Source organism: Carya illinoinensis, chromosome 13 (assembly GCF_018687715.1).
Source record: "Carya illinoinensis cultivar Pawnee chromosome 13, C.illinoinensisPawnee_v1, whole genome shotgun sequence".
Classification (NCBI taxonomy): domain Eukaryota; kingdom Viridiplantae; phylum Streptophyta; class Magnoliopsida; order Fagales; family Juglandaceae; genus Carya; species Carya illinoinensis.
The window spans coordinates 31,565,754-31,637,842 of NC_056764.1; the positions used below are offsets into that span (position 1 = coordinate 31,565,754).

The 72,089-nt window shown below is 36.1% G+C and overlaps 3 protein-coding genes, 2 long non-coding RNA genes and 1 pseudogene across 6 annotated transcripts; 5 read left to right on the top strand and 1 right to left on the bottom strand.

The window, feature by feature from the left end:
• Positions 1-5,669: 5,669 nt before the first annotated feature.
• Positions 5,670-6,209, top strand: LOC122291158. The gene has a single exon (XM_043098801.1). It carries the CDS (start codon positions 5,670-5,672, stop codon positions 6,207-6,209), a length of 540 nt encoding a protein of 179 aa, XP_042954735.1.
• Positions 6,210-17,844: 11,635 nt separating this feature from the next.
• On the top strand, positions 17,845-24,337 carry LOC122292507 (1-acyl-sn-glycerol-3-phosphate acyltransferase PLS1-like). The gene is made up of 11 exons (XM_043100899.1): positions 17,845-18,031; positions 18,929-19,051; positions 20,471-20,510; positions 20,635-20,708; positions 22,361-22,420; positions 22,630-22,707; positions 22,840-22,998; positions 23,223-23,348; positions 23,449-23,541; positions 23,710-23,796; positions 23,933-24,337. The coding sequence occupies exons 1-11, from the start codon at positions 17,936-17,938 to the stop codon at positions 24,137-24,139; spliced, it is 1,143 nt and encodes a 380-aa protein (XP_042956833.1). The 5' UTR covers positions 17,845-17,935; the 3' UTR covers positions 24,140-24,337.
• Positions 24,338-31,032: 6,695 nt separating this feature from the next.
• Positions 31,033-36,278, top strand: LOC122291483. 2 transcript variants are annotated; one of them, XR_006236644.1, is made up of 4 exons: positions 31,033-31,388; positions 31,481-31,587; positions 34,775-34,832; positions 35,944-36,278. It is a non-coding gene; the product is annotated as an uncharacterized LOC122291483 (long non-coding RNA). The 2 variants fall into 2 exon arrangements; XR_006236643.1 differs by having other exon boundaries at positions 31,481-34,832.
• A 1,692-nt stretch (positions 36,279-37,970) lies between these two features.
• LOC122293028 lies at positions 37,971-38,910 on the bottom strand. The gene is made up of 2 exons (XR_006237095.1): positions 38,597-38,910; positions 37,971-38,473 (listed from the first exon to the last, which is right to left on the bottom strand). It is a non-coding gene; the product is annotated as an uncharacterized LOC122293028 (long non-coding RNA).
• Positions 38,911-49,974: 11,064 nt separating this feature from the next.
• On the top strand, positions 49,975-54,670 carry LOC122291159 (annotated as a pseudogene).
• Positions 54,671-61,176: 6,506 nt separating this feature from the next.
• LOC122291161 lies at positions 61,177-62,502 on the top strand. The gene has a single exon (XM_043098802.1). The coding sequence runs from the start codon at positions 61,177-61,179 to the stop codon at positions 62,500-62,502; it is 1,326 nt and encodes a 441-aa protein (XP_042954736.1).
• The last annotated feature ends 9,587 nt before the right edge of the window (positions 62,503-72,089 follow it).

The following is a 72,089-nucleotide window of genomic DNA, read 5'->3' on the forward strand; positions in this document are numbered from 1 at the left end:
TATTCCAGATTAGAATAGACAAAAAAATCAAAGAATTTTTTTGGAGTGCGTACGACACTCCAAAACCATAATAGATTTTTCTTTTCTCACTCCTTTTACCTTTTTCAACAAAACATTCATCTTTGGATCAGATTCAAATATTTTTCCAGCCAATTCATTTAACTCACCTTCATGTTCCCCCTCAGAGACCATCCGGCTAGGAACAACCTCCTCAATAGAATCATTATCAGCAAAGACATCATCTCTAGCCAAACCTCCTAATTCAAATTCCAAAGCCTCATCCACCATCCGCAACAAACTCCTAGGACAAGATTTATCCAGATGCGGCAATAAATCTCCCTCAGAACCTGAAGAATCATCATCAACCATATCATTCCATTTCTTGGGACTCGCATCCTATGAATGAATCGGCAACACAATTTCCAGCACACCAGCCATGGTATTAGACGGACATGAACTAGATGAACCTGGCTCTGGAAGAACCTCCACTGATCCTGCCTGATCTACATCACGAAGGGCATCCTCACACTAATCATGAACCAAACCCAAAGTCGGTAGAAGATTGACTCTAGCATAGATTTTCTCCAACAATTCTTGACGCCGCGATCTTGACGCCTCCCCAATCTCAACCTGCACTGATTCTCCCTCATCCTTCCTTTCTATATTGTCAACCTCCTTCCAAACCATTTTATCAGACTTCTTTTTTCCCCTACCTCCGATTCAACCTTTTTCATCTTGGTGTCATGGCCACGTTTACATTGATAAAACCCTGAATATGATCGAACGATGGTCTTCGACGTAGGAATTTCAAAACCACTGAAACCCAGAATGGTTCAGATGACAACTGCACTTCTGATTTTGAGAAAACAAAAAACATCTCACCATCTTGAAATTTCAGTTCACGATGTGGAATATGAACGTAAGGTAGCAATTGTGGATTGGATCCAACCACATCAACAAAACGATGGCCTACCTGATCCGCAACAGCCCCGGACAACAATTACTGCTCTGTATTCCGAGGCAAAACCTCCCCCTCCACCCCAAAATTAGTCGGCGGCGGCATAGGGCCGGTGCCTAACACCATACATGAAAACCCCTAGAGAGATCTAAAGTTGGGAGAAAAAACACCCTAGCGCCACTGGCAAATGGAATTATCTTAGGGCTCAGCGTGTAAAATACCAAACCCTTTTGCCATAGACAAAATCTCGTCGCAATAGTAATTTTTCACCATTGTTTTTCACTTGACGTACGAAATCATATGCTAATTGGCCAAATTATTGCGGCAGTTTTGTTTTGTGCTATAAGTCCGCTATTTCCCACTAGCAATAGTCATGAAGGAAAAATTCATGGCAAAAGCACATATTTCTTGTAGTGTGCAAAGATCATCAATTCAATGGGTGAAAGATTATTAACAGATAGTCATTATAAACAGATGTGGGCTAAGGATCCTCGATCTCCATTTCGAGTTAAATTGAAAACTTGAAAAGTAGTAATTTTTGAGCTACTATGAACAATATATATTTATCAGGCTTTTAGTCAAGTTTGCATAACTAGCTATTAAAAAGGGTACTGATTAATTGGTGTACTTTCTGATAGAGACACACCCACCTCTCCATATAGAGTTTCTTTCTACTCTTGTATTGCCATTAATTTTCATGTCATGGGAATTAAATAGCTCTTAATTGCTGCTTTCCGGACGCATGATCTATTTCCTTTCCTTAGCACGAGTTGTTTCTATTGCAATTTGCCAATTTCCATTTTCATGCCTAGCTTTCAAAATACAAATACTGTTGTAGATAGTATTCATTTTATAGAAGCATTCCATAAAATGAAACCATTTGATAGAGATATTTATTCATTTTTATCAAGGCGAAGAAGAATATACAATTACTTCATAAAATAATAAAAATATCTCAACGTGTGGATGAGAAATTAGCTAAAGAGCGTAAAATGCTGGATACAGTTTTTATAAGGTATACAAGTATTGCATACTCATATTGAAAAAAAGTGGATCCATTATTAAAAAAATAATTTTTTATGTGAATTGTAAATTTTCTCATCATTTTCAAATGGAATGTAAGGAACTTACCTACTCAAAAACTACAAATATCATTATATATAATAGAGATATATATATATATATTAACTTCTATTCAACAGTTCTACACCACACATCTGTTGAGGGAAAAAAAAAGTAATGCTACATACAGTACTGGAGTGTGCAAACACTGTGCAGTCACTTTGAAAAATAGTGGGTTCTAGTATTAAAAAATTATTATTATTATTTTTTCATATGGATCTCGTATTTATTCATTTTTTTCAAACTGATTGCGTAGTTCTTTCACACTTACGACTACAACTATCATTTCTTATATAATATATATGTTAGATTTGCATGGTTGGAAGATGCGGGCAGTAGCTACGATCGACTTTCTTAGGGCGCCGCCGTTATATATGAATGAAATGTCTGCATATTTAAGAGCATTGGAAAAATGTTAGGCAAACACAGAGAGCTAATTTCCATTCGAATTAATTTTGTTCGATGATCAAACATAGAGTACTTATGCTCTAAAATGGAGTATGTACGAATTACCCACTTATAAATTTGAAACACAGATAGAAATTCCAAGCTCATGACGTCGTTGTTAGATATACTCCATTAACAATGACTGTCACATCATGCATCCCTTTTCCATTTAAAGATGAAACTTCTTTTGCGAAAAAAAAAAAAAAACTTTTTATAGTAATTCAACAGATTTTGGTCGGATATTCGTTAACTATTTTTTTAAGTAAATTTATTCAAATTCCATCATTGTTTACAAAATTCAATTGTAAGTTGGGATTTCATCCACATTTCTCATTTTTTAAAGTATGATGTTTTACTGTATGTCAAATGCTGTAGAAAATAAAATATAATAGAAAATGTTAAAATCTATACAGCAGTTGCCACCACAGCGGCACAGGTCAACCACTCAATCCATGAGCTCTCACAGCTCACCAAAGACTCATCAGCAGAATCTAAAATCAGAGGCAGCTTCTAGAATGGACCCAAATAGCTGAGTTGTACAGATGAGTTTTACTTCTGTTAGATTTTTGTATAGCTTGTTAGAATCATATTCTTTCCTGACGCATACATGTAATTCAGTATATACATGTAAGGTTTTTTTACACTATAAGACACATGAAATGTAAGGTTTTTTTTTTTTTTTTACACTATAAGACACATGAAATCAACATACAAAACGCAATTCTTTGATTCTTCCATCTTCTTTGTTTTCTCAAATTTTATTAGAAAAAGCGATAGAGATAAAAGGAGGAAGAGACTTAGGGCTACATCTTTACCATTGTCAATTGTAATTGAATATATAACACATCATGTCTCTATTTACATGTGAATGAGGTAACAGAAAAAATAAAAATACAATAAATCAACAATACTAATCGATTTACATAATAAACTAAATACGGTAGAGAATAAGTATTCATATTATGGTACATATGAAAACATTAGAATATTATGAATATATTATATCATAAATATGATAACATTATAACATTCATCATCATTTTAACCAGGATAAAAAAATTGCGGAAGTCCCCTCTCTCTCGGAAAGGTGGGGTGCCCTCTCTGTCTCTTGTAGAGCATAGAGGTCCGTCTCTCAACCTCAGCTACAGAGTTCTCTTAGTGGTTCATTTCCTAGTTACAATGGACGACAAGATTTCCAACTTATATGAGGGCTTATGGTTAACTAAAGAGGAGCAACAATCTGTAAACATCTCAAAAGAAGATGTTGTGGTCTCAAAGGAGAAGAGTAGGAAGTGTTTGGCAGCATTAGTAATATCAAAGAAGGACATCAACAAGGGTGCTTTCAAGGAAACAATGGCCAAGGTGTGGAAAGTAGAGGGGTCATTAATATTCAAAGATGTTAGGAAGAACAGGTTCTTGATTGAGTTCAAAGATCCAGACGAGAAGCATAAGGTGTTGCAGGGTCGCCCCTGATCCTTTGACAGGAACCTTATCTTTCTATAAGATTGTTTTGGTTGTCTAAACCTTCAAGACATAAAATTCACATTGGAACCATTTTGGATCCAACTCCATAACCTACCTTTCACGGGTATGAATAAGAAAACAGGTGAGAAGCTGGTATCATCCCTTGGTCAAGTTATGCTGGTTGATGTTGATGATTAGGGAATAGGTTCGGGCCAATATATGAGAGTCAAAGTTTTAGTGGACACTACCAAGCCTCTTCCAAGAGGTCGGTTCCTCAACAAGGGGGAAAGTAAGACCTAGATATCATTCAAATATTGAGACTGCCTAGTTTCTGTTTCCATTGCGGGGTCATTCAACACACCTCAAAGAAATGCACTAAGCCTACATGGGATGGAAGGCTTCGAGTAGAACAACAACTCCAGTATGGCTTCTAGGTTAGAGCAAGTCCTCAGTCGAGCTCCAACCAGGCCCAGGCAAGGTACAGGGAAGATCTAGGGGATAATGGAGAGCTCAGGCAGAGCACCCCAGATGGAAAGGGAGCTGGTTTGGGCAAGAAAAACTCTGACCCCTCAGTAGCAGGAAAGCTAGGAAGGGATGCCAATGTAGGTAATGAAGGTCAGTTTTCTTTGCCAAATGGGGAAATTTTCTCTAGGCCTGAGGTGCCAAATAAGGCAACTGTTTTTTGTGCTGTGGACACTAGGTTGTCCAAGAATCAAGCATTTAGCAACCTACAAACATCTTTCCAGATAATAGACCAACCTATGCCCCCGGTACAAAATGACACTCAAGCCCCCCTCCTTGTGAGTGACTTGGCTACTGAGATTGAAGGACACAAGGCAGAGGAGGTGTCACAGGTGGTCCCCCATGTGGAAGGTCTTGAAAACCTGGAACAGGAGGGGCAGTATGGGAATTCACAGCCAAGTGATGGGAGTGATGAACTCATTTCCAAAAGCAAGTTAGAAGGCCCTCAAGATAGCTCGAAGTGGAAGAGAAGGGCTAGACAAAAGCACCTTGGGGTCGAGGGTGGCAGGATTACCAGAAAGGCGGGTAAGAAAAGAACTACCACCTCTATGTCTAATGGCTCTCAAATGGACTCTATCCATGACAATAGTAGATGCAGAAAGAAAGGCAAGAAAACTGGCGTATGTGAAAATGAAGTGCAAATGGGACTGGTGGGAGTTGCTAGGCAGCCTTGCCAACAGTCATGATCCTCATAAGTTGGAACTGCCGAGAGCTTGGGAACCTTTGGATAGTTAACTTCCTTAATCTCCTAGTTAAGGACAAGTGCCCCGAAATGGTATTTCTAATAGAGACAAAGTGTTCAAAAAAGAGAGTGATGGAAGTATGTAGTAAGTTAAAATTTGATTCTTGTTTGGTGGTTGAAAGTAGAGGGAGTAGTGGAGGACTTGCACTTATGTGGAAGAGCGATGTGAATGTAGTCATCTATAACTACTCGAGATGGCATATAAATGTCCATGTGACTAATGACCTTGAAGCAACAACCTAGCTCTTCACAGGCTTTTGTGGCCACCCAGTGACTTCTAAAAGAAAAAGGAGCTAGGAGTTCTTAACGGCCATCAAACCAAAAGTTTCCACACCATGGTTTTGTTGTGGTGATTTGAATAAAATCATCTGCCAAGAGGAGAAGATGGGAGGCTGTCCCAGGCCATATAGACAAATGGAAACATTTAGAAAGGCCCTTGAATGTTGCTTCTTAAAAGCAATCCAGACTAGAGGCTCAAGATACACTTGGGCAAACAATAGAAGAGGGAGAAGCTTTACCAAAGAAAAGTTAGATCGAGCTCTAGCAAACCCAACTTGGAAGCATTTGTTCAAGGATGGTTGCTGCTCTGTGGAACCGACAGTAAAATCAGACCACTCTCCACTTGTTGTCTTTATTGGGAATAGAAATTCTTATGGAATACTACATTCAAAATGCTCCAGGATGGAAGCAGCATGGTTACTAAAAGAAGACTGCGCTCAAACTATAAAGGCGGCTTGGGGAAAAGCAGCTAGTGGTGAAGACCTTTCAACCATTATGAAGAGAAGACTTCTCAATTGCAGGTATGCTCTAAACACATGGAATGCCAAAACAAACAAAAAGATCCCTGCAGATATAAAGGAAAAACTGGTAAAACTGAAGCACCTGCAAGAAAATGGAAGAGGGGAGCATATAGATTCTGCTTCAAATCTGCAAAAGAAATTGACCAATCTCTAGCCAAGGAAGAGCTTAAATTGAAACAAAGGGCAAAACAACACTGGCTTCAGAAGGGGGATAGAAACACAAAATTTTACAATATGCAGGCAACTCAGAAGGAAAATCAACAAAATTACTCAAATCTTGGATAATTGCAACATGTTGGTGACTAAGAAGCAACATATTGGGGCTACTTTCTCCCAATTTTTCTTTGAACTCTTCTCAACATCCCATCCCTCTGGCTTTGAAGAATGCCTTACAAATATGATCCACAGAGTAACACTAGAGATGAATGATTTTCTGTTGAAGGAATTCACTAAGGAAGAGGTCAAGAAGGCTGTGTTCCAAACGAAAGGATTAGGCTCCCTTGGACCTGATGGGTTCCCAGCCTTATTCTACCAAACTAATTGGGAATTTCTTGGCAAAGGGGTATGCATTTTTGTACTCAAGATTTTATAAGGAGGGGGCTTTGGAGGGGGTCAATGATGCCTTCATTAGTTGAATCCCAAAGGTTAAGGAACCCAAGAAAGTTTTTGATTTCAGGCCTATAAGCCTTTGTAATGTTATTTATAAAATTGTTGCAAAAGTCATGTCCAATAGGCTTAAGGTTGTATTACCTAACATTATCTCCTTGAATCAAAGTGCTTTTGTTCTAGGTAGGGCCATCACTAACAATATTCTGGTGGCTTATGAGACCCTTCACACAATGACAACTAGGATGATAGGAAAATCTAGCTTCATGGCCATCAAACTTAACATGAGTAAGGCATATGAACGCATGGAGTGGCACTTCCTTTCCTCAGTGATGGAAAAAATGGGATTTGATAAGAGATGGACCTCTCTGGTGATGAACTGCTTAACCTCAGTCACATACTCTATACTTCTCAATGGTGAACCACAAGCCCCTTTCAAACTTTCCAGAGGCTAATGGCAAGGGGATCCCCTATCCCCTTACCTCTTTATCCTTTGTGAAGAGACCTTAACAAGCCTTCTCAACAAGGCTGAGATGGAGAGTAACCTAACTAGTGTCTCAATGGGAAGAGGCCCCTTAAGAGTCAATCACCTCTTCTTTATAGATGATAGCATGATCTTCTGTAAATCAAACTCTCTTGAATGGAGTAGACTAATGAGGATACTGAACCTATACGAGATGGCTTCAGGCCAGATGCTAAACAAAGACAAATCCTCCATATTCTTTAGCAAGAACATTCCATCAAATAATAGGAGGACTATTTTGTAGATTGTTGGTGTTTCAGCCATAGGCTCCTTTGAGAAGTACCTTGGCCTTCCTGCCTTGGTAGGAAGATCAAAAACTGCAATCTTTCATGGCCTGGTTGATAGAGTGTGGTCATGAATCACAAACTGGAAGACCAACAGCCTATCTGTAGTTGGAAAAGAGATCCTGCTCAAGTCTGTCCTGCAGGCCATCGCAACCTACTCCATGGGAATATTTATCCTTCCTCAGTCCATCACCAGTAGATTGGACCAGCTTCTCAGGAGGTTTTGGTGGGGCTTCAATGAGGATCAATCAAGAATTCATTGGGTCAAATGGTGCACTCTAAACAAGTCTAAAGATCTAGGGGGATTGGGGTTCAGGAATTTTAATAGCTTCAATCTGGTCCTCCTAGCAAAACAAGAGTGGAAAATCCTTACAAACCCTAAGTCTCTAGCTGCTTTCACCTTAAAACAGAAGAACTTTCCACATGGTTCTATTCTGGAAGCAAAAATAGGATGCAGGCCTTCACTAGCTTGGAGAAGTATGCTTTCTGGTCTAAAACTACTAAAGGAAGGTCTATCATGGAGCATTGGCAATGGACTTCAGCTACCAAGACCCCACTTCCTAATCCCTCAACCAAACAGCAATGACACCACTGCTATAACTTGGGTTGCCGAGCTAATTGACCCTATCCTCAAAAGATGGGATGACATTCATCTAACAAAGTTATTCCCTCAGACTATAGTGGACACCGTAAAATCAATCCCTATTGGCTTGGGCCAGAGAGGGGATCGACTAATATGGGAAGGTAATAGCAATGACATCTTCTCAATGAAGAGTGCCTACCACCTACATAGGGAACTACTAGCCAACGAAGAAGAATAAACCTCAAAAGGAAGAGTACAAGACGACTCTTGGAAGGTCTTGTGGAAACTGCAAGTGCCTAATGGAGTCAGGATGTTTCTTTGGAGGGATTGTAATGAGTCATTACCCACGTTTAAAAATCTGCAGAAGAGGAAACTAAGAGAAGAAAACATGTGTCCTATCTGTCACCAAGATGAGGAAACTACAAAACATGTGTTATGGAGTTGTGAGGCAGCACAAGATGTGTGGTACCAAGCTAGCAGACCATTACAAAAATTATCTCTAGATGGTGCCTGCTTTAAATCCATTTGGGACCAAATGATTGAAAGACTGTCAAAGCTAGCTTTGGAAGAACCTGGTATGTTGCTAAGACTAATCTGGTCTAGAATGAATGAATATGTACACGGGAAAGAATTTAGTCATCCAAACTCTATTATTAACAAAGCCTAAGGAGACTTGAAGTGTTTCAAGGCCACCAAATCAACTGCCCCTATAGCTATAGCCCATGTAAACTCCCAGATCTCTCAATGTTGGAAAAAACCTCCAAAGGGTCAATACAAAGTGAACTGGGATGCCTCCATCAATGACTCTAAGGGCATAATTGGGATAGGAGCAGTTCTCAAGGACTGCAATGGAATGGTCCTTGGAACACTAAGAGCTAGAAGGAACCTCAAACTGTCTCCTTACGCATCTGAGGCATGAGCCATGATGATGGCAGTCCTGTTCTGCAAAGAGGCAGGTTTTAATGAAATTATCATCAAAAGTGACTCAAAGCAGGTGGTTGAGAGGCTGCAGAATTCTTTGGTCGACTAGAGCCTAAGAGAATTACTTATAGAAGACACTAAAATTGTTTTAAAATCCTTTATTTCTTGGAATGTTTGTCATACTAAAATGGATGCTAATATGGCTGCTCACTTGCTAGCCACTAGCCAATGATGCCCTTTTGAGTGAATATGATCTTTATGATCTTGAAGAGATACTTGTTTGTATTAAGCAAGTACGTAGTAGAAGTTGAATCCTTGTAATCTGTTTGCTTATGCAATAAAACTATCTTGATTTAAAAAAATATATATCATCAATTTAACCATTATTTATTTATTTATCATGATCCCAATATATTATATCTTGGCGAAGGAGGAATCGAAATTACTTGCCAATATATGAGGGCAAAGGGTCGGTACTAATATAGGTTGGCGCCCTAGCTAGCTATCTAAGAATTAAGATATTTTGTTTTTCTTACGACGCTAAGGGAATATTAATTATATATGGAGGTAGCTAGCCGGCCTTATTCATGATGAACTGCTTGGGACTTTAATTATGAACCCTAGTACATACCCATGTTTAATCAATATAGTTATTGCAAAAGATTAAAAGAAAAGGGTATTAATAGTCCTAATTAATTTCATTCTAATTTATTTATTTTAATGTTGTGCATGCTCGAGAATCTGCTACCTATATATGTGTGTGTGTATATATATATATTGTTGGGGAACATACTATCCTTAAACCTTTTTTCTTTATCGCTTAAACTTTTTTTAAATATCCTTAACTGTTAAAACAAAAATACAAATTTATTGATAGTCACTTTTTTAATCTGTATAAAGAAAAAAACTAATAAACAAATCGTTAAAATACAGGAATGGGCACATTTTGTGGGCACGTACATGATGCATTTGTGAGTCATACTAGCATTTTCTTTAACAAAATTTAAAACAAAAAATAAGACACAAATATACCAAGATAGAATATTGAATATAAGATTTTAGTTTTATTATTTTAATTTTTTGTGTTTTCGAGAATTTTTTTTTTTTGAATATATATTTTTTAAATTTATTTATGAGAGAGAGAATATTTGCGTTTTACAAAGAACTATCATCTGGTAATATATATATATATACATACATATATATAAAATACATACATTTCCTTATCTGAACTAAATATTGTTACCATCATAAAACCTTGTTAATTTATTGATTCTTCTGAAAGGCGATGCAATATTTGAAGACATTTTGAAATGAAATAATGGACGAAATATATAATTAATTGGATAAAGTGTAGAGTTAAATTAGTTCCAATTCGTAAACTTACCGGCCTTAATAATATGTGAAATTATCATTTATTTAAAAAATTAAATTAATGAAAAAATATAGATTTTATTATTTATATATTTAACATTAAGAACTAATATATTTTAGGGTAATTTTTCCTGCAAATGGATGTAATTGGGACTATACATATATATATATATATATATATATATATATATATATATATATATTTATGTTATATGTATGATCACTTGCATGCCTAGATTGCAGCTTGGTCTAGCTAGAAAGCTTAATTTAATTTGGTACATTACTGATTGGCAGCGCTCTAATAAATATTATACTGATCTACTGCCAACTTTTACAATTTTGACTTTGATCTTTTATTATCGAATTAAGCAACCAATGTAAATTAATAATATTCCTTATATGTCGTTAATTATAATTGTCAACTTTTTAGAATAATGCAAGCATGCATCATGATTTAACACAAGATTAGGGAGGTGTGTTCCATTCCAATTTAAGTTTGATGTATTTTAGGTAGCTTTTGTATCGATTTTTTGGGGCATTAGATAGTTTTTGTAGCGAAATTAATATCATTCGGAAAGTCACCTTAAATCAGACTTAGATAGTACTGGGCCAAAAATAGAAAGAAACGGCAATAAATAAAGATTAGGGTAGAGGGTGCAGCTGAAGGTCATTTAGCTTTTTATTTTTATTTTTTAATATTAAATATATATATATATATATATATATATATATATTATTTTTTTATTCTTTTAAATATTTTAAAAAATTATAATTTCATTAAAAATTATTTTCTTAACCAATAAGAAATAATAAAAAAAAAACATCCGGACCACCTCTTAATGGCTCAAGCATTTTCCGTATAATATACCTAAACAAGCACGTACGTGTAACTGCGCGCACGGGGCCATGCACGTAATTATCACTACAAGAAAATCAGACTTTTTCAGCTCCAAAAATGGCTACAAAAGACCTCTAAAATCACTGTTTTAACTCTTTCTCAGTGATTTTTACAGCGCCGAATGTTAGTCGCAATTGTCTACTTACTTATAAATAAAACCAGTGAAAGTTAAAAATTGCTACAAATATTGAGTTATTTGCAGCGAATTTTCATGCTGTAAATAGCAAAAACAATCGCCACATTTACACTTCCATGTTAGTTGTAAATCGCTGAGAAAAATTTTTACAGCGTTATAAAACCGTTGAAAATAGCATAAATATCGCTGCAAATAGATTATAATTATTTTTAGCGTTTAAAAATTTGCTGGGAATAATATTTTTCTTAGCGTTTTGAAACGCTGTTAAAAAAGTAAGGAAACATGCATGTTTTTTCACAGCGTTGAGAAAACGCTGCAAATAAGATTTGCTACGACTAAAAGTCCCTTTTGCGGCGACTTTTATTCTCCGCAAATAGTCTTTTAGAAAATAAAAAAAAATTAATAATAATAATACAGGTGAACCTAGGTTTTCATGCACTTATGCAAACAAGAGAGGCAGGGAATTGTAGTTTCCAAGTACCGTGTGCAAGCAATAATAAAGTTTACAGACTCCTAAAGCTGAATGCTCCAAATGTCATGAAAACCAAAAGGAACCCCCTGATCTCCAGCAAATGCAGAATATTTAACATTTAACAGAAAGAAGTAATGCCTAAATAAAGTGAGAAACTGTCCAAAACACAACAGGGAAAAAGTTGTCATCAAATATATTTTGATGATTCACACATTAACAGCTAACCATTATGTTAACAGCATAAAATTTGGAGCCACTACTACATTCTTCCCTTTGGATTTGTTTTGGGTTTTGAACGGCAGGGTGCACATTAGGCTCACAAGCAAGCTATGAAGCCACTAAATTCTTAAGCAAACTATGAAGCCACTAAAGTCTTCAATTGCTTAAAATCAAGGAAATAAATTTTCTGCAATTTCTATGACAGATTTATCCAATAAATTCACATTAGATGCATGAGTTTGATAGTATAGCAATACTTATCAAAAGATAGCATGGCAATACTACCATGGAGCTAGGTAAGAGTTTCCCAGCTTCATTTCTTTGATCTAACATTCTAACATTATTCTCAACCTTAGTAAAAGACCACCAATGAAACAACATGATGTAAAGGTAAAAGTTTTAATGATATGAAAATTTGCAGGAAACTTACCCATAGGTCCTGTCCCTTTTTCCCAGCTATAATCAATCAAGTTTTTCATACTATTAACCACTTCTGATATCTGCAAGCACAAGAATGATGGTAAAGAACAGAGTGATACACAAGCTACACATAATTATCAATAAATAGTTCAAGAACTACTCAGAAGCTATTATTTTTTATCCTCCAAAAAATCCACAGTTAAGCATTTTAACCAATGTTTACCATTGTGGTCTAATGACATAAAAGAAACTATAGCAATAAGGGATAAGTCCTAGGTACTAGGGCTTTGTGAGAAGCAAAAGCTGTGCAAGGATCCAAATGTCTCTCCAAGGCAGAGAAGATCTGAGCATACCATTGTGTTTGAACTGCTAGATTTTTACATAGAAAGAGAAAACTGATAAGCATTGACCTCAAACAAATGAAAGAACCTAATCCAACTCATGATGAAGTAGTTGATCCTAAAGGAAAAGCATATCCTTGACCACGTAGTAACATGGAAAAAGTTCATCATGTCATGATGAACCCTGTCAACAAAAGCAGAAGCTTTTATTAGTAAGGTTAGACAGTGGCGATCATCCCACGATTTCCAAGGAACTCCAAGCTTTCTTGGCTCTTAAATTAAATGCTTTTAAGAAATGGCACCTATAACGTTATCTTCAATGGTTCTTAAGGTTTGTGACAAGGTGATCCGTTGACTCCATTAGTTTTCATTATTTTCATGGAGTCACTGAGCAAATTGTTATCAGCCACTATCAATGGAGACTCTCTGGTTAGATGGATAACACAATTGAGGTAAAGAATATGCAGGTACTTAGTTTAACTATTGAAGGTAATGAAATATTGTATGATGTTACTGCATATCACTATGAGTAAAATTGGAACATAGAGATCTGAAGAAATTTCTGAAAGGCAAACTATATAATTTGTTCATGGAATTCATTTATGAAGATAATATAGGTGTACTTTTTTTTTATAAGTGGGCAAAGTATGTATACTTGGGCTATGCCTTTTGTTTTTAGTAAACAAATTCGATTGTCTACAAAAAGATGAAGACAAGTATTACAATAAGTGACCAAGGTGCAAGGGAAGACTGGGTTCTCCTTCGTATTTGTATTTAGGCAAATTCTTCTTTCTTCTTTAATGAATTTAGGGTCTGTTCTTCAAAAAAAATACGTTTAATTGGAAAGCTTTTAGTTTTATAGGAGGTTTAGGGTGGATGAGAGTTTGCTTACTCTTGGGTGTTACAAGCAGGTTAGGGTTTGATTTTCCTCTGGGATCTATTTGGAAGGCAAAAGTTCAGACAATTAAAGGTGCTTTTTTGAAAAATGTTTGACTTTATTTAAAACCAATTAGGAGCTTATCATGGATCAAAGGAGCATTAGTTTGTTGTCAATGACAGTAGCCAGTTATGCTAAAAACTACTTGTTTCTCTCTACCTTTTCTTTCACATCATGCAAAAGCTTCAACAACATGACAAAGAAATTATATTAAGCCTACTGCAAAAAGCATTTACTTCTTTTAGAGACTTTAAATTCCCTAAAAATGTAAATAAGGGCAAAAAATGTCTCCTTAAACATGCCTCCCCTTTTATTCCTAGAAAAGAAAAACATTCAAACTAGAGGGAGCTGACACAGTAAGGTATAACATCCCACCCTGTTCTTCATGCAAACAGAAAGAAACTGATACATTGAGGTAAATTGAAGCAGTATAAATAAAACCAAAAATGGGAACACACAGATGCACAGGCATGCATGCCCACACAGAAGTACTTGTTACATACCTTCTGAAGAATCTGTCCTGTATCTGGCTCTCTGATATTTCTGCAATTCATGGGGGCAAAATCTCCAATTAAAAGGAAGTTTACATCAAATGCAAAGTTGCACATTATTTATGCAGGAAACTAATCTCATGGTAAAAGAAATGGAAAATCTCATGGTTGTCATATTCTAAAACACACAACATCCTTATCATACAATGCACAAAAGTCAATTATAAAGGGCCAAACAAGTTTATAATCAAATGTACACAACTTTTGTGGTTAAGAGAAAATAAAGGGCTAAACAAAACATATAAATTATAAATACAAGCTTCTCAAACTATAAAGAGCTCAAACAAACAGTAAATTATATATAAACAATCTTCTAAGTAAAACCTCATTGTTAGAATCAGTTAACCTCACAATGCACACTATCCATAAATCTGATCCATCCATAGGCAATTAGAAACATCATAGCCTAACAAATGATCCACAGATTCACCATTCCTTTTACACATAGCACCAATCCATTACAATAAGTCCACACTTTCTCAAATTGTCCATAGTCAAGATTTTCTCCAGCTATAATTCAACTTGGTACTGTTTGATAGATTATGTATTTAATTAAAGATGTATTTAAGAATGCATGTAAACACGCACACACAGAAAGAGGAATGTTGTTAATAAAATAAAACTGCTGCAAATGACAACAACATTTGCGACCAAATAACCGGAGACACTAGAAGCATACTTTACTTATATGCAATAAAACATATTAGATACTTAAAAAACAGCATTTAATAATTTAATGCATAATGTGTTTTTGTACAAGTACTTTAATGGATAACATCTAATGAAACAATCACCACATATAAAGGTGCAATAGTTCATACCAACTACACGAATTGGTTCTGGAAAGTCAAGATCATGATTGACTCCTACAAGTCCAAATACATATGGACTACCTAGATGCGCATGCCTGAATACTATAAAATAACAAGTTAGAGCAAGACCTGCATGTAAGAACTTGTGAAAATAAAGATATCCAGCAAATAAACTGGTAAGGTAATACACAAGCTTCAATTTCGAAGCCCCCAATATCACGAGATTTATTTGCATGATGTGAATAAATGCACAACAGCCATGCAATTTATATATATATAAATATAATTTGCATTTGCAATACATTATGTCTCAGAAGGAAAGGTGACTAATGAAAAATTGTGGTCTTTCATTTATGCCCACTGTAACCTTTTCTTTTAATCTAAGATAAAGTGGGAGTAGTGCAATTTTTCAAGGAACAAATGGACCCTATTACATAGGTAAGTATTGGAAAAAGAAAGGAAAAGGAACTAAGTGAAATGAATCATTTTTCTTTTTCTTTTTCTTTTTTCCATTCAAATCCATTGTACTATATGCACAATATAAAATAATCCCACAACATGTAGATGGTACTTAACCAATCAGCTAAAATTATTACTGTGTAAGGAATTTTACAGTTTGATCATTCCCATCTAAGTTGTTCTTTGTTGATAGGTATTGTGTTCTCATGGCAGTGATCAGATGTCTATTTTTCAGTTTTTTTAAACATCTAGACACTGCAGTAAGGCATAAAATAACCCCCCAAGAAAAACTAAAAAAGCAAAAAGGTATATGAATCTCATAATATCCTCCGATTGCACATATGTCCAATGACATGGCACACCTGGCCCATTAGAAAAACATAGAAAATGAACTGCACATATCATGTTGTTTTATGAAGTATTTTTTTATAGGTAAAAGTAAAATTTTATTGATATAAAAGTCGTTTAATGAAGTATTAAGGACATGGAATTTAGAAAGTTCTATATGAGTTCAATATTTGTCTTACCAATTGAAAACAAATTTCATCGAGAGCAACAGCGACAGCAACAATCCCCAAGGCTTCCTGCACATCTCCAACCTCTACAACAAGGAAACCAAATCACGCAAGTTCTTACTTGAAGTTCTCAAACATTAGCATATTCCACACATATCAAAGGAGCAGGGCTTATCCAGCAACTTAATAAAAAAGTATGAATTAGCAAACCCCCTTCCACCAAAGTAAGCGAGAAAGATACTTAACATTGAGTGCATCATTTGTTTTTGGTGGTTTTTGAGCTTGCCCGCAAAACTTTGTGATTTTTGAAACAACAAGTCTGCTCCAATCGTCTGCTTCTGTAACTTTAAAAATAAATCTCATGATTTAGACATTAAACTAAAGCAAAACAAAAATTGATCATAAATTCAAAAGTCCCCAACCCAGAACAGAGGGTTACTCTGTTCTGGGTTGGCTTACGGCGTTGAAAGGGGAGACAGTGGAGAATGGGGGTGGCGTTGCGGCCGTGTGGAGGGCTGATTTGCGGTGGTGCTGCACCGTGGAGGAAGGCAGTGCAGGGCTTACACGAGGTGCTTGAGCGAGATCCGTGCGGGGGAGAGTAGATCGACGGTGAGAGAGAGGGAGAGCTTGTGGAGGGGCTGGGGACCTTTTGGAGGTAGCTACGCCTGTAGCTGGAGGTGGTACGGCGGCTGAGGACACGACGGCACTGGGAACCCAAGAGAGAAAGGACTTCGAGAGTGAATTGAGAGGAAGATCTGCAGGAGAGAGAGAAGCGGCTAGAGAGGGGCTTGGTTGGATGGCCGGCGACGGTGAAGGTGGACGGTGACGGTGGGTCGACGGCGACGTGCAGTGGCAGCTGCATGGAGGCGTGAAGAGTAGAGATCGAGGAGAGAAGCAGAACAACAGTGGGGGGAAAAGAGAGAGAGGGGAGGGAAAAAAGTGGGAATAAGGAGTTTTGGCGTCGTGCAATTAAAATTGAGTTTTTGCGACTATATTTACATCGCTATAAAATTCTCTTTTTTTGTTTTCTATTATTGCGGCGACTTTTTTGTCCCAATAAGTAAAAAATCGCTGTAAAAGACCAATTTGAAACTTTAATATAAAAACTTGCCGACCACATCAAAATCGTTGGAAATAAAAGTTTTTTATAGCGATTTTATTTCCGTCAAACAATATAAAAACGCTGAAAAAATGCCTTTTTCTTATAGTGTATAAGGTTGGGTACTGGTGCCCATGCGAGTCACAAAACTACATTTTTATTACGTATAAAAGAGAAATGATATTTTTAATATAATGTGTAAATATAGCTTAATTATTTTAAAAAATTAAATATGAGACTTATATAAAAAATTTAATTTTTTAATAATAAAATTAATTTAATTTTTTAAATTGACTATACAATATTGATACATTATACGTCGCAATAGTCTATATATAATACGTATAAAGCTAGCTACTTTTGCCTGCCAATGCTACTCATCATGTCTAGCGCGCTATATATAGCTGCTAGACAATATTGACAATATTGTATAGTCAATATAGCTGCTAGTATCAATATGGACTATTAGCAGCTATATAGCTGCTAGTATTAGGCGGCGTAATTTAATTAAGATGATCAACTGAAACAGTACACTAATTATCAGGCCCAGCTACCTGTGCATGCATGGTACGTAGTCTATAAATATATATATATACATATATATATATATATATATATATATATATAAAAGAGGGTGAAGATCATAAGTATAAAAAGGGTATGTGATCGAAGCAGATTCTGATATTCAATCGACATTCTGTAAGTATAACGTGCATGCGACACAGAGTGTATGATCAAGCTAGCCATGGAAATCAGAACATTAGCAATTTTCATTCCATTTGGCATTGTATTCTTCTACACAGGCATCATCATTAATCTCATCCAGGTATTTTGCCTGCCAACACTAATTATTTATTTGATTAATTTCCTCTTTAATTTCGACGTTTATTACTGATTAATCTCATCCAGGTATTTTGCCTGCCAACTCTAATTATTTATTTGATTAATTTCCTCTTTAATTTCGACGTTTATTACTGTTCATTGATTATTTTCTTATGTATGTAACTTTTAGCTTTGTTATCCATCCATTCTGTCTGTTCTTTTTTTTTTTTTTTTTTTTTTTTTATTTTATTTTCATGGGATATATATGAGTATGATGATCTGGCCGGTTAGGTTCTTAATTATTATTTAGTGATTGTTCCTTTGTACAAATAAAATCGCATACTAATCTACGTACTAATACTGATTCTTTTATATTAAAAATTTAAATTAGTACTATTTTTAATAAAATAAAATTTTTAACCAATCATATTAAATTAGTGTAAATTTATACTTGCAACTAGATTTTTCCTTACTTAGCACGTACCGGCTTGTAATTTATGATCCTCCATCGATCAATAGCATATATCACTACAAAAAAATTGAACAATTATTACCATCTATTTCTTTATGAAAATGACTATTTCCTACTAAAATAGTATAGTTATTTTCGTAGAAAATAAGTAATAATAACTATTCAATTTTCTTGTAATGTATATATATAGATGCTATCATGAATTACGTACATTATATATACTCTTTCATTATTTTATTATGTGGTATTAGATGATTGGAGACTATTTATTATATTTTACTTATAAATTTATTATTTGTTGCCATATTATGAGATGATGAATAAATTTTTTTCTAATTTAAATGTTCATAAAAGTTTTTTTTAAATGTTGGTAATAAATTATTCGGTTTTATAATTGTGTACTAATTTGGGGTTAAATTAAAACTTCAGGCCACTTGCTTTCTTATTATTCGGCCTGTATCGAAGAATTTATTCAGAACAATCAATGAAGCTGTTGCAGATAATTTGTGGTTACTGATCGTTTGGGTTTTGGATTGGTGGTCAGGATTCAAGGTACTTAATTATAAGCTACCGAATGTACGAGTCATGTCGACCATTATTATAAATTGAACGTATCATATGAATTATTTTCAATTTATAAATTTATTTTCATAAAAAGTTTTTTTTTTTTTTGGGTCATAGCAGTTCTCTCGATCTCTCATAAACACACACACACACACATATATTATATGCATAATAAGATAGCTTAAATTGGTGTTTAATACTCTGGCTATACATTTAAGTTGGATTGTCTCATATTCATTAGTTGTGGAAAGAGATAATGGTCAATTTATAAGTGAGATCAGGAAAAACCTCACCCTTGAACTAGCTTTTGGGGTTGAGACTTGAGATAACCTCAAGATCATTGAACATCGGTATCAAATCTCATGTTTATCAATAGTCTCTGCCCAACAGTACTCCACATGAAAAATATGTTGTTATTGCTTCAACTCATGGCATGATATTGTGTAAGGGGGAGATTGTTAGAGTTGTCCCATATCGATTATGAAAGAGTTGTTTGGTGGTTAGTTTATAAATTTGAGAGAAAGTCGTACCTCTTTAGCGAGCTTTTGGAGTTGAGAGAAACCTAAGACTACCAAACAGTTTATCATGTTCATGTTTGCTAGACTTTGAGACCCTATATAAATGCTATATAGATTGTATATATGTTCAATTTGAATAACTCAATCTACCTTTACATATTATGAAAGCTAGGACCAAGCTAAAAATCTAATTTAAGGAGGCCAATTAGGCACATGTAAAAATTTGTATAAAAAAAATAACATAACTCCATGTTGTCTAAGTACATAATTCAATTAGCATATATATAATAAAAAAAAATGCATGTTGAAAAAATTGCATGTTGTCTAAGTACAAATTTGAATGCATAAAAAAAAAGAGTAAAATTTAGTCATTATGCTAATTGAACTCATCACTCTTTCATTAAATAAAATTCATCAATTATGACATCCGTTCTAAACTTTTTAGAAACTTCCTTCTCAATATAGAATACTAAATAATCTCTAAGAAAGTCATCCCTCATTTTGTTTCGAAGTCATGTCTTAATGATGTTCACAACCGGAAAAACTCACTTCGTAATTGTCATTGAAACTGGAAATGTCAAGACAAGGCGAATCAATCTGTCAACTAGATGATAAACATTAGCCTTTCCAGTACTTTTTCAATACTCGACATAAATTAGAAATTGTGGACAAGTCAAGATGTGGATGTAATTTGGCCCATGGTGCTTGTAATGTAGCAGCTGAAATTTTGGTTGATTTTTTTCTTGTTCAGTCAAATCTTTTGGATAGTAAAACCTTTTGGATAGTCAAATAATTACTTGTTGATCAGTACTTATTGGGATATTTAACTCTATTTTAATTGCAGTTTAATTTCTAAATAGCTAATTACATCTAATTACATAATTGGCAGGTTCAATTGTATACAGATATGGAAACTTATCGATTAATAGGTAATGAAGGCAGCATTGACATGATAAGCTGCATGCATGCATGTAGCGAATAATTAATTATTATCCATTTTTTAAATGCTATTTTATTTAGGAACTTAACTAGTTTTGTTTGAGGTGTTTTCAGGCAAAGAACATGCATTTCTCATGCCAAATCACATGTGTGATACCGATATACTAATGATGTGGCTTCTAGCTCAGGTGCTTATATATATATATATATATATTGCTAATCATTCTGAACTGTAATATTCAATGCTAGCAATTAATATTGTGCATGTTTTCGAATGCATTATCATATTTTTAATTTTATTTAGAGAAAATAGTGGCTTAATTTAATTATGCTAATTATCTTGTCTTTAAAGGCATTATGATCATCATGCATTATATATATAAGAATGGAATTAACAAATACCATCGGATGTACAATATATATATTTATATATTATGTAATGAGCGTCGACAGCTAGCTCTATTTTATCAGTGTTTTATTTTTTTAATTTGAATTTCAAATTTTGAGTTTTAAAATCTTCGCCATTTTTAATAGCTTATAACATATATATATATATATATATATATATATATATCCGTAAGTATGGTTATGTAAGTAAAATTGCAAGTATATATAAATAGCATTTTCCAAATTCTTAAAATATATATATATATATATATATATATATATATATGTTGAGGGAAAAATGAGTGTGTTGGCATATTCTTGTGAAAACCTGTGTAAAATAGTGTTGTAACAAGTGTTGTTGCGGAAGGCTTGAAGTGGGCTGGAAGTGTGCTCATTATTGGTCAAAAGAAGCGACTTCGCTCGACCCTCGCTCGACAGAGCGCTCGAGCGAACTCAGGCAGATTCAACCGCTCGACCCTCGCTCGACATACGGCTCGAGCGAACTCAGGCAGATTCAACCGCTCGACCCTCGCTCGACACTGAGCTCAAGCGAACCCAGGCAGAGTGTGTCGCTCGACCCTCGCTCGACACTGAGCTCGAGCGAACTCAGGCAGAGTCGACCGCTCGATACTCGCTCGACATGGCGCTCGAGCGAACTCAGGTAGATTTCGGCGCTCGACCTTCGCTCGACCCCTCGCTCGAGCCAATGTTCCAGATCACTTACAATGTAGGGTTTTGAACGCCTCATTTGATGGGAACTATAAATAGAACATGTTAGCTTCTGTTCTAGGGGTGGAGAATCAGAGCAAAAACCCTAAGGGCCTCCAAGAACTTCTTAGAGCAACCTCTCCCCCATTTGGTTGATTCTCTCTTGGAAAAATATTACTCCATCATAACACATTCAAAATCAACTCTTATTTGAGTCCATTGAAGTGGACATTGCTGTTGGCCGGAAGAGTCCGGAGCTGCCGTTGATGCAGAGATCGAGAGGTTCTCGTGGGAAGCTATAGGAAGGTCGGAGTTCCGACACTACATGCGTGTAGAGATCGAGTGGGTCACTCGTGGTGTTGCAAGCCAAGTTTAGCTACTACAAAGGTTTTGTGAGTGTTCTAAATTGGTTGTAACAAACTAAAGTTTCTATAGTGGATTTGAGGTGGTGTCTTACACCCGGAGTGGTTTTAGATTTTGAAGAGGTTCTTCAAATGAGTTTCCACTCCGTGAACAAAATCATGTGTTGATTATTTGTGTTATTTGTTTCATTTATTATCTGCTTGTTTGATTAATTTTCAAAAGGCCATAAAAATTAGATTACACCTATTCACCCCCCCTCTAGGTGTAGTGTTGTGTAGAACCACTGCTTTTTCAATATATATATGCATGTATAATCACGCTTGAATCCTCTTGCATTTGCCCTTGCATGGCTGACTCATGTAAATGATGTTGCTGGTTACAGCGCTTCGGTTGCCTTCGTAGTGCACTAATGGTTGTGAAGAAATCTTCAAAATATCTTCCAGTAAGTTTTCAATCTTTCCAAAGTTCTTGATATTATGATCATGGGAATAAAGTCGATCTTCTAATATATAATGTTTGTCACATCTAAAGTGAAGCTGCATTAATGCTTCAATATATAAATATATATATATATATAATATGGGTCAAATTAATTGCGAAATCCAACCTTAGAGCTTATGATCAAATTCATGTAACGTGTAACCTGTGCAGATTTATGGCTGGGCAATTTGGTTCTTTGGGTTTGTTTTTCTGGATCGAAGCTGGGAAAAAGATGAGCAAAAACTAAAGGTGCAGCATGCATGCATGCATGTTCATCAAACATGAATTGCATTTGGTTTTATAATTTTGGGGTAATTTTGCTATTCGTACTCATATGTTTTAACTTTTTTTTTTTTTTTGGGATGGATGCTGCGCATGCAGTCAAGTTTCCAGGAGCTACAGGATTTTCCTAGGCCTTTTTGGCTAACTATGTTTGTCGAGGGAACTCGAATGACCCCAGTTAAGCTGTTGGAAGCTCAAGAGTTTGCTGCTTCAAGAGGGTTGCCTGTGCCTAGACATGTCCTTATCCCTCGCACCAAGGTAAATAAATCTCCAGAACCAAATTACCAACCACCCAAAACATCAAAATCAAGTCAGTTGAAGTTATTGATCATGATTTGAGTCCCCTGGCCTTTTTGAATTTGAGATCGGGGAATATTATATCATTGCATATCATGAATTCACTAATTTCTAAAAACCTTTTAGCCTGTAGTTAAATATTATTTGTATACTTACTTTTAGCCACATTAATTTGTTCCTTTCAGGGTTTTGTTGCAGCAGTAAAATATATGCGCTCCTTTGTTCCAGCAGTTTATGATATTACAGTGGCTGTTCCGAAAGGTCATGCTGTTCCTTCTTTACTGAGTATTTGTAATCGGCAACCTTCCGAGGTAAGTTGCTGAGTTTTGATCAGTTTTTTTAGAGTCATTAATGTATTTGGATTTATATATATTTATATTCTCCAACTTATTACATGTTATTAATTTGTAGGTTAAAATTCACATAAAGAGATATTCAATGAAGGAATTGCCAGAATCAGATGCTTCCATTGCCCAATGGTGCAGGGATAGATTTGTGGAAAAGGTATGAAATTTTAGCTCTTTCCACAAAGGTTGTGGGTATGTATTGGACTTAATTTCCTGAAATGAAGTTTCTGTGACATTTACTGTGATGTTTCATGCCACATGTATATCAGCAGCTAGGACTTCTTGGCATTTATCCCCCTGTTGTTTTCTCATTTTTCCATGCTAGGATGCAATGTTGGAAAAGTTTCAAGCTGAGGGAAGATTTGGGGACCAAAAAATTCCTGATGCTGGCCGCTCCTTGAAGTCACTTCTTGTAAGATAAAAACTACGGGCTGGCTAATTATTCAATAAACTACTGGCTTCTTGGCATTTCTTTGTTGCAATGCATGACTGTATCTAACATTACTTTTTTTTTATTTTATGTTGAATTGACATGTTTTTATATTCAGGTCTGCATCACTTGTACCTGTACGACTTATTTTGGCATCTACAAATTCTGTAAAATGTTTTCCCTGCTATCCACATGGAAAGGAAATGGGATCTTAGCAGCAGGATTGGCCATGGCGGTGCTCTTTTTGCACATCCTTTTTGAATACACAAAGTTGCCTCAGAGATCACTCGTTGCTGCTGAAACAAATGAAAAAAAAAAAAACTGAACTAGAATAATATATATGGTGCCTCACCATATATATGCAATTCATGAGAATCCTAATTTTCATGAGATATTATTTTGTATTGTGTGCATGTGAGCATACAATGATATAGATGGAACTTGCAAGCCCTCTGGCTGTTTCATTTTGTACCTCGTTGGAATAATATGCATGGTTTTCTTCTATATATGCTTTGTTGAATAATTTTGAGAGTTTTATTTTCAGTGTTTAAGAAGTTCCTCGAAAGCAAAAAAACAATACAATATTAGTTAAAATGAAATGTGTGTATAGTTTTAAAATGTGCAAGTTTTGCATATTCCATTTGAAAAAAAAAATTGACAAATCTTATATTCACAAGAAAAATTACACTTTTTAATGATGGACCCTAGTGCTTTTTTTTTTTTTTTTTTTAAAGGAAATATGTGGCTTATACACCTTAAAATTGTATCTAGTTTTACTTAGAACACTACAAGAAAAACGAGCTTTTGCGACCAATTTATAGCAACGAAAAGACTATTAGCAATTTGGTTGCTAATAGTCTTTTCGTTGCTATAAATTGGTCGTAAAAGCCCATTTTTCTTATAGTGGAAATACCTCTTATTTGAGATATATGTATGTCATAATTGTGAAGTAAAAAAATATACAAGATGATTTCCAAACACTATTTTGAAAATAGTTATGTAATTTACAACCACAGACCGTAGTAATTCAGCTGATGTGACAATCTTTCATACCAGTAGTAATGTGTTTAGTGTATTTATAAAGAGAGGTACTGCATTCTCTGTAGTACTTTGGTTTTACTGTTAAAAACTGATTGTGTATTTGTGATAATGAATAACAAACTTGGGTTAGAGAGACTACTTTTATCATTCAAAAGGATCACCAAATGGAAATAAGGATTTAACGTAAAGACGAATTCAGAACTTTTCCATAAATTAAAAAAGATATATAATTTAGAAGAAGAGATCAACAAAATTTCACTTTCATGGAAACTAGGTCATGATATCTGATTATTCAACAATATTCTTCAAAGAATTGATTAAAACTTTTAAGAACGTATAGTCTTCTCTCGTTTTCTCTTTGAGGATACGAGGTGAATTTCAAGGCAGTAGTGGGTATCTATTGTTTGGGCTGAAATTCAAGTGATAGAAGATGGAGGATATACAAGAGAGATGGAGTAAATTGAGATTGACAGAGTATGCTGGAATTGGATGAAGAAAGGGTGATTGAGGCAAAGGATAAGGTTGATTGAAGTTTGGTAGGGAAGGTGTTTATAGATTGTATTGTCAGCAAGGAAGTGATTGCTTCAACAATGACCAAGGTTTGGAGAATAAGTAACAGGCTGTATTTCATGATTGTGGAGCAAATATCTTTAGTGTGATGTTTGCTACACATGCTGATAAGCAAAATGTGTTATCTGGAAAACAATGGTTGTTTGATAATGGTTTGTTTGCACTTAAGGTATTTGATGGGTTTAACCAACCAAGTAAGATTAAGTTTGATTGCAAAGAATTCTGAGTGTAGCTCCATAATTTGCCATTTGCATGCATAATTCCTTTTTGCAAAATAAGGAAAGAAATAATGCTACAAAGCCTGGCTTAGGCCTAGGCTTGGGTCTGGGTTCAGATCAACTTATTCAGGCTCAGACTAAAAGTAAGGCAAGTGAGGAAAGACAAGGCCAATCAAGTTTAGATCCTGCAGGAAACCAGTCTGTAAGGGTATAAAAAAAAATTGGTGAACCGGTAAACTGAACCGAACCGAACCGGACCGGTGGGTTTGGTCCAGTACCTGGTTTGGTCCAGTACCAAGTTTGGTTCGGTTCGGTACTAGTTTTATTTTTCTTAAGACCAGTCAAAATTGGTCCGGTTCCCATTTTTCTTTTTCTAAAACTAGACTGGACCGGTTCATATATATATATATTAATTTTTTATATTGCATATAATTTTTATATATAATATATAATTATATATAAAATAGTTTTGTATTATATGATAAATTACTAATTAATATAATATTAAAATTAAAAATATTATATCACTATAGTTTATTGTATTAATAGTTACACTAATATTATACAGTGCATACTAATAGTTATATTAATATTATATAACTATATATTATAATATACTATAATATATCACTATATTATATATTATAACACACCACTATAGTCTATAATACAATTATAATATATATTATAATATACTATAATATACTATAATATATCATCACTATAGTATTATATACTATAAAATACTATATTATATATATTATATAATATAATATATTAAAACTGAAAAATTGGACTGACTAAAAACTAGTAAAACCGGAGTATCGATTTAGGAGTGTAACTAGTACGTAATCGGTTTTGAAAAATGCAAAACCAGTGCATACCGGTTTAGTCCTAAATTCTATCCAAAATCGGACCAAACCGAACCAATTACACCCTACCAATCTGAGTTGTGTGTTGAGAATAGCCCACATGATAATGATAGAAGGCCTTAGAGTACTACAGAAGGGTGGAAAAAACATGCTAGGGGGGAAAGGTATGGCTACAAATAAAAAGATCTTGAACATGTCAAAAAAGAGGGGATTAGTTGATGAAGAGGAATTTTGTGAGGGGGAGGTAGGTAGCAAAAGATTAAAAGTCAATGGGGGAATGGGTCTCTTTCATTGCAAATTCGAAATTGGCAGTAGCTGCTGAACAGTGCCGCCAAGAGCAATGAAAACCTTGGGTTGGAATTGCCGGAAGCTTGGTAACCCCCGTGTAGATCATTTCCTTCACAGCCTAGTGGAGTAGAAGAGACCAGACTTGATTTTCGTGATGAAATCTAAGTTACATTCACATAGATGAGACAATCTTAAGAGGAAACTGAAGTTTGAGGGTTGTTTTGTAGTTAATCCCTTGGGAAGAAGTGGAGGGTTGGTCTTACTATGGAAGCAAGAGACTCGGGGGTGTCAATTCAATCCTACTCTAGATTCCATATAAATGCAAAAATTAAGATTGACTAGGAGGCAACTAAATGGCAGTTTATTGGTTTTTATGGACATCCCGAGGTGAATAAGAGGCAAGAATCAAGGGATATTTTGATGTCTTTAAAACCCTCAAATAATATGCCTTGGTTTGTTCGTGGGGACTTTAATGAAATTTTAACACAAGATGAAAAGAGAGGACGAAATGTGAGAAGTGTAGCTCAACTGAACAAGTTTAGACAGGTTTAAGAGGAAGGGGACCTGTTTGATTTGGGATGGTTTGACTCAAAGTTTATATGGTGCAACAGACATAAAGATGCAACATTTATAGTAGAAAGACTGGATAGAGGATTAGCAAATAGAGGATGGCTTGATTGTTTTAACTCAATAAGGGTTGAAACTGTGGTTGCTAGACGCTCAGATCACAGACCTTTGTGTTTCTCATGTTGGTAGCAATATGCTTATTCAAGAGGGCTCCAACAATTACTTAAGTATGAAATGGCTTGGGGCAAGGATGAAGGCTGCAAAAAATCTTATAAGTGAGGTATGGATGAAGGATGAGATCCTGTAAGAGAAGTGCAACAAAGCCTCAAGATTAGTAGAGTGACTTTATCAAGATGAAGAAGAGGTTCTAGATCATATTTAGAAAAAGAAATAAAAGATAAGTTTGCATTCCTTAAACAGTTGCAAGATAATAAAAACGAGCAAAATGAAGAGGAAATAGTGCAGTTACAGAAGGAAGTTGGGGACTTACTTCAGAAAGAGGATCTCAAATGGAGGCAAAGGGCAAAAAAGCATTAGTATCAATCGGGGAATAGAAATACCAGGTTCTTCCATACATGTGCTACACAAAAGAGGAAACAAAATTTAATTAAGCAAGTTAAAGATTATGAAGGAAATATGAGAATTGAAGAGTCTGAAATAGCTCTTGCATTCCAGGATCACTTTTAGAATATCTATTCATCCACGAGTCCAAGGGCAGTAGAAATTGAGGCTTGTTTATATTGCATTGATAGAAGAGTGACAATGGAGATGAATGTTGATCTTGTGGCTCCTTTTAATCAGACTGAGGTTTTGAAAGCTCTACAACAAATGGGGCCATTTAAATCCCCTGGCCCAGATGGGTTTGGAGCAAATTTTTATCAGCATCTTTGGGAAGCTATGGGTCCCAAAGTATATATGGCTATATTAGAGGTGCTAAATGGGGGAGATATGCCAAATGACTTGAACAAAACTAATATTGTTTTGATTCCAAAAATTGATGTTCCACTATATGTTAATGATTTTAGACGTATTTCTTTATGAAATGTATTGTACAAGCTTATAGCTAAGGTGTTAGCAAATTGGCTTAAGCATGTGTTACCACATATAATCTCTAGTCTGCAAAGTGCATTATTCCTAGGTAGATCAATAATTGACAATGTAATGGTTGCCTATGAGATCCTACACACTATGAAGGCAAGACAAAAAAGAAGAGATGGAAGCATGGCACTAAAACTTGACATGTCAAAAGCATATGATAGAATCAAGTAGACATTTCTTACATCAATTATGGAGAGGTTGGGATTTAGTGACAAATAGATCCAATTGATAATGGCATGTGTGGAATTAGTTTCATACTCGGTTGTGGTCAATGGAAAGGTGGGTGAGAGATTCATCCCAACTAGAGGACTAAGGCAAGGAGAACCCCTGTCTCCTTACCTTTTTATTTTATGTGCAGAGGGTCTCAGTTCACTGTTGAGTTGTGCTTAAACCAATTCAAGAATAAAGGGTGTAGTTGTTGTAAGAGGAGGGACTAGAATTATTGATCTACTTTTGCATATGATTGTGTGATCTTTAGTAAAGCAAGTAGAGATGAGTGGATGACTATACATGAACTACTGAAGCTCTATGAAGCGTCCTTAGGCCAAATGTTGAATAGAGATAAGACAACCATCATGTTTAGTCCTAATACAAGTGCACCCATTCAAAGGGAAATTTTGCAAGAGGCTAGTGAATTTATATATGGGGATTATGGGAAATACCTTGGCCTTCTAACTATGATTGGAAGATCAAAGCATGAAACTTTCAAAGGTATCAAAGAGAGGGTATGGAGGAAGATTAGTAGCTGGAAAAACTCATTTCTATAAAGTGCTGGTAGAGAGGTCTTAATCAAGGCTGTTCTACAGTCCATTCCTACTTATACCATGAATGTCTTTAGATTTCCAAGGAAGCTAAGCAGTGAAATCAATTCCATGATTGCGAGATTTTGGTGGAGTAGTAATAAAGAAGGCAAAGGCATCCATTGGAAGAGTTGGAATAAAATGGGAGAAAACAAAAAGGAAGGTGGGTTGGGGTTCAGGGATATTGATATCTTTAACAAAGCTATGCACTCTTGCCAAGCAACCATGGATGTTGCAACTGAATGTTGACTCATTGGTAGCTAAGATTTTTAAGGAAAAGTATTACTGGAAAAGCCACTTCATTGATGCTAAGCTTGGTTATAAACCATCATTTATGTGGAGGAGTTTATTGGCTGCACAAGCTTTGATGGAAGTTGGTATGGTGTAGAGAGCAGGTAATGTAAAAGTATTTCTATTTGGAATGATAAGTGGCTTCCCAATGCAGTAGAGTTTCAAGTAAGATCACCAGGTAGTATGCTAGCTGTTGATTCGAAGGTTAATTGTCTTATCTTTGAGGATATTCATTGCACGAATGAGAGGTTGACAGGTGAAATTTTTAGTAAAGATGAAGCTGCTCAGATTTGTAGTATACCAATAAGCTGGTATGGTGGGGATGATAAAATCTTGTGGGGTTTTACTTAGGATGGTAGGTTTTTTGTGAGGAATGCATACGACTTGGGCACTGACATTGAAGGAGCTGGTCTTGGTGAATGTTCAAATAAACAGTCTCAGAAACAAGTTTTGGGAAGGAATATGGAGACTAAATGTTTCTAATCTTACTAAACAGTTTGTATGGAAGGCTTTAAATAACATCTTGCAACAAATTATAATTTAGTCCAGAGGAAAGTCTGTGAAGATGCTATATGTCAAATTTGTTGTATTAATGAAGAAATAGTATGTCATGTGCCATGGTCTTGTCCAACTGTAAGTGATGTGTGGGCAGAAAGTAAGAGTGGTCTTTAGAAGTGGATCTGCAAAGAGAATGATTTCTTTCATGTCTGGTCTGATATGCAGACAAGATTGCAGAAGAGTAGAGTAGAAGAGGTTGCCATGATCTTGAGAGGATTATGGACCAGAAGAAATAGAAGGGTTTTTAAAGGCAAATTTGACAGTCCAAGCAGTGTTATCACTGGTGCAGTATCCAGTCTAAGGAGTTTTCAAGCATCTAGAACTAAGATATATCAGACAAAGGGGTCCAATACCAAAAGGAGGAAAGATAACAAGTGGAAGCCTCTTGATTAGGGAGTATCTAAGGTAAATTTTGATGCTGCTATAGATAAAGCAAACAACAAACTGGGATTGGATATTGTAGCAAGAAATCATATGGGAGAGGTTTTATTTTCATTAAGTGCTTCAAAGATGTTTCGTGGCACTTCTGAAATGGCTGAAGCTGCTATTCTATGGAGAGCTATAGAATTAGTAGTGGAACTTGATGTCAAAAATGTAGACACTACAAGAAAAATGGCTATTTGCTATTTTTATTTCCAGCGACAGATTTATAATTGCAAAAAGCCAATTTTTAAACTCCGGTGAAATGTTTCTGTCAATTGTAAAAGAGAGCCACAAAAAGCATATATTTCCATCTATTTTTTACCGCCAGAAAAAATATAGCCGCAAATAATCTGGTTGGTTGTTCTAAATTGTCATAACAGTTTTTTCGCTGTTATAAGTTTTTTGTGTTATTAAGGCGACTTTTAGGTCGCCTCAATAGTTTTATTCACTTATACTCCCGCGTCTCATTTTTGCACGCGGTTTAGATTTTCCCTCTCTTTCTTTCTTTCTCGCTCTCTCTCTGTCTCCAGCGATAACACGGTGGTTTCTGGGCATTGATAGCGCCGCCTTCTCACCGCCTTCTTCTCACCGCCGTCTTCTCGCCAGTGAGTTTTCCAGTCTACTGGAGGGTCTGAATCCGGATGGGTCGGGTATGAAAATGTTGCAAATGGGTGAGTTTGCAGAGAATTTGAATTCGAGTCATGTGTTGGAAACAGGTTCAGTTCAAAACCTAGGAATGGATGTGCAGAGTGATAACAATTCGGAGAGTTATTTAGGTCTGTAAAGTGGTGATTCAAACTGCTGGACTGACAGCAATGGGTGGCCTGATCTTTCTATTTACACACCAGGTTCAAGATCTCAATAGAGAAAATAGCAAGATTTTATTTTTATCTTATTTATTTTTCTACTTGTGCTGATTATGATAATTTTCTATACTTAGAAACTAGGGTGGCGAAGAGAGGAGCATGAATAAGTCAGACTTATTGTGGCATTTTCTAGTGCTACTGGAGGTGACATAGCACAGGCCGCAACACTAGCATCGTATTGGTAAATGGTTTATCTTCTGTTGTTTGTCTAATTTTTGTCTGTATGAGTTTTATGAATGATAAGCAGAGAGAGAGAGAGAGAGAGAGAGAGAGAGAGAGAGAGAGAAAACTATTCACTATTGTTTCTTGGTTGGTCTGGACTGAGAGAGAAATGGCATTGTTGGTATATGAGAATCATTATACATGCCCATACTATGCTAATATTATCAGTAACTGTTACTAAATAGCTTGTTCCCATGCTGATGTATCTGTGCATATGTACAGTTTTTTTATATGAATGTATGTCATTCTTGAGGGCTTTGCATGTGTGGAGTTCTGTATGCGTCTCTGCATTCTTGAAGTCGAAGAATTTTGAGACGACATTTTCCTGTTTATGAATAAGATAATTGAAGGGTGGGGTAAGTTATGGTTGGGGAAATCCAGAAGTTCGTAGTCCCGTACTTTCTACCGTCTATGAAGGGCTAGACAAAAGTTCAACTTCCCTTCCTCTGGATATAATATCTTATTGTGAAGTTTTTGCAGTGGTATTCTCTGCAATTTGCAAAGATTGCTGTTATTATAAATGTTACTATCAAAACAATTCGATAAATGTTAAAAACAGTAGTTCCCTTAGTATAATAGTATTGGTATTGAACTTGTGTTAATATCGACTTTGGAAGTAAAAAGAGTACTTTATGTTTGGAAGTATAATAGTATTGGTATTGAACTTGTGTTAACATATAACAAAAAATTCTATCTAACTTTGAATGGTTCTTTAAATCAAAGCAACAATATATTTTCTTGAGTAGCTCAAAAAAAGAAAAAAATTGAAAATAGAAAAGGCAAACCATTGATTTAACTGTTTGAACTTTGATTTGGTCTAGTTGGGGGTGGTTGGCTATAATTTCCAGAACCTTTGCCCTCTCAAAAGTTGTTTGTATATGCATGTATCATATCATGTTATTTGTACAAGCCTATGAGAGCTTTATGTTTGAAATGATCATCCCTGTCTGCATCCTTTAATTTATAGATGGTTCAGTAGCCCTCATGCCTCTTGCTTAATGATAGATGGTTAAAGCAATTCATATTGCTTTTTTGCATTGTTTTCTATATTGTTGTGTCTCTCTGTTGTTTGCTGAATCTCTGCTTTGCTGAATCTCTGTCTTTTGCTGAATCTGTTTTTTTTTTTTTTTTTTTTTTTTTTTTTTTTACTGCAATGTTGAGTAACTCTATGCAACAATCTATATTGGGTGGTGTTGAGGTGCTGTCCCACTTTATGAAACTGCAATATTCTGTTCAGATACTACATTTTGATGCTGAGATACTGGATAACAACTAAATTTATGGACTGTTGTATAATTCTCAGCATATTATTTTGTACTAGAAAATGAACTGTAAGAGTATTTTATGAACTGTTTTGGGGTAATTACTGGATTGTGAAGGCTATTTTTGAACATTAGTTTTATTTTCAGCTGTTGGTGGTCTTCAGCTGGTGCAGAACGAGTTTGTTCATTTTGTGTTTGTGAAAATGCACCAGGTTAATTATTTTTTGCTCATCTTGGTGTTGCCTGGGACATTTTTGATGGACTTATTTTTCTCAGTTTTTATTGTTCTTGCAATCTTTACTTAGCAACTATGGTTTGTTAATAGCATGCCTGTGACAGTTTTGTTTGAGTTGCAAGTGCATGGCTGCACGTGAGCCAATTTTTGGACACTAATGATGTTTTGAAGAGAATATTTCTTGCATTCAATTGTTTGGGACAATAGAAGGAAAATAAAATGGAAAATAAATTATTTGGGAGAATATTGATAAACTGTTTGGGACAATAGAGAATATTTCTTGCATTCAACTGATTGATATCTTTTTGGTAGAGCAATTTACTCCTGCTTGTTGATTTACATGTTGTAAAGTATACATCTACTAGAGAGTAGAAAGAAAATGTCAAAATTGTATAGGACTTCTGTTCATTCTTGTTTCTTGGGTTTAAAATTCTATACATATTCTTCCTTGCATGGAATCTGCATCTACAATAGGCAATCTGCACCTGCATCTGCAATAGACAATCTGCATCTGCATCTGCAATCTGCACTTGCACCTTCATCTGTAATCTGCACCTGCACCTGCAATCTACACCTGCATCTGCACCTGCAATCTGCACCTGCATCTGCAATCTGCATCTGCATTGCACTTGTAATCTGCATCTGCATTGCACTTGTAATCTGCATCTGCATTGCACTTGTAATCTGCATCTACAATCTACACCTACATCTGCATCTGCAATAGATGTGATTGTGGTGCTTGCTCAAATCCTCTGAGTTATTAAGTACTTTATTGAGAATAAAAATTGATATAATCTATAAATGTTGGTCTTGCCTAGGAATGTTGGTATTCAATAGCCAACCTTCTTTTAAAAAATAAAAATAAAGTGCAGGAGTTGGGGAAACAAGAATCAAGAAAATTGATTGATTCAAGAGCGATAGGTCTGTCTCTGCCCATTCCAAATACACAATGACTCGAGCATATTGCTGTTTTATACATGGTGATTGTCTAAGTTGGAAGCTGTAACCAGCATTAACTAGTATATTTTCTCAATTCTACATCAAAGTGAACAATGGAATTTATAAAATAGGATAAGTATTTACCCAAAGAAAGGAAGCAGATCAGAATTATGGTGGGTTGGGTTGGGTTGTGAATGAAGCCTAAGACTCTATCACATATATCATCATATTTCTATACACATATCCCTAAAAAAGAAATTCTATTTACAATTTTAAATGGAGGACTACATATTAGTGTAATTTTAAAAAGAGAAAAAAATATCATATTTTAATAATATGTAATCCCATGAAAAATGACCTTGTTAAGCTTGATACATCACACATTTTTTTCCTTTTATAATTGAGAGGAAAGGGAAAATTCTTTCATATGTTACTGTGACATACTTATTTTTTTAACCAATCAGAATTTATTTGATTGGTAATATCAGTGATATTGATGCCTCATCTAATGGCTTTCAATAAATGACAGATTTCCCTTTCTTTTTTCAAATCACTGGTTTGGTTTTCTCTATATCAACCACATGAGAGACACCCCTTATCCCTTTCCTAAATGTGATCAAGTAGTTAAAATCAGTTTATTGACTCACTCTATATGATTCGATCCCTGTGAGTGAAAAAGACTTGTGTATGGTTGGCTTATCCCTTTCCAGGAAAATGACGAGAAAGAAAATTCAGATAAAGAGGATCGACAACACCACAGAACGGCAGGTGACTTTCTCAGACAAAGGATTTAAGCTCAAGTGTTGTATATAAATATCTCTCTCGTGTAGGAATCATATACAATGCAATAATATCTTTCATTTTCACTTCATCTTTTATTCTCTTGGCAGTTCTCTCTTCTGTTCCCCAACTCCATTTTTTACAACAATTGTTTTAGTTCAAATTCCCAGTTTTGCCACCTTGACATCTTAGTGAGATGCAGTAAAGTAACAAAAATTAAGGATCTTTTAAAGTTAGTGTTTGATGATCGTATTGTAGCCTGTCTTAATTGGTTGGTTTGAGAATGGTTGTCAAGGGATGGAATTGTAGTTTATTGTAAGGCAATGGTACATCATAGTGATGAAATTCCCCGAGAATTGTACAATTTGATGGAGAGATGGTTGGGCAATGGGATATTACGTTAATGGAAAGTTAAAATAACGATAATGCAGGGAACCATACTGGAAGTTTAAAAAAAAAATTAAACAAACAAACAAAAAAAGTGATATGTCGGTTCCCTAGCCTTGGAGACTAGGGAATAGGGGCCAAGGGTTCCTCTTATGAGGTATGGGAGCCTTATTTTTACTTCCTCCTGCTAGTTGTGATTTGAAGGTTGATTTTCTGCATGCCCTTTCTGTTTCTATGGACTTATAGAAAGTTAAATATATGGTCGTTGTGGTCAAAATTGGGAGGGTTGGGTGGAATACTCCTTTATATATGAGTAATGGGTTTGGTTTGAATTACCCAAGAAGAATGGAGTCAGCGGGTTACCACCCTTCATTCTTGCATGGTTTTTTTTAATTCATATCCCTCCACTTTGAGTCTTGATAACTTATAATAGGTTATTAGTTTTGTGTTAACTGGTAGAATCAAATTGAAATTGTTTTGTGAACCTCTTGAATTGTCTTGTTGTCTTCATATGATCTTCTTCAGCTACAAGTAGTTTTGTATTTTTCTCTATTTTCCAGGGCTGCATATGATGTAATTCTTACTGACGATAGCTGGCCTCAAGATTTATTGCATTTTTCATTCTATCTGGTTGGTTGTGCATGCTAGGTAGCTTGTGTTTGATAACATCTCTAAAACCTCATGACCTATTTTTTATTCTTGTTTCTCACAGGATTGAACCAAAATATCAAGAAATAGAGCAAAAACATTTCAGAAGCTGTCAAAGATTGATGGAAAAGCTAGCTAAACCCATATAGAAAAACTTTCACTTGTAAATTTATATTTCATTGTGATTATGTTGGATGGTTTTATGTAAAACTTAAAACAATGGTAGTGCAGTGGTTAAGTTTCAAATATGTACTTTGAGGTTATATGAATGATGTTTCAAGCAAAAACTGAATTTCTCCAAATATAGTATTTTTTGGTTTATTAACTTGCTTTGTTTATTAACAAGCAAGTACCTTTAAGTTTTATTACCTTTAAATTTGGCTAGCCAACAATGCCTGCAACTATTTTCGGCTAAAAAAGTAGATGCAAATACTTATTTCCGACGACAAATATGTAGTCGAAAAATAAAATTGTCAAATACAACAAGCCAGCACTATTTCCGGCTACAAACGTAGCAGCAAATACGTATATTCGGTGAAAATATATAGCCAAAAAAGAAATTGGCGACTTACAACTAGCCAGTATCTATTTTCGTCTTTGAACATGTAGCCGCAAATAGATATTTCTAGCTAAAAAATATAGTCGGAAATTATTTTTGGCAATGGATGATGGATATGGGCAAAAATTATTGCGACAAAATTTTATTCATTTGCGGCTATTATTATTGCTGGAAATAATTGGTATTTCTGGCAACTCTCAAAGTAGCCGGAAAAACTTTTACTTGGCTCTTTAATAGCGGCTATTTGGTGGCGACTAGAAATAGCGGGTAATGACTAATAGCGGCTAAATTATGTATTTTTTTCGGCGACTTGACCCGCTGGAAATGGAGCAATTTCTTATAGTGAGAGTTTGACGGAGATGCTGAAAGAGTGATTAAAGGGGTAACAGAAAATGGAGATACATGTGCATGGATGGAGCAGTTTTTTTATGATATGCGATGCAGGTTATTACATAAATCTGACTGGTTTGTGAAGTTCATACACAGATAAGGCAATAATGTGGCTCATGAACTTGCCAAGAGAGCTTCGAGAATGGATGGTGAATAGTGCTAGATTGAAGAGGAACCTTCAGGGATTGTAAGCATAATCACTTGGGAAATGCCATGTAATAATCTATAGCAATGAGATGGTGGTGACAGATTGTAAACAGCTGCATTTTTGCACAATATTATTATGAAAGAATGAGAGGTATCTTTTGATGATTAAGAAAACAAAAAAAAAAAACAATATTCTTCGAAAGGCCTTACATCTTTTGCTCTAGATTACATTTTAATTCACTTTGATCTCAACTCTTTCATGTGTAATCTGGCCATTAATCAAACTAATAGTTTTTTTTCTGCCTCTTAAATATATGAGAGATAAGTCACAATTTATACTGATCTCGTTTATGTCTAAACTAGTTTTGTGAGCTGCTTGAGAAAAAAATCTATTTGCAAATGTTTTATTTAAGCACTTCGCAAGAGGCCCACTAGGGCAACCAAGAGTGGGTCTGAGGATTTCTATCGAGAAGTGCAAAATTTTTTATTTATTTTATTTCATATTTTTAAGTATTTTTTAAACTCTTTTAAATATTTAAAAAAAAAAAGAAGCACAAACTTATTTAAAAACACTTTCTTAACAATTAAATAAAAAACAATCGATAGCTTAAATCTAGATGCATCCTTTCCCCTATTGAAAAGAGCCGTACAATGATAAAAAGATATTGCATTAGTTTTTGTTATATAATTATAATGGTTTCACAATAAAAGTTATGCTGACACAACAAGTTTACAAATAGAAAAACTTCTCAAAATTGGATATTGATTTTTTCAGTATTATTTGTCAATTATGTATTGATTTCTTCTTTTAATTAAAAGGTAAAAACCTGCAGGTTATTATTTTCGTAATTAGAGTGTTGACCAAATGACAACTAGAATATTTAAGAAAAGTAAATTTTGTGTTCTCCAAGTATTTCTACACTGTACAATAGCAAATTCAAAAACTCATTTGAGAACCAAAGTAATACGTATTAACTAATAATTATGAAAAATAATTTTGCTATATAAATGATGCAACATTGTTATAAATATATTTCAAGATACTAAACATATAATCAGTATTGCCAAGGTCATTTGCTGTAGATGACATAAGGTCTAATATCTAAACAGGAGAATTAGATTCAAATCCCTCATGTCATATATAAAAAAAACATATAATCAGTATTAACACGTAACCACCACGTAGTCCGACACCACCCCCACGAGCAGACTATGTTGTATTGTACTGCGACCTCCCCTCCATTCCAACCCAATCTGCCATTGTCAAAGCCTTGAACAACCTTGTAGGAAATCACCAGCAAGCCCTCCAAGGGACCCCACCATGCATGGCAATTCCTCCCAAGCCGTTCAGCCTTCACGATTTCTTTCCCCTAGACCACGCACGACCACATACACCCTTCAATTTGCCCCTATTACTCGGACTAGTAGCAAACCATTGCATCTCCTCAAACCTCCACCTTCACTCCCTTTCATTACAATTGCTACCCCACGTTCAACCCTGCATGCAAACACAAAAAGAGTTGAATGCCCCTGTTTTAGCCCCAATAAAATAGAGCATTGTAGCAACAAAGCACGACGAACAGTAGCCCCTAATGGCGACACCCTCAAGGAATTTCCTTACCCATTGATGATGCGGAACCCCAGCCATGCCCAAACACCATCACCTAACACCAAACCGGTACACGTGAAGCTTTCGAGCATGGAAACATCATGAAAAACTCACTCTCTCCCTAAGTTTCAATCTCTCTCTCTCTCTCTCTCTCTCTCTCTCTCTCTCAACTTTCAAGGGGGTGAGAGAGAGAGATAAGGGTGAGGGAGGGATCTAGGATTTTTCAAGAGGGTGAGAGAGAGACGAGGGTGATCAGGGAGTCAGGGAGGGATCGAGGGGTGAGAGAGAGATGAGGTGAAGGAGAGATCTAGGGGGTTTCGGTGCGATGCGGTGCCAACTGGCATCTAATGGGTGGCTATGTGGCATACTCATATTGGAGGCTATTGTCAACCCATTAATAGATCGATCGACCACTTATAGGATATTCTCTTTTGTTTATATAATTTCCTAATATATATAGAGTCCAAGGAACAAGGGGTGAATTTCAAATTTATGGGGAGCATTAAATGTCCCATTACTGGTACTATTTAAAATTGACACATTGCATTTTTTCATTAATCAAAATCATAAATAATACCGCCGTTCAATCCAAACCATAAAATTGATGAATGAAAATAGACATCATTCATGCATGGCACACACTAATATTAAAGGGGCCCAGACTGCACATTACTATTTTTTATAAACTATGAGAAACTGTGTTAGCTTCAATTGTTCTGGATGTAAAATATTAAACGCACTAACATGGTTAATGTTACATGCATACTATGCCATTATCCTATTTAGATCTTTTACAATTCTTGTCCGAATTCTAGAGTTAAAAAAGATATAGGCACATAAAAAAGATATAGACACATAAAGTGAGACATATGCCATTTATAAATGATGACCGTTCGAATTAGTTTATTTAATAATATTAAATACTTGATAAATGATTGAAGATTTATTTTATATATTTTTCTTTCTCATTTTAAACCTAGACTTTAAAGTTTGGACAAAAATCTTAAAAGAGATCCAAATCTACATTTTGACGTTAGAAAATGATAATGTAATTAATTTGGAGAACTTTCCATAGTCATGCCCTTTTAGTGTTGGAACCAACTTAGGAGGGGTTTGGGGAGTCAGAATATCTTAGCTCATATGAGATGAGTTCATACGGGTGAGAATAGTTGAGCATCCAAACATGGTAAGGACATCTCATAGACACTACTAAGTCACAAACCATGTGATTTTCATCACTATTCACATGAAATGACATGTTACAGACATTCTTGAGTAAAGTTCCTTCTCCTAGCAACCCTTCTTCTCTATCCCTCTCTGTCGGCACCCTTTGTAGCCCATCTTCCCCAAAAAATTATCCCACACCTTGTCTCTACTTTCTTCTCCAAAAGAATCCCTACACAGTGAAAATGTCCATAGCCTCTCGATAGCTGTCCCCCTTCATACCCTGACCTCTCTCTCTCTCTCTCTCTCTCTCTCTCTCTCTCTGTATGTCTCTTTGTCTATAATTCCTACACCTTCTCCTCTCTATCCCTTCTCCCATCAAGGAGAATCTCTTGCCACTATATCCCCGCGAGCCTCCTTAAGTCTGCTTTCTCCATGGTCTGTATGTGGATCAGCTTTAACAATTCCTCTACCACAAGCCTGCGAAAGGGTAGCAATTTGACGAAGATTTGAAATCTCAGCCTTGTCAACCTGTACCCCTATGATATGCCTCCCTTATCTCAGCCTCCATGCCCAAAGCTAGAATACACAAGACATCCACTTCTTACACATGCCTTCACACCGAGTTGGAACACCCAACACTTGCAATCACCATATTCACACTAAGTTGGAATGCCCATGACCCGTATAAGTCAAGCATGGGGTTCTTAGTCAGGAGATGGGACATTACTCAGGAAGCATGGAGGACTACACCCACAAAAGGGAAAGGAAGCATGCCAAATTGATGGGACTAGACTCTAAAGCAGCACTAATGGATCACTTTGCATTAAATGCACTCATCAGGAGATCATGCTACATTAATTACTTCATCTAGAGGGTCACACTACATTAAAGAAAGCATGGCAAATGGGACTCTAGGTGGACAACCCTCCACCCAGTCATAGGGCATGGCCGTTTGGGCTTCTGGGCAGGGTATAAAAAGCCCCTTGGGCATCAGGTAAAAAGGGGGGATGAATCATCCTATGCTGAAATTCCATTGGTCTAGTATTATCTCGAGACTTATTGCTGACTTAGACATCAAAGGCTTCGCGGGCCACCATAGGGCCACCCTCCACCGACCTCTTTTTTGTGACTGCAGGCTCATAAGAACAAAGACTTGTACTGCAAAAGTGGAGGTGCTTTTTACTACCTGGATGCAGTCTTTTTGTTTTTGTCTGGTGACGGTTGCTGGTAGATGGATAGTGATTTATAGGAGCTGTATAAGCACCTGTTGTTGATCGATCTTGAAAATGGTGAAGTGGTGGTGGATGTGGGAAAGTTGGAGGACTTGAACTTGTGGGGAGGGAAGTGTTGGGTACTATCCTTGTTCACAGATAAGCATTTCAATCGGGATGATCGTGTTTAATTCCACATTTGATAGTTATGTATGTCATGCATGTCATGTTACATAAAATATAAAAGTTTTCATAAGATCAAGAGTACGTGTAAGATAAAAATCTAATTAATAAGATTGTCATTCAGATGCACGGTACTATTATAGTCAGGATGGTTGTGCAAGCCATGAACTCAAGCATTATCCACCACAATATATTACTATTATATCAAGGTTTCTCCTTGTGGGCATAGGATGTGGGACCGGTACACAACTTTGCAACAAGCTGTAAGCATCTTTATGAGCATGTGTGTTGGCCAGTCAGATCAGTCAAATAATTCAAATAAGCAAGATCATTTATGATAAGAGAAAGTCGTGCATGTCATAGTATATGTATGAGTAGTCATATTTTAATTCTCTCAAGCATGAAAAACCTTACGTTTATTATGTTTACATTATGATGATTTCTTACTGTGTCTTTAACTCATTTTAATTTAATTTTATCTTTTAAAATACTCCAAATGAGCATCTTTATGAGGATGGAGTTATAGGGTGGGACTTGACCCAAGGAGGTGTGACAAAGGCTAAGATTATTTGCACAGAGCTCTTAAGTTATGACTTTTAGAGTGCAAGTTTGAGAAGTTTTAATAAGTGCTTCCACGTATTCTCTTTTATAATTTTAGTATTTTGAAAGATTTTATTTATTATAAGAAATCTTTGTACCTGACGCTTCTTGTAGAATAAAAGAAAATATTTTTTTAAGTCAAAGTAGTAGCACACTAGTTTCCCCATATTTTTTTTTTTTTTTAATTATGTTAGGAGAGTGGGCTGCTACACTTTGTTAGACTTCCAATATCAAGCTGTCAAGCTCTCTGCTACACTTTGTTAGGACCTCGTACGGTAAGTTTCAACAACTCTTTTCTAGTTTTGATTTATGTTGCTAGGTAAGAGAGGAACTTTAGTCATATTTGAAGTTTAGTTCATTACAGCCTGTGCTTTCTTGAAGATTGAAACCAGGAATGATGTTTTATACTCATGATTGTTACTTTTAAAGTAATGATAGTAGTATCACACAATTGTCAAGCACTGGTGATTTGCAAAGGGACCTTGTTTTGGTTTCCAGAGCATGTACGAGGTACTGTCCAGAGATTATCTTAGAATGGACTTCTTTTTGTGTCGCATTGTAATGTATATCTTGAGTTATTAATCGTTGAGTACAAGTGATGGATATAAGATGAGTACAAGGGCAGAACTACTAGAAGGCCCCCCGCGCCCCCCCTCCACCCCCCCCAAAAAAAAAAAAACTTTTCAAAATTGGATAAAAATTAAATTTTGAAAGGTTTTTTTATAAGTTAGGCTAGATAAAAGTTAGTATTTGGCCCCCTAATTTTTTTTTGGTAATTCCCCCACCTCCCCCTCACTAAAAACCTGATCTATTCTGAAGCCTCTAATTTGTAGGCGATGTTGGTTAAACCAAACAATAAGGGAAATGTATTTTGGGTGAACCCCTGCCTTCATAACTTTTGTAAGCTTTCATGGTTAATGTTCTACAAACTTCTCTGTTTAGGACTTTATGAAAGATTTCATGCTTGTGGGTCAAGTGATATGAGTTTACCTTATGGATTACACATTAGAAATTAAAGTTTCTAAAGTGAATAGAATGCTTGGTATGAGGGTTTAATCTAATTGGCTTAAACATGCATGAGATTTAGAAGGCTTGGAGTTTTATGTAATAATAAAGAGAGTTTTAAGGGTTGAAATAAAAAAGGCGAGCATTTCGAAGAAGAAGAATAGTTTTTTTTTTTTTTTGTGACAATTATTTACTTAGCTCATTTATTCTTTAGACATCTCTAACTCTTGATTACATTACGCAGATGAAGAGCTCATATTGAGAAATCGCATTAACGAATGTTGTAAGTTACCTTTGAGCTCATTCTGTGAATGACTGATTATTAACTCTTTGAGTAATCCTGATAAGATTAGATCATCTTGCCATTAAATTTATTGTTTATCGTAAGCATTACATCATTTCATAGAGTATGAAATTATTTATGAAATTCTCATGTGTATGAGTGGTGTGGAAATTTTTCCGTTAATTACGAAAAATTGTGCACTCAAACTTAGAGGGGATGAATGTCATGATCACTGGTCGAGTAGACGCGTCAGAATTTAAGAGTATAAATGTCTCGTGTATGGTGAGCACAGTGGGATACACAGTATAAATCTCTTTAGTCTAGTGAATTTGCTTGGATTCAAAAGGTATAAATGTCTCTAGCCAAGTGAACGCAACTGAGAATTAGAGGGTTTAAATGTCTCGGGTCCAACTGGTCTAGTTAGTTGCCTATCGACTAGTGGAGGATAGAGAACTTTTAAGATGAGAGACGTTTCACGAAGTCTTGAGTTTCTTGAGTTGGTATGACATTCGGACAGATAAAACATGAGGTTTATAGGTAATGAGATTTCAAATAAAGAGGAAAGTTAATTCTCATAGGGGTACATTGACATGTGCATTCATTTACATATTATCCGCGTTAACATTTGTACGTCAATGAATGTTTATCATGAGCATCAGTTCTAGGACTAACTTACTGAAATTTATATAATCTCACATCGGTAATCCCACTACGATCAAGTTCTCGAAACTATAGATTTTGTTCTAGAGCTAAATAAGCGATTATTTCAAGAAGAGGAGCAAATATATTTTGATAAATTGGATTAGAGTAGCCAGTTGGAGTGGTGCATTATGTGGAGACGTGATTGTGTATGTTTTATAAATAGTTGACAATGCTTAAGTTAAGATGTATGGATTGTTATGTGAGCACTTTATGGTGACAATATAATATGGCTTGTATTGTAGATATTTTGTGGTGACAATATAATATGCAAATTGGGATATATTTTTTTTGGTACAAGTTTTACATTACCTTTCCATTACGATTATAGTATATTGCTAGCTAGTAATATGTTGGGTTCATACATTTAATTGTCATAAACGTAGGAGTGTGTAACCATTGTTGCATATCTCAGCGCTATGATCTCTATCAAATCCCAAGAAGGGTTTAAGGGCGTCACATTTCTTAATTATATATTTTTTTTTAAAAGCTATATTAATATTGCTTAGAGTAGAAGAACGAATGTGTTCTTTCTTTTTGTATGACAAATGTCTCAATAATAGTATTGATGGAACAAAAACCTAACTTATTGTTTGAAGAACTATTTAGAATTCCTACAACTCCTTATAAAGTTGGTTGGAAAACTTATTGTCGAACTCTATTACTCACTATTTGTTGTTAAAAATGATTGATTTCTTGTCTTGAATTTTAAGTTGTTTCAAAGCGCTATAAGTTGAGTTATTCACTCAAAATGGATTTCTTCCATTTCCACCTTTCTTAAACTTGCTTGAATTTTTTCTAATTGTTCAATAGCTCCCCCCTTTCCCCCATGTAATTCTTCTGAATTTTCAATAGTCTTCAATATTTTCTATTTTATATTAGTTCTAATTTGTGTATAGGCCTCTGACCTTTTTAACCTCAATTACTAATTTTAATTATTAATGTGAATTGAAAGAATTTAATCTCATTAAGATGTTATACTAATTTTTTTTATAAATGCATTCCATAATTTTTTAAGAAAATAATATATTAATAAAGCAAAATCTCAAAGAATGAGTATAATAAGGAAAGTCTAGGAATTAAGAAAAGGAGTATTCCATAAAATCGTTAAAATGATTATTCTTTCTTTAGCAATCCTTCAAACTTAAAAAATATCTATCAAATAAAGAGTTTGGTATTGTGTTTTCCCAAGAATGAGGTTGGTGGTAAAAAGCATATTTTATGTGGAAAAATGCTATTTCCACAAATATTCTCTATGGATGGCTCGTCGGATATAATTTGCTACAAAAGTATTATATTTCACGAAAGATCTATTCGTGGGAAATATATAAGTTTTCCCGCATCCATTCCACGGCAAGAGCATACTAAGCTCGCCGCAAAAGCACGTTTAATTTGGTTACTGCCCATGGTAATAGGATCAATTCCTGCAAGAGCATTTGGTGGGTATTAGTATAATCCACTAGAACATTTGGTGGTAAAAACGTTCTTTTGTAACCAAGTTGCATCCTCAGTAAAGCTCTTGGCTAAACTTTTCCTGCTGAGGTTTCCGTAGGAAATAGTTAATTTCCATGAAAACATCCTATGGGAAATATTTTTTGCATGACACTGATTTACCTTTTTTTGACAAACACCTCATTCGTAGGAAATAGATAATTTCCATGAAGATATCCTATAGGAAATAGTGTGAGCACTTTGAAGGAGTCACTCTTCAAATCAAATGTGTAAGCGCATAACATTCTAAATTTATAAGTGATGAATCCTCTAGCAGGAGTTATAAGAGTTGGATTCACAAGGGATCAAAACCAAATTAATGGGACACAAATATAAAATTATGTATATGATTGGTTGAACAAAGACAATGATATGATCATGCAAAGAAAAGATCAAGCTCGAGAACTAGGGATACACACACACACATAGAAGAGGCAGCAATAGGCCAGAGATTTACCAAGGGAGAGAGGGAAAGAGATTTCAGAGAAGACAATAACATCAATACACAAAGAATTAAGAGAGAGATTGACCTTTATTGGCATTAGAATTAATCGACAGCCTAGCTGTGAGGTTGAACAGGGCGGCAATTGGCGGCAATGAGTGGACCTCGAAGGATGGCGGCTTAGAGAAACCTGATAAATCAGATCAGATTATGCTCTACTAGATGGCAAAATTGTTTTTGTTGAGGGCTCGGCTTGTGAAACGAAGCCATTGATGCTCTTGAGTAAAGTGCCTTCTCCTAGCAACCCTTCTTCTCTCTCCCTCTCTCTCGGCACCCTTCATAGCCCATCTTCCCCAAAAAATTATCCCACACCTTGTCTCTAATTTCTTCTCCAAAGCAATCCCTACACAGCAAAAATGTCCATAGCCTCTCGGTAGATGTCTCCCTTCGTACCCTGACCTCTCTCTCTCTCTCTCTCTACAATTCTTACACCTTCTCCTCTCTATCCCTTCTCTCATCAAGGCAAATCTCTCGCCACTATGTCCTCGTGAGCCTCCTCAAGGCTACTTGCTCCATGGTCTGTATGTGGGTTGGTTTTAACGTTTCCTCTACCACAAGCCTGCATAAGAGTAGCTATCTGATGGAGATTCAAAATCTCAGCATTGTTAACACATGCCCCTGTGATATGCCTCCCTTATCTCAGCCTCCATTATAAACCAACCATGCTCAAAGCTAGAATACGCATGACATCCACTTCTTACAGACATCTTCACACTGAGTTAGAACACCCAACACTTGCAATCACCAGATTCGCACTAAGTTGGAACGCCCACGACCCATATAAGTCAGGTATGGGGTTTTGGGTCGGGAGATGGGACGCTACTCAGGGAGCGTGAAAGACAACACCCACGAAAGGGGAAGGAAGCATGCCAAATCGACGGGACTGGACTCTAAAGCAGCACTAAAGGATCACGCCGCATTAAATGCGCTCATAAGGAGATCACATTACATTAATTACTTCACCCAGAGGGTCATGCTGCATTAAAGAAAGCATGATAGAGGGGACTCCAGTTGGACACCCCCCCACCCAGCCATAGGGCATGTCCGTAGACTTGGAAACCCATGAGGTATTTGAACCCTCTGTGATTTAGTCAAGAGGGAAGACCCTGATATCTTGTTTTTACAAGAGACAAGATTGAAAGTGCATGAATTTGAGTTATGTAAGTTTTGTTTGGGTTTTTCAAATTGTTTAGCTATGGATCGTCGTGGTCGTAAGGCTGAGATTGATTTGCTTTTGGGGAGGGATGTTCAATCTGCTTTTGGGGAGGGATGTTAAACTTTCTGTTTAAATTATTCTCACTATCACATAGATGCTACTGTTGAGTTTGATTCTGAGGATGGTTTGTGGTTTATTACTGGAGTCTATGGGTACCCTAAAGTGGCCTTAAGAGAATAGACCTGGGAGTTGTTGAAAAGATTGTGAAAGAATGGAGAGTCTTGGTTAGTGACTGATGACTTTAATGAGGTGTTGCATCATCATGAGAAATTGGGGGGGGGGGGGGGGGGAATCCTAGACCAGAGGGGTAGCTTACAGCCTTTTGAAATGTTTGTAATGACAATGAGTTGAAGGACTTGGGGTATAGATGTCAGAAGTTCACATGGAGTAATCGTAAGGGAGGAGGGCAATGTGTTCATGAGAGGTAGGATAGGGCCCTAGTGAATTTACAATGGTGGAATAGGTTTCCTTTTGCCTCTGCTATACATGGTTTGGTTACATACTTAGATCGTGTTCCAATTTGGATTCTTACTAATGGTGAGGAGGGTTTTGTTAAGCCTAAAAGACAGTTCAAGTTTGAATTAACATGGGTTGGGGAAAAGGTTTCTGAAGACATTATTAAAACCAATTGGAGGAGGGGTGGTGTAGGCAATAGTATGGATGATGTGATGGGGTTGAAAAAGGAAAGTTGGGTTCAGTCAAGCTCTTGGAATAAAAACTCTTTTGGGAATGTCAAAAAACAATTGACTTTGGCAAAATAGAATTTGGCTTTGTTGCATGATTGTGATCATTTGGGAAATGATATGGAGGCTAATAATAGGACTCGTGATTAGGTCCAAAAGTGGCTAGAAGGAGATGAGTTAGGGCAGGTTTGGTAGATGAGAATTCTCATCCCAAATTCAAAATTCTCATTTCATTATTACAACTTTCCCAAATCCTCACATAAAATATAATAAATAATTCAATTTTTTCAAATCACAATACAACTTTTTCAAATCCCAAAACAATAATAATACTAAAAATAATATTTTAAACTTTCATCTCAAACTCAAAATTTTCATCTCTACCCCCAACCTCCCCATAATGTGGAAGCAGAGATCCAAAGTAATGTAGTTAAAAGAGGGTGACTCAAACTCAAAATATTTTCATATGAAGGCTTCTCAGATGCGTAAAAAGAATAGGTTGGTGAGGATAAAGGATGGAAATGGCAATTGGCATACTGGTGAGCAGAGAGATCAGATTATCATTGGTTATTTTGATGACCTTTTCAAAAGCTCCAATCCCATGGGTTCTCTTGATTTTTTTAGACCACTAGCTAACAAAGTAACAGGATCAATGAATGAAGACCTCTGCAAGGTTTATACTGAAGCTGAAGTTTCTATTGCATTGGCACAGATGCATCCTCAAAAAGCTCTTGGTCCATATGGGATGTCACCTTTATTTTACTAGAAATATTGGCATTAGGTGGACCACTCAGTCACTGGTGCAGTACTTCAAGCCCTTAACTCAAGTGTTTTTCCCACTTCTATTAATCATATGAATCTTACTCTTATTCCTAGTTCCTGAGTTTGTTGCTGATTATAGGTCCATTTCTTTATGTAATGTGGTCTATAAATTAATTACAAAGGTTATAGCTAATAGATTGAAAGCTATTTTACCCTCTATAATTGAGGAGAGTCGGAGTGCATTTGTCCCTAGGCGTTTAATTACTGATAATATGCTTATTGCTTTTGAATTTATTCATATTTTCTAAAGCGTAAAAGGAAAAGGAAAAATGGATATATGTCTATTAAATTGGATATGAGTAAAGCAAGTAGGGGATTGAGACAAAGGGATCCATTGTCCCCTTATCTTTTTCTTCTATGTAGTGAGGGGTTGATTGCTTTATTGAGAGATGCTTGTATGAGGAAGCAAATTTCAGGTATTAAGATTTGTAGAGGAATCCCAAATATTAATCATCTACTCTTTGCAGACGATAGTTTGATTGTTTGTAAGGCTGAGGTGGAGGAAAGCAAAAGGTTACAAGCTCTTTTAGACTCCTATAAGAGTGTGTCTAGTCAAAAAATTAGTTAGGAAAAAATTGCCATGATGTTCAGCAGTAATGTTGAGAGGGAGAGGAGGGAAGAAATTGGTCTGTTGTGGGGCAATGGGGAGTTTCAGCAGTATGAGAAATATCTTGGCCTACCTCTAATAGTTGGTAGGTCAAAAACAGGGGCTTTTCAATCCATAAAACAGAGAGTTTGGTAGAAACTTCAATGTTGGAAAGAGAAATTGCTTTCATAAGGGGGGAAGGAAGTACTATTGAAAGTTGTTGCTCTTTCAATAAATATTTATGCAATGAGTTGCTTTTTCTTGCCTAGTGGCTTTTGTTCTAATTTAAAGGGACTTATGGCAAAATTCTGGTGGGACCAAAAGCATGAGGAAATGAGGATTCAATGGATGAGTTGGAGTAGTTTGTGTCAGAGGAAATCACAAGGGGGTATGGACTTTAAGGATCTTAGGACCTTCAATCTTACTCTTCTTGCAAAGCAAGGTTGAAAGTTACTACAAGAAGAAAGTTCTTTGCTTCATAAACTGTTTAAGGTCAGGTATTTCTCAAGATCATGTTTCTTTGAGGCAGGGTTGGGTCATTGTCCTTCTTAAACTTAGAGAGGCATATGGGAAGCTAATAGGTGGTTGAAAGAGGGGTGTAGATGGAAGATAGGGGATGGGAAAATAGCACAATTGTGGATTGAGAAGTGGATACCTGAACATAACCCTTTGGTTCAGGAAGGTTATGCAGTTATTGAGGTAAATAGCAAGGACCTGGTAGAGATTTTGATTGATGGAACTCATAGATAGTGGAACATAGAGATGCTTAGATCTCTCTTCAATCCAAATGTGGTCACATATATTTGTAAGTTGATGATAGGGCCAAAGAATACAGCTAATAAATGGATTTGGGAGCACAAAATAAATGGCCAGTTTTCAGTTAAAAGCTACTATCGATTTATTTTTGAGCAACTGAGCGGTGCTGAAGTATAGGCTTTTGAGATGGGTGGACAGAAGGTAGTATGGAAGACTGTGTGGAAACTGCCAGTGTCAAATAAGATCAAAATTTTTGTTTGGCAAGCTTGTAAAGATAGCCTCCCAACTAAAGAAAATCTTCTAAAGAAAAAGGTGATTTCTGAAGGTAAATATAGTTTCTGTGATTATCTAGTTGAGGATTTAAACCATGCAGTGTTCAATTGCATTCTACTCCAAGAGTCTTGGAAGTAGTTTGTTCCTAGTTTAGCTATTACTACAACTGCTACGTTGTTTGATTTAGTTCTTCAGTTGTGTCAGATAAAGGATTATGACAATTTGGCTATCTTGTGCTCTCTGACTTGGAGCTTTTGGTATAGAAGGAACAAAATGGATTTTGAGAAGACAGTGTTGCCTACAAATAAGGTTGTTGAACATGCTTTAAGCATCTTGAGAAGGTTCAAATCTGTGAAGGTCAGACTCACATACAATTGTAGAAGCATCTAAGGTAGTGTCCACCCCCAACTAAGTTCTTAAAGCTTAATATTGATGGGGCCATGTTTTGTGACCTTAAGAAGGCTGGGGTTGGGGTCATTCTAAGGGATGATAAGGGTGAAATGATTACTGCAGCAAGTGAGGCTGAAAATTAAGTGGATAATCTAGGAACTATTGAACTCTTGGCTGTTTTTCGAGGTAAGTAACTATGTGTTGGTATAGAAATCAAAAACTTGATTGTAGAATCTGATTGCCTTCTGCTTGTTGGTTAGTTATAGAAAAATGATATGTTGGATTCTAAATTTGGGGCTCTCTTTGCTGAAGTTATGAGATTGAAGACTTGTTTTGCATCTTGCTCTTTTAGAGAAGGTAACTCGATAGCACATATGCTTGCCTGAAATACATGGAATGTTGAGAATGTTGAGATATGGGAAGATTGTATTCTAGAATTTCTTTCTCAAACTATTTGGCTTGACAAATGTCTGTAATAGTCTTATATTCAATAAATTTTGGTTTTTCTATAAAAGAAAAAAAAAAAAAAAAAAAAAGATGTTGGCAATCATTTCTCAAAATAATTGTGTTTATTAGTATAACATATAAATAAAATCATTATTTCACCGTCATTACTACTAAAACTAATCATTGATGTTACTCGCACACTTTTCAACTTTCTATTCAAAAGTCAACAACTCAACATATTTCATACATCCAAACACCTCAAACTCATATCAATAGGACCCACAAACCCACGTAGGGCTGGTTTGGATTCAAACTAATATCTATTCGCAACTCTTCTCAACTCGCTTCACTATCCAAACACAATCTAAGCTTGCGGCAACTCAAAACGACATCCGAACTTCACCTTTGACTTGGAATATTCCGCACAAAAATACAATTTTGGCAACATGCTGGATTTGTTTTTCTTAGTAACCCTATAAAAGGTTAAAACCTGGTTTGGATAGCAAAGTTTTTCTAATTTATTTTATCTCATTTCATTATTCAATTAAACACTATAAATACAAATATTTTTTAATTTTATATTTTAAATTTTTTATTTAATTATTATCTAATTATTACAACTTTTCTAAATTTTCAAACAAAATATAAAAAATAATTTAACTTTTTCAAATTATAATATTCTCATAATTTTTTAACTTCATAATATTTTTATTCAACTTTTTCTTTTTCCTTTTCCAAAACTCCATAAAATATATTAACTCAAATCATTTTACTACTATTCATAAACTATTTTACTACTATTTACAGATTATATCATCTCAACGACTCATAGAATTATCAAAATCATGTACTGAGCTACAACATGGGTTTATTATTATTATTATTTATAAAAATAATGAGAAATTAAATAGAAGAAAAAATATTGAAGAGTTGTGCTACACCCATCAAGGGTGTTGTTAGAGATGGGTCCCGATAAGTTACTTGGTCTTTTTTTTTTTATTAAGTTTTTTTATTTTAAAATATTTTTAAAAACTTACAACATCATTAATAAAATATTTATTTAATCACTAAATAAATAAATAAAATTATCTTGATATCCATCCTAGGAGAACTGGCATTTTCAATATTGAAAGCACAAGTGATATCATGATGTAATTATTAATTAATTTCTGTACACGAATTTCAAAGCTTCATGTACCTAAACGTGCACTTCTTTCCTCAACAAATAGCTTTTAAATTAACTGAAGACTTTTATTAATGGCAGCTCTTCTTGACCCTCGATCCCTCCAATAATAAAAATCGGGGAGGGTTTTATTTTTTACATTGCTGGCTATCAACCGTTTATTTTATCATATCGTATTTAATAATTTAAGATTATTTATTATATTGTAATTATAGACAAATTATTTAATACAACATAAAAATAATGAAATGATAATGTTACAAAGTGTGATAATAGAAATACTAATGACCAAAGTCTATGGTCTAATGATATATGATCCAATTTTTTAAATAGACAATCTAGATTCGAAACCCCCACCTTTATATAAAAAATAAAATAAAAAAATTACTAATTAATCTTGCATTTTTCGATCCTGAGGCTTAATATTAGTAAGGTGATTTTTTATTTATATCGGTATAATCACAAGCATAGCAAAACTTGGTATTACTAATTCAGAAGTTTTTAGGCTATAACTTAAGCTTCAAGAAGCTGACCAACCATGATTATTCAAATAGTATTACTGTTACATAGACTTAATTTAATAACATGCATGAGCCAGGCAATTGAAAGTGATATGTAGCTTATTTATTTATTTTTCACTTTTTCTGAAGAAATGAATGGCAAATCTGGAAAAATAAGGTACGCGTGTAGGACCTGTTCTGCCTTACAAATTGGAAATGTTCCAGTTCCACCGACGATCTGATGCTGATGCTTATAAAACCCAAAAACAAAAAAATAAAAATAAAAAACAAGTGTATTGTCGATGCCAGTACATATGGCCAGCCTAGAAACTCAAAATCCACAACGCGTATTAGGTAATTTCATTAATTTCAACACAAGCCAAAGACTAAATGACGGTGGAAAGTTTCCCCAGAAATTAACGAAGATCAAACATGAACCCATTTTCACATTTAGGGTTGTAGATGGAGTCAAGTCTTTACATAAATGTATTCTTTTTAATCATTATCAATATTGGTGCCTGCACAGATAATCTAGACCGTTTCAAGGTATTACTGGGATCCCATTATTCTTGTATTTCTATTAAAGAAATGAAATCTTCAACTTGTATTATTGGTTAGTTCAAGGTTGAAAACTTCATCTTGTACTAAAAAACATGCTCTGCTTATTGAAGGGTTGGCTATATAAAGTGGGAGCCTCAGCTCAGTACTCTTCATTCAAAAGTAGTTCAGATCTTCAAGCCATAAAACACAACTGTGAGAGTTTCTTGTTTAGTGTTTACTCAAAAATGGCCAGTTTTTGGCCTTGTCTAGTTTATGCAGTGGCAGTGTTCATACTGGCCACTAATTTAGTGTTGGAAATCCCCAAGTGTGAATTGTCATTTGATCTTACAGCTACCCACCCATCTACCGAAAGTCTTTGGCAGTAAATATTGACCAAAATTTGCTGCACCGAAAGAAGCCTCATCTTGGTCAAGAAATGTGGGTGTTTTGTCCCCATGACTTCTACTATAAAATGAAGTCATGCATTTGCTGAAAATTAAATCTATCTTCACTGTGGTGAGAGATCAGAGCAGAGGTGCCACCACCCTCACCATCTCCTCCACCTCCTTATATTTATAAGTCACCGCCTCCACCATCTCCCTCACCTCCCCCTCCATACGTCTACAAGTCACCACCACCTCCATCACCATCACCTCCTCCTCCTCATATTTATAAGTCACCTCCTCATCCATCTCCATCACCACCTCCTCCCTACATCTACAAGTCACCACCTCCTCCATCTCCATCACCTCCCCCTCCATATATCTATAAATCACCACCACCACCACCACCCTCACCATCCCCTCCACCTCCTGATATTTACAAGTCACCCCCTCCACCATCTCCCTCACCTCCTCCTCCATATATCTATAAGTCACCACCACCACCCTCACCATCCCCTCCACCTCCTTATATTTATAAGTCACCCCCTCCACCATCTCCCTCACCTCCTCCTCCATATATTTACAAATCAACACCACCTCCATCACCATCACCTCCTCCTCCTTATATCTATAAATCACCCCCACCACCCTCACCATACCCTCCACCTCCTTATATGTACAAATCACCTCCTCCCCCATACATCTACAAATCCCCACCACCTCCTCCTCCTTATATTTACAAGTCACCGCCTCCTCCATCTCCATCACCACTTCCTCCCTACGTCTACAAGTCACCCCCTCCTCCATCTCCATCACCTCCTCCTCCATATATCTATAAATCACCGCTACCACCCTCACCATCCCCTCCTCCTTATATTTACAAGTCACCACGGCCACCATCTCCCTCACCTCCTCCTCCATATGTCTACAAGTCGCCACCACCTCCATCACCGTCACCACCTCCTCCATCTCCATGATCACCCCCTCCTCCCTACGTTTGCAAGTCCCCACCTCCTCCATCACCTTCACCTCCTCCTCCTTATGTTTACAAGTCTCCACCACCGCCATCCCCATCACCACCACCTTACTACTACTACAATTCCCCACCACCTCCCGCTCACTACAAGAAAATAGGCTTAAATCAGCGATTTTTGAACTGCTGCTAGTTACACTGCTGGAAATAATGATTACAAGTAGCGATTACATGATCGCCGGCCTTTTTTTTTAATTAACCTCACGCGTGAGCCTATTTTCAATATTTGCGCCGATTATTTTTCTAAAAGCAACGATTTACGTCACTGCAATTAAAAAATTAATGTCCCGGCGGGTCCCTACTTCGCAACAAGCCCGCGCGCGAAAATTAGGAAGTTTTATTTTCCCCCCTCTGGCCTCTTCTATTTTTCTCCTTCACCGTCCCGACACCCACAGTACCCAAGCCGATTTTCATTTTCCTTCAACGCCATTTTCGCCTACCTGCAAATCCACCCACCCGAACCATTTAATCCGCTCACAAGTTGGGGTTTTTTGGTTTGGCCTTCCGCTGTTCGCTGCAGACCCATCGTTCCCGAGAGCATACGATCGAAACCCATTTGCTCTGCCTCCATCTTAGGTTAGCTTGTGAATGGGCACGGGCATTCCACCATCGTCATCGGAAAATCTCTGGTTCAAAGCTTGGGGCTTTGTTTCGTGAACCACAGGTAATTGTTTCTTAAATATCCCCACTCGTTGGTTTCGAAAAAATGTGGATTTTTTTCTTGTAGAACAATTTTTTGGGATACTGATTGTGAAAGCTTGTCCGGCGTGGACGTATACTGCAGAGTTTTACTATTTTTGTGGTTAAGGGCGAAAGGGATGCTTCCTGATTGACACTAGATTTCATTTTCCCCCTCTGAGAGTATATATATATATATATATATAGATATATAGATGTAGGCTTCGAGTAACTTGCCCTTGTTGACCTATTCAATGCTCCGGTTGTCTTCCTCAACTACATTAAATTAATTAACTTCTAGTTACATCAATAATATATTCCACGATTATTTGCTGAAAATTACTAGTTTGAAGCTACCCGAGGCAGGTATTGTGTATAGATAGTGGTACTTTTTTTTTAATCCAAACATGTTGATGGATGATTGAATCAATAGATGTTAATCAGATTAGTTTATTTCTTTTCCAATGATTAAGTTGCCTCCCATCGAAAGAAACTTGCCCAAAATCTCTGCATATTGGGAAAATTAGTACATTGAGAGAGGATTAACTCCTAAAAAATTATGCTATTAGAACAATAACATTAACCACAACAACATTAACTGGTTGGGTTTCTCTCTCTCTCTCCTCACATGACCATGGAGATTTCTTTAGGCCCTCATAGCCATCAGGTTTTAGCATCCTCCCTCAGCTACTCTTTCTACAGCAGTCTCGGCAACCTTTTCCATTCGCAACCTCACTTGTACTATGGTATTTTCCATGGAACTGAAGGATATGCTAGCTTGTATGCCCCTCTATCTGCAATGCCACTCAAGTCTAGTGGCATTGGTTTGGTTAATTCCAAACCAACTCATTTGTACAACTCTGATATTGATGGCTTTTCTTGTTGGTTCATTGCTGTAATTTAACAATTATTTGAACCCTTTCATAACTGTTAAATGCTATGGCCACCTAGAAATTAAATGACATTGTCAACCGTTCTTACAAGTTTGATTTCTTTATATATTCTAATATTACAAAAGAACAAATTTGTTAGGATTGATTTTATGCATATGTATGTGACATGCTATTGATTTTATGATTTTATTACTTCTGTATGAAACATTGCTATTATTAGTACATTTAACCTAATATTGATCTATAATTATATCCTGGTTTAACTACTACAGTCTACTGCAATCTTCGATTGGGTTATGAGTGTAATGGATCAAATTGACAATTTGATTCCAATGTTTCCAGTATATATTAGAAGAGTCATATTTATTTATTGGTCGTTCATGTTGTTTTGATGGAGATTCTATTTAATTGGTGATTCATATCATATTTATTTATTTTAAAGCTTATTGAATTTGATTCATATCATGTTTTGCAAGATTTTGATTCATATCTTAATAATTGAACCTCGAATGATTAATCATTAGGTGATCTCAAAATGCATATCATGGTGTAAATTATTTTAACCAAATGATAGAATAAAAGAACTAATAGTTTTGAATTCCAAAGCTGCTTAATGATTAAACATTTAAGTCTCAATTATAATGCCACTAAAAGGTCATAAAACGATTCAGATGTGCAAGATTTTGGTGCATTCCTATTTTCTGTTATGAACATTTTCCACCCCTCGATTGAGTCTACCAAGTCACTTAGACTTCTTCCTTCTGATAGCCCCGAGGTACACAATAAGACGCTGATTTAAGTCACACTTTTTTGCATAGTCGATTTTATACAATTGGAACATATAATTAGAGGTTGTTGAGGTTTTTGAATTAGTCCAACTTGAGCCAGTATGCTAATGTTATGTTGGAAATGTCGATATTTATGCTACCCTCAAGATATTTATTATTATGAACTTTCTTGAATTTAATCTTCATTTATCCATTTTGTTAGGCATGTTCAAAGGGCTTTGATCAGAGTTTGGTCTAGTTTCTCACTCGTCATTCGCTTGCTACTTGGATGTGAAGCCCAGAGGAAAAGGAAAACCTTCCTCTTATGCATATTCTTACTGAATTATTTCCGAGTTGTTGATCAGTCTTCAGTTCTCTTTCCGATCCACAGAAGCTGCATCAGGTATGTTCTTCGAGTCTTCCCTTTTCACTTTATTTATATTATTGTAGTCAGTAATACCAATTACAGGCCTTCATTTTCCTTGAAATCAGACTTGGCTCTTTTGGTTGATTTGCTTCTATAATTTTTGGGTATCTCTATTTTTTTGTACTTTCTTTTTAGTTCTTGAAATATCAACAAATTAGTTACTTATTGTTTTCAATGTTTTATAGGTTGTTCTTTATATTTCTTTGTCTGGGTTAGGACTTAACTATTGAGCTGTAATCTTGAATTGACTCTTCCTTTCCCCCATACATGTGGATCTATTGAGTTTCGTTATTTTTCCCCCTTCTCTATAGTCTATTTGGTTCTCGAGAAAAGTTTTGTGGTCTTAGAAAAATGCATTTTTCTTCAAATGAAAATATAATTAAAACATATACCATCTACACTAGTCTAATAACGGAAGAAAGGCCAATTATAAGCTAGAAAAATTCGACTCTCACCTCTCAAACTTACTGCTCAGTGTTTGAGAGGTGAATTTTTTTAATCAGCGGTTTTTAATTTTTCCCATTAGATAGTGATTAAAGAAGTATCTTTTAATTAGATTTAGTACATGGATCCCAACTGGAGCTGGGAGTGGTCTGTTACTGTTGCTCCTTTTTTGTGGTACTTGTGGTCTGTAACTTACTTTACAGATTATGGCATTTTTTGCTTAGCTGCCATCCTTATGGCTTTTTTTATTTTCTATCTAAAGATTCCTGTTGAAGTTGTTAGTTGTTATTTTCAGCAATGGGTGCTTCTCAGAGTGGTTAAGGAGATCTCAAGAGAAACTTTTTCAAAGAAACCATATGTCCCCAGTGTAGAGCAGTTTGGGTTTTTTGTTGGAAGAAACCACTTTAGGTCGATATTGCGGAGGTAGTCAGATGAGCTTTGGGTTATATGGTTGCATGTTTATTAAAGCAAATGTGCATTGGAGTTATTATAAATGTGATTGGTGGAATAGCATCCTTTTTGTTGTGTTTGTTCTCTTTATGCATTTGTTGGTGGAATAGCATCCATTCGGTCTAAGTAAATCAAGAACAGTGACAATCTTATTTTGATTTTTATGGTAATTACAAACATATGAATGATTAGGGTTAATTTCCTGTTTATATATGCAGAACTTCTCAAATCTTAGTAAATAACATGACCGGTGTGTTTGCTTATAGAACTTCTTATATAGTAGCATTTAGGGAAACCTCCCTCACCGATATTGAATATGGGTCCAGAGTTCTCACACAGGATGGAGCGAAAGGGGAATCAAAATAACATATACTTTGTTACAGTTTGGTTTAACCAATCACATATAATTATAGATTCCTCTCTTTTATTTGATTTATTATTGTTTATAATAATCAAGTTTATTATATACTCTAGTTTGCTGAGCACTATCTGTTTGGTAAAACAGATAAGTCTCATCTTTGGTCTCACTTTCCCTCCAAACAAGTAGCGCGATCGAGTTTGGGGGATTTTGCCTTTTGGAGCTTTTTTGTAAAAAAGAACATGATTTGTTTAGCCTAACATTTAAGTGAATCCAGTCCAATGAGTATACAATGCCATTGAGAGCAAGGGGATTACTTCATTGCTTCAGTAGCTTGCTTGGTTGGTCATGGCTTCCAATCCCGGAGTTTTCATTGCTTTGGAAGCTATGAGTACCGTAGGAATTTCTGACTTAATTGGTCATAACAGTTCGGAAGCTACTATAGAAACTCTATGATAAAAATTGAGGAATAATTGAAGAAGACAATTATCGGACACTTGTAGATGCTGTAATGGATGTAGGCAGAAAATATGTAAACTGATGTTCTATATGGGATTGAAACATCAACAGTTAATTGCATTACATGTAAAACTCCAAATGTTTTTAGAAGGCTCTCAAGATTTCAGGTCATGGAATCAGAAATGGAGCAATATAGAACCATGTTTAACCAAGGCCAGAAGTGTGTCTATTTGCCAAATGACCCACATCTCATTTCCCACAATGAGAAGGACCCTATTTCATCTCATGTGGTCTATAGAAATGTCACTCTGCTCTTGGGTAACCTAATTAATCCCAACATAAATAATGCAGATAATTATAATGGGAATAAGTCTCATTTCAAGTGGATTACATAAGAATGCTTACATTTTCCAGAATTTCCTCTTTTCTAGTGTTCTTTGTTTTGCTTTGAATTGATGCAATGAGCTACTTAGACCGTGTCTATGATAGAGGTAGGGCATACAATCCTGTATGTTGCCAGTAAGACCCGCTTGCACATGTAGGATGCTACATGTCAAGGTCTCCTTCTTGTGCCATTCCATCTCACCATTTTGTATTCTATTTATATCATCTATATTGACCACCTAGCCATCATCAACTTCACCAATATCTAAGTAGTTAGCTAGATTGACTATCTAGCTATCAACATCCCTGTTCAACACCCAAGCCATCTTCCAATCACACCTTGCACATTCTCATGCAACCGGGTTATGAATTTAGTTAAATTGGAAAATTTATAATAAACCTAGTTTTCTCTAAATTACTGCCTATTGAGAACAACGTTGAGTTACTTGTCATTATAATAGATAAAAATTCAGTTGGTTAATTTTTATGGGAAAATTGGTGCCCAGCAAGGACCCCCCCAAAAACTGGGACTTAATTCTGAAAATAGGGGAAGATTATGCTATTGAAATGGTGTCCAACAGAAGATGAGAGGTCTAGTTGGAATTTCTGTATCTTTTTATTCCAATTGAAATTAACCACTTTAATAATATGTTTTTAAAGTCTTAATCTTCCCCTTCCTTTTCTCTCTGCTTCTATATTTGTTTTATAGCACTTGCAAAGGAAAACACATAATAATTTTTCCCCCTTCCATGAATCTCTTACAAGTGTGATAATGAACTGGACAGAAAAATGATTTGGTAAGCACTTTTCTCCACCTTAGTGGCTCCCCATTAATCCATCCGAGTTTACCACCATGACTTAAGAAGCGGTTCAGCACTTTGTGTAACTTGATACTTGATCCTAACATCTCATAACACTAAATGGCTGAACAGAATAAATGTCTAAGTAACTCATTTTCATGGTATCAGCACCCTAACTTCTTCAAGAGCTCTGACAAAACGACTAGTTTAGTCTTTTTTTTCAAAAGCATATAACCGAATTAGAACATCAATCACCAGGGAGCAAATTGCCTCCACATTCCTCCAGTGTTTTATATAATTTCCTTCGTACACCATTAATTAGTAGTAACTCTATTGGAACAACACATCATTCAAATTTCAGAAAATACAAGGATTCCAACCTACACTCACTTATACGTAGCAAGATTCAACAGCCATGAGAAAACATAGTGGCTGTGAAACCTTCCCATCAACAACCTGCAATCATAGAGTTGCCTAGCAAAACTTTTGTTGGTAATTGCAGAACTTGTTCACCAATTGGGCACAACTTGTTGGTTGAGATGCACACAGGAAAATATATATAAAATTCAAATATCTTGCTGCACATTACATCATCATGATTCAGCACCATCATCATGCAATCACAGCCCATGAATTGTCAAAACATAAACTGATGCATTCTTTATTACTTTGGGGAGATGCAAACATGCACCCTATGCCGAATGTGTATGACATGGGAAATTACCATTTATAATTAATTGACCAAAAACATACCAAGATTGAAATAATCTATAAGCATCAGCTATCCAACAAACAATATATATACTGCTCCAAATGGGTACTTCCAGCAAACATTATAATATACTGAAGCCTTGAACTCTGTTGTATTTTCCCCCTGTGTATTTGTATCATGCTCCAAATGCTACTTACTTCTTCGCCCTACCTTGTGGTTATTATAACTTCAATACCAAAACCACTCATGCAGTTTTCTTTTTGTTAGATGGACAAAAGTTGGATGAGTTTGGGTGATAGACTTCTATCACCTGCTTACGCTGAAGGGGTTAACAGTTTCCTTACAATGGCACGAACTCATTCCATGGGAAGTGATCGCATTCGGTGTCCGTGCCGTATATGCTGTAATAACCTCTTCTTGACTATATTTCAGGTGGAGTCGCACCTGTTCATAAAAGGGATAGATCCAACTTACACTCACTGGATATTTCGTGGGGAGGAGGAAACACTCCCCATCATTGACGATGATGTTGATCTCGGAGTTGAAAGTGGAGACGTGTACATTGATGACATGGACCGTATGTTCAATGACATACGGGCAGCCACATTTGGAGATGCTCCTGAAGACAACACAACGGAGCCAACTCAATCAGCAATACCACAATCCTCCCCATCCACTACTTTTGACCAACTATTAGAGGATGCCCAACGTCCTCTTTTTGACGGCTGCACAAAATTCTCAAAGCTCTCTTTCGTAGTGAAGTTGTTACATATTAAAACACTTGGTGGGTGGTCAATCAAGTCTTTTGATATGCTTCTAAGCCTTTTGCGGTTAGCCTTTCCTAATGTTGAATTGCCACAATCATATGAGGAGGCAAGGACATTGGAGCGCGGTTTGGGTTTCACGTACCACAAAATTCATGCATGTCCTAATGACTGCATCTTATTCTGGAAGGAGAATGCTAATCTTAATGAGTGCCCTATCTGTAAGGCTTCGCGATGGATGCCAAATACACATGGCTCACGAGTGATCCCTCAAAAAGTGCTTAGGCATTTTCCTTTGAAGCTGAGATTGCAGCGTTTGTTTGTGTCAAGCAAGATAGCAGGTGACATGAGATGGCATAAGGAGCAGCGGGTCACCGATGAGACTAGTATGAGACATCCTGCTGACTCTGAAGCCTGGAAGACATTTGATCAAGCTAACCCCAGATTTGCACGGGATGCACGCAATGTTAGGCTTGGTTTGGCAAGCGACGGATTTAATCCCTTCAACAACCTGGCTAAACCTTATAGCATTTGGCCAGTGATTCTTGTCCCGTATAACTTACCACCGTGGTTATGCATGAAAGACATGTTCTTCATGACATCCCTCATTATCCCTGGCCCAAAATCACCAGGGAATGATATTGATGTTTATTTGCAACCGTTAATTGATGAGTTACTTGAACTTTGGGAACATGGGGTACCTACATTTGATGCATCTACTAAGGTTATTGTGGACAATCAACGACTTTCCCGCATATGGAAATCTATCTGGGTGGTCAACAAAAGGGAAACTGGCATGTCCGTCTTGCAATGCAAGTACAGATTCTAACTGGTTGAAATATGGTAGAAAACATTGTTATATGGGACATCGACGTCTCTTACCGACAGATCACATGTAGCGAACGAGAAAAGCCTTGTTCAACGGTAAAGAAGATCTTCGCATGCCACCAACTATGGTTGAAGGAGCGGATCTTTTAACTCAACGACAAATGCTTGGAGATATTCACTTTGGAAAATCCCGTAGGAAGAGAAAACGCACTGCGGAAGAGTTGAACTGGACAAAGAAAAGCATCTTTTTCAAACTACCTTATTGGTCAACTTTGCGGCTTAGACATAATCTAGATGTTATGCATGTTGAGAAGAATATTTCTGAGAAAATATTGGGCACTTTTATGAACATTCCCGGCAAGACAAAAGATAACGCTAATTCCCGGCATGACTTAGAGATCTTGGGCTTCAGAAAGGAATTACATTTGAAACGTGAAGGGGAACGTGTTACAATGCCACATGCATCATACACATTACATGGAGATGAAAAGAATAAATTCTGTGAGTAGCTTGCTGAGGTTAAATTTCCAGATGGGTTCGCTGCCAATATCACGCATTGTGTATCTATACGTGATTCCAAAATCTCTGGGCTGACCATCATGTTTTTTTGCAAACACTACTACCTATTGCTATGGGGGGGGTTCTTAAAGAGGGATATTGCATTGGCTTTGACTGAACTTAGTAGTTTCTTCAAAGAGTTGTGTGCCCGAACATTAGATGTGCATCGCCTATCTAAGCTTCAAGTTGATATCGTCACCATTCTATGCAAACTAGAAATGATATTCCCTCCATCTTTTTTCGATGTTATGGTCCACCTAGCTGTACACTTACCCCGTGAGGCTATTCTCGGAGGTCCAGTTCAATATCGGTGGATGTGCCCATTTGAGAGGTATCTGGGAAAATTCAAGCGATATGTTAAGAATAAAGCACGTCCAGAAGGTTCAATAGCGGAAGCCTGGGTTCACATCGAGTGTTTGACATTTTGCTCCATGTATCTCCAAGATGTTGAGACGAAGTTTAATCGAGCAGATCGCAACATTGATAGTGTTGAAGAGGAGACTATAGATGGGTTCAAAATTTTCAACCAGAAACTTCGTCCTTTGGGTATGGCTAATAATGTGCAATTAGAAGTTGAACTGCATACAGCAACGATTTGGTACGTGCTAAACAACTGTATTGAGATTGGATCGTATTTAGAGTAAGCAATCATTACTTCCTTCGTGCTTTCTCAAAACAACCTACTACCATTCGCTATATAAAATTACGTCACTGACAATTTCTGATTCGCCATCATTTTCTTCCTCACCAAATGCAGGGAACACTACGACAAATGCAGGGTGTCAAACCCAAATTCTGTAGATCGCATGCACCAAACTGAGTTTCCAATTTGGTTCAAGCAATGTGTAAGTTAGCTTGCTAGTTATCTACTTTGTGTAATTATACCTGACAGTGATATAACAATATCACTGACACTATAAGTTCATGATAACCATACCGATATTCATGTAGGTTCTAGACCAGCGTAATAACAATCCACTTGAGGTGTCTCAAGATTTGTATGCGTTAGCATGCGGTCCTGACCGTTGGGTTGCATCATATGCTGCCTGCATTATAAATGGTAAACGGTTCCATACGAAGTCTCGTGAAATTCGTCGGCGTTCACAAAATTCTGGGGTATTAGTAACTGGTGACCAAGCTACTGATAATGTAGACTTTTATGGTGTTATCAATGATGTTGTGGAGTTACACTACATGGGAGGTCGTAGAGTGTACTTGTTCAGTTGTGATTGGTTTGATGTTGGTGATAAGAAACGAGGGGTAAGAGTTGACGATCATTTAACTAGTGTCAATTTTAATAGGACCTGGTATAAAGACGAACCATATGTGTTGGCATGCCAGGCTTCCCAGTGTTTTTACATTAGGGATATAAGGGCGAAAGGGAACTGGTATGTTGTGCAGAAGTACAATAATAGGAATGTGTATGACATTCCTCCAGTGCAGAGGGTTTTAGATAGTAATGATGGCGAATCAAGTGACGATGATGCCTATCAAGAGAATGAGTCCCCATATGACTATCCACTTTTGCATTATGATGCAAGTCCAGTGTCAACTCCACTTAGTAGGATTGATATAGAACCTACCCATATTGATGCACGAGACCACATGGAGCTGGGTGGTCCACGCAGCAATTCACCAAATTTTATTGATGATGGTATGGTTCCATCTGGTTCTGGAGATGCTTATGGTGATTGGGAAGATTCAGATGAGGACCCATCCACCGAGGAAGACTCTGACTCAGAATAAACAATTGCCAACTTCATGATATTAGGTGAATTCTCAATGTTTTACCATATCTATATGCTAATATTTTGAATTCTCACTAGGTTGCTCCATCGAAATTTCTGTTATACGCATGCACTTGCATTTGACTTGATTTATTTAAACCCGAGCAACAAGAATAAATTTAATATTGTGGTACTGAATTTTCCATACTCATTTTCAGACTTATTAGTTTAATGAGGTTATCTTATTGGAGTGTGAGATTATATTTGTTCACTACACTTGACTAGATTGATATTTTTTTTCTATTATTCCATCTCAGGTTGGGCGAAGGAGTGAAAACTAGAGATAGTGTTCTTAAAAAAACTATTGCAATCCCATCTCAACATTAGGCGTTAACGAGGAGCATGAACGGCCGAGGTACATATTCAGACATGCTTTGGAAATTAAAATATGCTCTAGATATGATCCTAACACAAATGAGATGTTAATTAAATGCAGGCGAGGTAGTGGGAGCTAGTGGCCGCGGTCGGCCCAGAGGCCGAGCATTCCGTGGTAGAAGATTGGTGCCTTATTCATGTCGAGCCCGGCGGCCTCGGGGTGCTCGGATTAGTTCATACCATTCACTAGGAGACGTGGAGGAGGCCAGCTCAGATGACTCTACCCAACCCCCAAGCCATCCATGGGAACCACCGTGTGCAACCACAACACTGGTGGCTGAGCCTGACAGCGTCACCTCACCCATTATAAGGCCGGAGCCTGATAGAGTTCAAATCGGTATTATCATAAAGACCGTGTCTATTTTATAAGGCCAGCTCGAACTTCTCATATTTTGATGTTGAAGTATATTTGACTATTCCATCATATGGTAGGGCATACATTAAAAATATGATGTCATACAGGTCGCAATGGCCCAACGGAGCCTAACAGAGTGACGTCACCCAATATAGAGGCAGAGCGTGCTAGAGTTCAAACGAGTATAGTTCACATTCAAGCATATTTTTTTCACATATTGAATATACATATTATGGTGGTTACAATAGGAATGCTTGGTTAATTTAATAGGAAACTAGATTGAAATATTGTTATTATGTCATATAGGTGTGGACATCCCCACGGAGCCTAACTTAGTGACCTCACCCAATATAGAGGCAGATCCTGCTAGTTGCCAAATCGGTATGGTTCATATACATGTGACATAAAAAATATACAATGATTACACGTTACATGGTGTTACAATAAAGTTAATAATAATACATTAGCCTCCTAACCATATATTATAATTTATTATGTCTATACAGGTGAGGACATCCTTACGGAGCCTGTAGTGAACCAGGCGCAAAGGAGACGTGGACGTGGGCCAGCCAAGTGCACTGAATTTGAGAAATTGCGGAAACATGGAAAGGTGCTGTTGAAGATAAACAATGGAGAAACAGCACCATGTTGTTCAAACGCCAACATGTTTACAACACGATTAACATGGATAGTCAAAACATCATTGTGATATGAGTTATCCAAGATGGAGTGATGTTCCCCAAGCACATAAGGATGAGTTAATCGATCGTGTTCGGGTAAGGCAATCCCATTCTGTATCATTTTGGTGGGTTTTCCGTGGTTGTAGTTTAATTGATAATTTGGTCTATACGTTTGATTACATATGTAGGGTGATTTTGAACTTGATTGGGAATTGAAGAACCATCGATTGACAGTAACGAAACAGCTTCGGAAGCGCTTTAATGCATTTCACCATGAACTCCACAGGATATATTTATCATATGCCAACCACGACGAAGCATTGGCTAATGGTACTATTCTAGTCAGCCCCCTTGTTTGGGTGAAACTATGTGGTAGATGGGGTAGCGAGGCGTTCAAGGTATGTGTCAAGGGTGGTCAATAACCCATTAAATTCAGTTGGTTAATGTAAAACCTAATTTCTTGGATGTTTGTATTTGTTATATTGTAATGCTTACATTTAATGGGTTTTTAATGGCAGAAAATTTCTACTAAAAATCGGGAGAATAGGAAGAGGCTGATTATTAACCACACAGCAGGTCGCAAATCTTTTGTGCGGATTCTTGAAGAGAAGGTATAAGATTTAGGCTGTTTAAGTTGACATTATCAAATTTCCCACTTTCTTTTTCATTTAACGTTTGAAATTTAGTATTTCATGGTATAGCATTTATTCGTTACTCTAATAAATACCGGGATTAAGCTACCAATCCCGGTGTTGAAATATGTTGTGCCAGATTTCCTGACTGTGTTATATATACACATTCCACATACATGTAGAGGGCTGAATCGGGGAATTTGGTGGACTTTTTCAAAGAAACCCACTGGTCCAAGAAGAATTCAAAATTTTTATCACCTGCTACTGAAGACAAATATGTGAGTAAATTCTCGAATCTTCCGGAATTTGTTAACTGCAATGCATGCTGAATTTATTTATATGAATTAGTAAATTAACTATAACTTTTTAGCATCAAAATATTTAATCTTATTATTGTGTCGTATTTCAGAAGGATATGGTTGGAAAGCTGGATAATCTAGAACCAGAGCAGCGAACTGATGAAACGGCAACGGGTGTGTTCAGAGAAGTGCTTGGTCATAGACCAGGTTATTCAAGAGGATTGGGAGAGATGGTAATCCCAGAGTCTACGAGACAACGTTCATTGGCACGAGAGAAAGAATACTTAGCTTTGATTGAGAAACATAAGAAAGACGCTGAATCTTCCAAGAGTGAGATGGAGTCAATGAAGACGAACATGCAACTCTTGTTGGAGAGACAAGCGGAAACCGACCGTCTATTGAGGGCTTTCTTTGCTGCTAACCCGTCGGCCAGTGAGTCTCTTCCAGAGACTCAATGAGGGGGGTATTACGTTTAAGCTGAAAAATGGGAAGGTTTTTTGTGGAATTTTGGGTGCATTTTTTTGTTTACCCAATGGTGGATTGACACTATATATAGATATATATATATATATATATATCCAATGGAAGGCTATATGTATATGTTTTGTGGGAGCAAGATGGTGATTGGGTAAAGTTTGAGTTTTTTGGGCCCTATGATATATAACTAAATATATATGTAGTTCCAAAACTACATGAGGGGAAGATTATGCTAACTGATGTTCTCATGCAACAGGTAAACATACCCTTTCCACTATCTTTATAAAATTCAAATATTGTAGTGGCATGCTTACGGACCTTACTACTTATTGTATTCATTAAAACATTGGGGTAAACTTACGGACTAGTGGTACTTTGTGTTCAGGATACATAATACGGTGTATGTACGTGGTACGATTAGAACGGGACACTTTTTGCAACTGCACTCCATCTTTCCTTCGCATGCTCGTATGTTTCGACGAGAGTTGGGATTGTGTGATGATGTACAAACTAGTGTATGTGTCATCATGCAGAAATTCACAGGAGGCTGAACGAACAGGTGATGTCTTCATTCCCCGTATTAAGTTTGATTTCGGAGGATCCACATCCAAGACGTGAACTTGAGAAAATATTTATTTAATAGGAAGACCTTAGCATTTAGGGTGATTAGACCACATGGAAAGGGTATGGGTGATTATTGTCTATAACATGATATAGAACTGGTTCAACAACACTCTATTTGAGACATAAAGCTATATTATAGCATTTAGACCAAAAACAATTTACTGAAGCTGTACATCTTAGAGTGTGTCTCTGTGAACACAATATTTAGGTATGCAAACTGTCGAAATTTGTGGTTAAACTTAATTTCGGTTTCAGATTTTTGGTAAAAGTTTGGGTTCAATTGAGGTAATACTTTTTACGCTATTTATGTATAGGACATTGGAGCAAGGTTCAGATGTTTCAGAAGCATGCTGAATTGGGTTTGGGGCGCAGCTGTCATTTACCTCGAGTGATTACGCTGGTAAATACAATTTACAGCAAAGTGTTATTATTAACATGATAAAGAAAATATATATATGCAGCATGACATCACAACTGAAATGTATTACAGTTATAATAAATTAGTTATCGATATAATATTTTCCACATAAACATGATGCATATGGAATATTTAAAGATGTGGCTTGTATGAAACGTAGTACTAATTCCAAGCAATGGGTAGTGCTTCAAACATTATAAGCTTAGAAATTCCTTCGTACAAACAGATATTCAATAACCCATTATCAGCCTAACTTTTCTTCCGTAGCGTTTTGTCTAGCCTTTGACGTTCCTGCCATTGTGGATGATGGTGCCTAAAGATATCGCTTGGAAATTATACCTGCAAACAGGTCTTTTTTCAAAGCTGCATGTATAATGCATGGTTCCCTACATATGTCTACTAGTGGTACTAGTAATATTCATGGAACGTGCCAAAGCTACTTTATTGCAAAAATTAGGTCTGATATTCTTGTCATCTCATGATGATCATGATGTACCATTATATATGCTACATTCGTCATCGTCATCGTCATCGGAAAGTGATTTACACGTGCTCCTAACCTAGTGTGTATATATATAAGCCCCGAACCTATGGCTATGTACTTACAAAAATCACATGTATGCATGCCTGGATGTGTATAGTTTATACACATTGTTGGTAATTTGGAGTACTAGTTGGAATTGTATTGATCTATAATTAATGACTAGCTGCAAATTACTAGTACAAAAAGGATAAAAAGGACCAAAAAAAATATAATAATAAAAAAAGAATTGTGCATACGGCTGGACTATGGCTATATATTGTACTGATCAATTTTCTATCTAAAATCCAAGTACTAGTACTATCAGTGTGGGTGCAGTATAATTTTCTTCCTTACTGGGCAGTTATCAAGTGCTATTAGCATGTGGTTTCTTGCTAAAAGTACCTCCATCGATCTCACGTTTGATGTGAGGCCTTTGAAAATATTGAACACTTTAGGTTAGGACTTATTTAATCTCTGGTTCTAGGTGCAGTTTAATGAATGCATTTTCTTCACACAATAGACTTAGATATTGTGGTTTTGTAATTGGTTGGAGTGATCAAACTTCTTCAAGCTTTAACCACAACCAAAACATTCTCCTTTCCAATTTTTGGTTCATTGCTGTTAGCAATTCCTAATTAGAACAGATTCCTGTTGATTTTTTTACTCTCTTTTGTTTGAATATACAATTTCTCTAATGTCTAATATGAGGTGGATATTGAGATAAGTATCAGTTTGGTGAAATGTCTAACATGAGGTTGAACAAAATATTATGGTTGCATTTAATAGTTTGGTGTAATGTTTATATAAGGAAATTATAGGCAAGTAAGTAGACAGAAGTGATCTTCCCACAAGACTTTTGGTGTAATACTGAAGTATACAATGAGTCATTTATTTCCAAATGCTGACAGTAAATATGCAGCGGCTGTGTACCATAATTGTAATATGTATATAATGTGCTTTTACTGAAATTACAATGTTTCATGTACTGAGGCCTTGAATTTTTATGTAACAAACAGATATGTTTTGGGGTTTGCACGATGCAGAAGAGTGGCAGGGGTATGCCTATGATTTGTACAGTTTTCAGTGCAGCACAGTTGTGGATGCTCCAGCAACCAGTTGTACAAATAATGATCTAAGCTTCCAAAAAGCATCTGAACCTGATTTTATTCTGTGTTTATTGAGAGTGTGAGAAAGATACTATCCATATGTAACCAGTGACAAAACGACTATTTTATTGCTCCTCTTTATAGTTCACTACCTTCCATTAATGCACCATGCCAATGTATCTGTTTGGTTAAAGATTTAGTACAATGTTGTATTGGATGAGTATGGTTGTTAAAATACCAACAATGTTGTATTGGATGATTTGTATGGTTGTTAAATGCCAAGTTATATTTGGATGAATGTATGTTTTTGGTTAACTTTGGTTATGTTGTATTGTAGTATTTGAGGAAATTGTGAGTGGAGCAGCCTATTCAATTAGGTACCCAACAATTTGATATAAGCAAACAGAAGGTGCGGCAGCCTGTGGAGATAATTTGCAGCGCCACTCCATGCGCTGGTAAAAAAAAATTGAAACTGGCCGGATTTATTTCCAGCGCTACATGACCGCTACAAATAATCCCAACATATTATTAGATTTTTATTTGCAGCGCAACACACACCGCTAGCTTCAACATGAAACAGTAGAAATTTTATTTGCAGCGCTACATACAACGCTGGTAATTGTGTAAAGTCAATCACCCCAGAGTTCTTTGCAGCGCTGTAAATTGCTGTGAATAAAATTATTTGCAGCGTAATACACGACGCTGCAAATAATGAAACTTAGACACAGCGTGACTTTAGTTCGCTGCAGATAATTATAAATTATTTGCAGCGATTTTATATGTAGTTATAGCGATTTACTTCCGCTGAAAATTATTTTAATCAGTGATTTTTGGGATAGGAGGGAAGGATAGTTATGGCGAATATTTAAATAATTTCAGCGCCTAAAATCGCTGGGAATAGAGATTTATTTACAGCGAAATTTGTATATCGCTGAAAAATTTTATAAGTGAGTATACAACTGCGACTACCATCCGGCGCAGTATAAATCGCTGGGAATAAATATTTGTAGCGATTTCTGGGGTTTTTCTCGACTATTTTGAGCGCTGTAAAAGACTCTTTTTCTTGTAGTGGCTATTTACTAATTATTACCGATCACTATTTCTACAGATTGCGTAAGTTTAGATATATGCCCTCATTTTCTTTACACATGCCCTGCCGGTCTTCTTATAGTTTTTGTGTTACGTTTTACGTTAATTCCCCCCTCGTAACCTTCTAATTTATATTATTTTGTTAAATTACAGCTTATTTGTTATTAAAAAGAATAAATGCTGCCCTCAAGTACTCAGATACTCTCATCGGGGATATATGGTTTTATGAACATCGTTCAAAGCATGTCGATCAAAGCAGTCCGTTCGAGACATGTAATATTGGCATACAAATAGACGGAAAGACATGCATGCCACTTTTCAGTGCCTTTTCATGAATAATGAGATCATGTTATTTGCAGCTCGCTATAATTGATATAGATATTCATGTATTTGTGATTTCTTTAATTAAATGAATCCTATATGTTAATGATCATGAGACGTTCATCAATGCACGTATGCTTAAAATATTACTGTCTCTTCTTTAATTTCTTTAAACGGATCATATTCGAATATGATCCGTTATTCCATTTGCGGTTTAATTTAAGGCGAGCATACGTACGCGTACGTTGACTCCACGTATCTCTGTCTCATTTAATCTAATTATATAGTTTAATATTCAATTAATATATAATCACTCTTAGCTACCAGCTTACTCCCACCCAATA

What these genes read in the sequence shown, in the direction of transcription:
- LOC122291158 (XM_043098801.1), top strand. Translation starts at nt 5,670, where the DNA reads ATGGAAACATTTAGAAAGGCCCTTGAATGTTGCTTCTTAAAAGCAATC.
- LOC122292507 (XM_043100899.1), top strand. Translation starts at nt 17,936, where the DNA reads ATGATCAAGCTAGCCATGGAAATCAGAACATTAGCAATTTTCATTCCA. An exon ending in GGAAACTTATCGATTAATAG is followed by an intron (nt 20,511 to 20,634) that starts GTAATGAAGGCA and finishes AGGTGTTTTCAG; the next exon opens with GCAAAGAACATGCATTTCTC. An exon ending in GGGATAGATTTGTGGAAAAG is followed by an intron (nt 23,542 to 23,709) that starts GTATGAAATTTT and finishes TTTCCATGCTAG; the next exon opens with GATGCAATGTTGGAAAAGTT.
- LOC122291161 (XM_043098802.1), top strand. Translation starts at nt 61,177, where the DNA reads ATGGACAAAAGTTGGATGAGTTTGGGTGATAGACTTCTATCACCTGCT.